The sequence below is a fragment of the Mustelus asterias genome, chromosome 2 (assembly GCF_964213995.1).
Source record: "Mustelus asterias chromosome 2, sMusAst1.hap1.1, whole genome shotgun sequence".
NCBI classification, from domain to species: domain Eukaryota; kingdom Metazoa; phylum Chordata; class Chondrichthyes; order Carcharhiniformes; family Triakidae; genus Mustelus; species Mustelus asterias.
In genome coordinates, this window is record NC_135802.1 from 6,134,147 (window position 1) to 6,195,094 (window position 60,948).

The 60,948-nt window shown below is 45.0% G+C and overlaps 1 protein-coding gene across 2 annotated transcripts; it reads right to left on the reverse strand.

Annotated features, from left to right (window-relative positions):
* Positions 1 to 29,075: 29,075 nt before the first annotated feature.
* Positions 29,076 to 60,671, reverse strand: LOC144504746 (riboflavin transporter 2-like). 2 transcript variants are annotated; one of them, XM_078230500.1, is made up of 4 exons: positions 60,389 to 60,671; positions 43,048 to 44,158; positions 33,432 to 33,555; positions 29,076 to 29,669 (listed from the first exon to the last, which is right to left on the reverse strand). In XM_078230500.1, exons 2-4 carry the CDS (start codon positions 44,076 to 44,078, stop codon positions 29,457 to 29,459), a joined length of 1,368 nt encoding a protein of 455 aa, XP_078086626.1. In that variant the 5' UTR covers positions 44,079 to 44,158; positions 60,389 to 60,671; the 3' UTR covers positions 29,076 to 29,456. The 2 variants fall into 2 exon arrangements, with proteins under 2 accessions (XP_078086626.1, XP_078086618.1); XM_078230492.1 differs by lacking the exon at positions 60,389 to 60,671 and adding an exon at positions 59,342 to 59,420.
* Positions 60,672 to 60,948: the final 277 nt, after the last annotated feature.

Consider the following 60,948-nt stretch of genomic DNA (forward strand, 5'->3'; position numbering starts at 1 on the left):
CCTCACCACCACCCTATACAATTGCAACAAAACCTTTCTATTTCCTAGTTTTTTGCCCCTCCCAACCCTTTTGCAACAAAGACCAAAATGTTGTTGTCTTCTTAACTACTTGTTGGACCTGGTATTATCGCTAGACTATTAATCCAGAAATTCGGCTAATGTTCTGGGGACCCGGGTTCAAATCCCACCACGGCAGATGGTGGAATTTGAATTCAATAGAAAATATCTAGAATTAAGAATCTACTGATGACCATGAAACCATTGTCAATTGCCGGATAAACCCATCTGATTCACCAATGTCTTTTAGGGAAGGAAATCTTACCTGGTTTGGCCTACATGTGACTCTAGAGACGCAGCAATGTGGTTGACTTTCAAGGGCAACTAGGGATGGGCAATAAATGCTGGCCAGCCAGTGATGCCCTTTTCCCACAAATGAATTTTAAAAAGTAATACCTTCATGCCCTTGCTAAAGTGTGACGTCCACTTGAAACCTACTCATTGTTTTATAAAGATTCACCACAACCTCCTTGCTTTTGTGCTCTGTCCCTGATTTATAAAGCTGATATATAAAGCTGAGGATCCTGTTAGCCTCCTTTATCATTTTCCCAAACTGCTGTTCCACATTTTTTTTTATTAATTCAAGAGATGTGTGTTTTGCTGGCTAGGCCAGTATTGATTGGCCATCCCTCATTGCCCTTGCGAAGGTGCTGAAGAGCTGTTTCTTGAACCACTGCAATTCATGCAGATCGCGTCGATCTTGGATGCAGTTTTTATGCCACCAGGCCTAAAAATCAGTTCAGTGCCCGGTGCCAAACAGTTTGCAATTGTCCCCGCCCCTTTCCACTGATGCAAACTGGATCGTGCCTGGGACGTCACATGGATGCGAATCACTGCTGGTCCCCAGAGACCAGATGCGATGACCATGCCGGGGTCATAGCCTATTGAAGCCCCCAGATGGTTGGGGGCATGGCCAGGCATTTCCCCGACCAAAAGCCTGGAGCCCCCTCAAGGCACTGTATGTGTACCTACACCACATGGTGTGATTTCAAGAGGTGGCTCAACATTAGCTTTTCAAGGACAATTAGGGAAGGGCAATAAGAGATCATCTTTTCAGCAACGCACATTCCCCATGAAAGAATAAAACGAAAGTTACTTATGCACAATTTTCCCTTAACAAATCCATGCTGGCTTTTCTTCATTAATCCACATTTATCCAAGCTTAATTTTGTTCCAAATTATCATTTCTAAAATCTATCCAACCAGTGAGGTTAAACTGACTGATTGGTAGTTGTTGGGCTTTTTTTTTAACAAGAATGTATCATTCACAATTCTCCAGTGCTCTGGCGTCACTATTGTGATGGAGAACTGGAAAGATTTGGCCAATGCCCCTGCAATTTTCAAGCTTCCTTCCCTCAGTATCTTTGGATGAATGTGACCCACTCCTGGTTTCTTACCAACTTTAAGTACAGCCAGTCGTTCTACTTCACCTTTATCCATTTTTAGCCCATTCAGTGTCTCAGATACCTCCTCATTCATAAGACCATAAGACCCTAAGACATAGGGGCAGAATTAGGCTACTCGGCCCATCGAGTCTGCTCCGCCATTCAATCATGGCTGATATTTTTCTCATCCTCATTCTCCTACTTTTTCCTCATAACCCCTGATCCCCTTATTAATCAAGAACCTATCTATCTCTGTCTTAAAGATACTCAATGACCTGGCCTCCACAGCTTTTTGTGGCAAAGAGTTCCACAGATTCACCACTCTCTGGCTGAAGAAATTCCTCCTCATTTCTATTGTAAAGGATCATTCCTTTAGCCTGAGGTTGTGCCCTCTGGTTCTAGTTTTTCCTACTGGTGGAAACATCCTCTCCACATCCACTCTATCCAGACCTCGCAGTATCCTGTAAGTTTCAATAAGATCCCCCCTCATCCTTCTAAACTCCCAACGAGCACAGACCCAGAGTACTCAGCCGTTCCTCATACGACAAGCTCTTCATTCCAGGGGATCGTTCTTGTAAACCTCCTCTGGACCCTTTCCAAGACCAGCACATCCTTCCTTAGATATGGGGCCCAAAACTGCCCACAATACTCTAAATGGGGTCTGACCAGAGCCTTATACAGCCTCAGAAGTACATCCCTGCTCTTGTATTCGCGATATGAATGCTAACATTGCATTTGCTTTCCTAACTGCCGACTGAACCTGCACATTAACCTTAAGAGAATCTTGAACAAGGACTCCCAAGTCCCTTTGTGTTTCTGGTTTCCTAAGCATTTTCCCATTCAGAAAATAGTCTATGCCTCCTTTCCTCTTTCCATTCCCTCCTTTCTCTATGACTCTAGTAGCATCCTCCCTTTATTGATTTGATTTGATTTATTATTACCACATGTACTGGGATGCAGTGAAAAGTATAGTTTCTTGCGCACTATACAAAACATATCGTTCATAGAGTACATAGGGGAGAAGGAAAGGAGAGGGTACAGAAATTCTAATTTATTATTTCAGTCTTGTCCTCTGCCTCCAAGCATACATCTTCCTTTAAATCCCTAATCTGCCCCGCTTCTCCTTTTACTTAATCTACCCCATTCCTCTTTTACCACTCTTTTTCTATTCATGTACCTAAAGAAGAGTTTTAGGTTTCCTTTTATGATAGTTGCCAGTCTCTTCCCACACTGGAACTCATGCCTTGTTCACTTTAGTCCAGACCTTTGGATTACTTGTCCAGTAACATGAACCCTATGCCACCCTACCCATATTTGCAGTACCTAGCCTGGGAGAATTTGATGGGCTCTGCAGAATAAGCTTCATACTCTGTATCTGATCTGTGCAGTATCTATCCTGTGAATGTTTGATGGGACATTGTTGAGGACCTTTACTCTGTATCTAACCCTGTGCTGTACATGTCCTGTGAATGTTTGATGGGACATTGTAGAGGATCTTTACTCTGTATCTAACTCATGCTGTACCTATCCTGGGAGCGTTCGATGAGACATTGTCAAAGATTCTGCAGTTCGGTGTAATTTAATTAATTTGGCAGCTGTACTTGCACACTTCTGGGTGGTGCAGGTCCTCAAGGTGCCTGCAGGATTGGGAGGGATGTTCGAATTACAATACTGGCCTCACATCAGCATATTCAGCAGCACTGCTAGTCAGTGCAGCATTGTACAACACAAAGCCCGTGTGTGCAACAGGTAACCTCTGTGCAATATCACAAACAGAAAGGCAATTGTCTGTCATTTAGTGGAGTCACCCTATAAATGAAAGAATTGCTGGCAAAGGATGGACCTTTGTGTATCTTTCAAAAGGTCTATTTCACCAACAATTGCTCTAAAAGTACTTTTCAAGAAAATTCCTCCGGGGCAGTATCAAATGAGTGCACAAATAATCATTGGTTTCTTAAACATTGCAGCCTGCTCATGCAAGTAACAGATACTGAGTTTACATTGGTAACTGATTCCCATTTTGTAGGTACCCTATGTACTACAATGTTTAAAATGAGAATTGTCCATTTGCCCTCCGCTGCCACCCACACAGGATCCTTAACTCAGAACAGGGCCAGGATGATTTTTCTTTGTTCTTAGAGTCATAGAATCGTTACAGCACAGAAGGAAGCCATTTGGCCTATTGAGACAATGCCATCTCTCTAAAACAATCAAGTTGGTCCCATTGCCCCACTCTATTCCCATAGCCCAGAGCTCTATTTCTCTCAAATACCCATCTAATTTCCTTTTGAAATCATTCACCATCTCCATTCTATCCTATTCAGCAACAAGTTCTAGATTATTAGCATGCGCCGCTTAAAAAAGTTCTTTATCATATTGTCCCTGCATTTCTTTCCCAAAACTTTAAATCTGTGTCCCCTAATCCTGTATAATTTAACTAATGAGAACAGCTTTCTTTTGTCTCCTTTATATAAACTTATTGTAATTTTATACACATCAATCAAACCTACCCTCAATCTCATTTGCTCCAAGGGGCGGCACAGTGACACAGTGATTAGCACTGCTGCCTTACAGCACCAGCGACCTAGATTCAATTCCAGACTCGGGATTGTGCTCTGTGTGGAGTTTGCACTTTCTCCCGTATCTGCATGTGTCTCCTCCGGGTGCTCCAGTTTCCTCCCACCGTCCAGAGATGTACGGGTTAGCTTGATTGGCCATTCTAAATGGATCCTTAGTGTCAGGGACGTTAGCAGGGTAAATGTGCAGGGTTGCGAAACAGGGCCTGGGTGGGATTGTGGTCGGTACAGACTCAATGGGCAGAAAGGTCTCCTTCTGCATTGTAGGGATTCTATGAGTACCAACTTCTCCAACCTTGTAGCTAAAATCCAGGGTCAACAAGAGAGTCATGGGCCATGATGCGTCAGCTTTTCCTCGTTCAGGCTCCTTACCTACCCCTCTCCCTCCTCACCCCCCAATTAACCCACTCCTTAATCACGCATGACAACTTTTTGCTTTTCAAGATTCACTCATCAATTCACAAATCACATAGTGGTCCCAGTAAAATGATTAATCCCATTGTTGGCATCTGGTTGCTAATATTGTCCAATATATATGCAGCAAGGGTGATTAATATCAAGAGCAGTAACAATATAATTCGGTGTTAGTTTATATGTGCCTTACAGGTGGTCCCATAATAACTATTAAACAAACCAGAGAGCACAGATTTTACTTTAACAGCTTTCCGCAATATTGTTAATTTGACAGGAAAATCTCATTTGTCGTTTGTAACACTGGAAATGATAACACTGGATTTGGTGACTACCTCAGCCTTCATTAATATGCTCTGCACATTGCACCATATGAACACAGGGGCAGTAAGTTCACATAGAGTCCATAGAATCATAGAATCCCTACAGTGCAGAAGGAGGCCATTTGGCCCATTGAGCCTGCATCGACAACGATCCCACCCAGGCCCTATTCCCATAACCCTATATATTGTCCCTGTTAATCCCCCTGACACTAATGGACAATTTGGCATGGCCAATTCACCAGGCTCGCACACCTTTGGAGTTGGGAGGAAACCGGAGCGCCCGGAGGAAACCCACGCAGACATTGGGAGAATGTGCAAACTCCACACAAATAGTGACCCAAGCCCGGAATTGCACCCGGTCCTTGGCGCTGTTTGGCAGCAGTGCTAACCACTGTGCCACCATGCTGGCCTCATTGGGGGGAAAGATTCAATACTTGCAATCCAGATAAACTGCGCACAATGGGCGCGGTCTTACCGGTTGTTCATGCCACACTCCCGCTGCAGAGAAGTCAGAAAAGTTGGCACCCTCTCAAGGACCCTCATATCCTTCCAGAAAGCTAAAGACTGCAATGTATTCAGTTGTGGCCGAAGCAGAGCTTTATAAAGATTCAACCTAACTTCCTTGCTTTTGTACCCAATGCTTCCATTTATGAAATCCAAGAATGAACCATTCTCTTGATTTGATTTGATTTATTATTGTCACATATACTGGGGTACAGTGTAAAGTACTGTTTCTTGTGCGCTATACAGACAAAACATATTGTTCATAGAGTACATGGGGAGAAGGTAAGGAGAGGGTGCAGAATGTAGTGTTACAGTTATAGCTAATGTGTAGAGAAAGATCAACTTAATATAAGGTAAATCCATTCAAAAGTTTGATTGCAGCAGGGAAGAAACTGTTCTTGAGTTAGTTGATACGTTATCTCAGACTTTTGCATCTTTTTCCCGACGGAAGAAGGTGGAAGATTATGTCTGGGATGCGTAGGGTCCTTGATTATGCTGGCTACTTTGTCGAGGTGTGGAAAGTGTAGACAGAATCAATGGATGGGAACATGGTTTGTGTGATGGACTGGGCTACATTCACAACCCTTTGCAGTTCCTTGCGATCTTGGAGATACAATCTGTTCTACCAGCTTCAAAGATCTATGCACTTTCCCTCTCAGTTTAAAACATTTGGCCTGGTTCTTTCTTGAAGAATTCACCTGTGATATGTGGAAACTCCAGGAGATTTTCCTTTTCCTGGATTTTTTTTATTCATTCATGCACTGTGGATGCCACTGGCAGGGCCAGCATTTATTGCCCTTCAACTGAGTGCCTTGCTCACCCATTTCAAGAGCATTTATGACAATGGACAATGGTTTCATAGTCATAGTTTGACTATGCATCGTCAGGTAAGATAGAAACATATCTGATAGTCCTTTGAGCTTGCTCTGCCATTCAATATTGTGACTGAGCCTCTATCTCAACACCATAGACCCGCCCTCTCCTCATATACCTTGACACCATTAGAGCCTTTATAAACAACTTTCCCTGATGCATCATAGTGCCTGAAGCTTGCAGTAGGTAATAGTAAGCCAGAAGCAGCACCTGACATGCACTAATCTGGTGAAGCTACATGCAGATCTACTTGCATGCCATACAGTGGAAGGAGTATGTGATATACTGCACTCAGCAATCGCACAACAAACAGAGTAGATCTATGTCTGTAGTACTGCCACATGCAATCATGATGGTGGTGGACAACTAAACAATTAACAGGAGGAGGAGGCTCCACAAATATGGCCATCTTCAATGGGGCTGAAACATTTGCAACCATCCTCAGCCAGAGATACTGAGTGAATGATCCATTTTGACCTCCTCTTGAAGTCCCCAGCATCACAGATGCTAGTCTTCAGCCAATCAATTAATCCCACATGATATCAAGAAATGGCTAGAAGAACTGGATACTGCAAAGACAATGGGACCTGCCAAAATTCTGGCAATTGTAATGAAGAACTTGTGCTCCAGAACCAGTCACACCCCTAGCCAAGCTGTTTCAATGCAGCTACAAAAATGACATCTACATAACAAGCTGTAAAATTGCCCAAGTATGTCCTGCCCACAAAATGTGGAGATGGTATGACAGTGGCCCTTCCTTTGTCTGCTGGTTTGATGACAATGTTGCGGTTGGTCTTGAGAGCGCGGATGGCGTTGTGTTGTGCTTGGGTGACGTTCAGGGCTGCTATGACAGTGGCCCCTCCTTTGTCTGCTGGTTTGATTACAAGTCCTCACTCACCTGATGAAGGAGCAGTGCTCTGAAAGCTTGTGCTGCCAAATAAACCTGTTGGACTTTAATCTGGTGTTGTGAGACTTCTTACCGTGCTTACCCCAATCCAATGCCGGCATCTCCACATCGAGGATCGAGAGCCAGAGGGCACAGATTTCAAATCATTAGCAAAGGAAGAAAAATAAGTAAAAGCGATATTAGAGAGTGAGTGGTTAATATGATTTGATTTGATTTGATTTATTATTGTCACATGTATTAACATACAAGTGAAAAGTATTGTTTCTTGCGCACCCACAAAAAGCAGAATAAATCCAACTTGGCCAATTACCTTCCCTTCAGTCTACTCTGTCATCAGCTAAGTGACAGAAGGGGTTGTTGACAGTGCAATCAAGCAACACATAGTCCGTAATAACCTGTTCACTGATGGAAATCTGCCATCCTTACCCAGTCTGGCCTACATGTGACTCCAGATCCCAATAATGTGTTTGACTCTTAAATGGTCTCTGAAATAGTCTAGCAAGCCTCTCAGTTCAAGGGTAATTGAGGATGGTGGCTGGCCTTGCCTGTGACTCCTATGAAGGAATAAAGAAAAAAAGTGGTGAGAGTGACCCCCTTGAACATCAAGACAGCATTTGACCGACTGCGGCATCATGGAGCCCTAGCAAATGGGAATCAGGGGGCAATCTCTCCACTGGTTAGACTCATACCCAGCACAAAGAAAGATGGTTGTGATTTTTGGAGGTCAAACATCTCGCTCTAAGGACATCACTGCAGGAGTTCCAAGCCCCCTACTATACTCCTTATACACCTATGACTGTGCGGCCAAATTCCTCTCCAACTCGATTTTCAAGTTTGCTGACGACACCACCGTAGTAGGTCATATCTCAAAACAATGACAAGACCGAGTACAGGAATGAGATAGAGAATCTGGTGAACTGGTTCAGCAACAAGAATCTCTCCCTCAATGTCAACAAAACGAAGGAGATTGTCATTGACTTCAGGAAGCGTAGAGGAGAACATGCCCCTGTCTACATCAACAGGGACAAAATAGAAAGGGTCAAGAGCTTCATGTTGTTAGGTGTCCAGATCACCAACAACCTGTCCTGGTCCCCCAAGCTGACACTATAGTTAAGAAAGCCCACCAATGCCTCTACTTTCTCAGAAGAGTAAAGAGATTTGGCATGTCAGCTACGACTCTCACCAACTTTTACAGATGCACCACAGAAAGCATTCTTTTTGGTTGTATCACAGCTTGGTATGGCTTATGCTCTGCCCAAGTCAGCAAGAAAGTACAAAAGGTCGTGTAGCCCAATCCACCACGCAAACCAGCCTCCCATCCATTGACTCTGTCTACACTTCCCGCTGCCTTGGCAAAGCAGCCAGTATAATTAAGGACCCCACGCACCCTGGGCATTCTCTCTTCCACCTTATTCCGTCAGGAAAAAGATACAAAAGTCTGAGGTCACATACCAACCGACTCAAGAACAGCTTCTTCCCTGCTGCCGTCAGACTTTTGAATGGACTTACCTTGCATTAAGTTGATCTTTCTCTACACCCTAGCTATGACTGTAACACTACATTCTGCACTCTCTCGTTTCCTTCTCTATGAACGGTATGCTTTGTCTGTAGTGTGCAGGAAACAATACTTTTCACTGCATGCTAATACATGTGACAATAATAATCAAATCAAATCAAGTTTGTTCATGCGCAGAAAGATGCGGATAACATTCAGATTTGGGCTGATAACTGGAAAGTAACATTTACATAAGAACATAAGACCGAGGAGCAGGATTAGGCGATTCAGCCCCTCGAGCCTCCTCTGCCATTCAGTGCAATTCAATACCTTCTTGAAGTCCAGATATATTACACCCACAGGACCCCCATTATTCACTTTGCTTGATACATCTGTGAAGAACTCTGTCAAATTTACCCTTCATAAAACTGTGCTGACATTTGGATTTTGTTTTGACTTTCCAAATATCCCGACACTCCGCCCTTAATAATAGATTCCAACAATTTCCCAACAACAGAGTTTAAACTAACTGGTCTACAAATCTGTTGGAATTCCTTGAAGATGTAACCAGTAGAGTTGACAAGGGGGAGCCAGCCAATGTGGTACATTTGGACTTTCAGAAAGCATTTGACAAACTCCCGCGTGAGAGATTATTGCGCAAATTTAAAGCGCATGGGAAATGGGGAGTGTATTGAGATAGATAGAAAACTGGTTGGCAGAGAGGGAACAAAGAGTAGGAATCAATGGGTGCTTTTCAAATTGGCAGGCAGTCACTGGTGGGGTGCCACAGGGATCGGTGCTGGGACCCCAGCTATTCACAATATATATTAATGATTTGGATGAGGGAACAAAATGTAACATCTCAATTCTCAAAGTTTGCAGATGATACCAAGGTGGGTGGGAGGGTGAACTGTGACAAGGATGCAGAGATCCTTCAGCATGGTCTGGACAGGTTGGGTGAGTGGGTTAATCAATGGCAGATGCAATATAATTTGGACAAATGTGAGGTTATTCACTTGGAAAGCAAAAACAAGAAGGCAGATTACTACCTGAAAGGGCGGCACGATGGGTTAGTAGTTAGCACTGCTGCCTCACAGCACTAAGGACCCAGGTTTGATTCCCGGCTTGGGTCACTGTCTGTGTGGATTTGCACGTTCTCCCTGTGTCTGCATGGGTTTCCTCCGGGTGCTCCGGTTTCCTCCCACAGTCCAAAAGGTGTGCAGGTTAGGTGAATTGGGCATTCTAATTTCTCCCTCAGTGTACCCAAACAGGCGCCAGAATGTGGCGACTAGGGGATTTTCACAGTAACTTCATTGTAGTGTGAATGTCAGCCTACTTGTGACTAATAAATAAACTTGAATGGCTGTAAATTGGGAGAGGGGAGTGTGCAGCGGGACCTGGGTGTCCTTGTGCACCAGTCGCTGAAGGTAAACATGCAGGTGCAGCAGGTGGTAAAGAAGGCAAATGGTATGTTGGCCTTCATTGCGAGAGGTTTTGATTATAGGAGCAGGGATGTGTTGATGCAATTATGTAGGGCCTTGGTGAGGCCTCACCTGGAATATTGTGTGCAGTTTTGGTCTCCTTTTCTCAGGAAGGATATTCTTGCTCTCGAGGGAATGCAGTGAAGGTTTACCAGGCTGATTCCGGGGATGGCGGGACCGATATATGAGGAGAGATTAACTCAGTTAGGATTGTTTTCGCTGGAGTTCAGATGAATGAGGGGGGATCTCATAGAGACTTATAAAATTCTAACAGGACTAGACAGGGTAGATGCAGGGAGGATGTTCCCAATGGTGGGGGAGTCCAGGACCAGCGTCACAGTCTGAGGATTCAGGGTAGACCATTTAGGATGGAGATGAGGAGACATATCTTCACCCAAAGAGTGGTGAGCCTGTGGAATTCATTACCACAGGAAGTAGCTGATGCCAAAACATTGAATGTATTCACGAGGCAGCTGGATATAGCACTTGCGGCTATATGGGATCAAAGGTTATGGGGAGAAAGCAGGATTAGGCAACTGAGTTGGATGATCAGCCATGATCGTAATGAATGGCGGAGAAGGCTCGAAGGGCCAAATGGCCTCCTCCTACTCCTATCTTCTATGTTTCTATGTATAGTATCCTACTTTCTGCCTTTTTCCCTTTTTGAACAGGGGCATTACATTAGCCTTTTTCCAATCCACTGAAACCTTTCCAGAATCCAGGGATCACAGCGCCAGGGACCCGGGTTCAATTCCTGGCTTCGGTCACTGTCTGTATGGAGTTTGCACGTTCTCCCTGTGACTGCGTGGGTTTCCTTCGGGTGCTCTGGTTTCCTCCCACAATCTGAAAGACGTGCTGGTTAGGTGCATCAACCCGAACAGGCGCTGGAGTGTGGCGACTAGGGGATTTTCACAGTAACTTCATTGCAGTGTTAATGTAAGCCTACTTGTGACCAAATAAATAAACTTTAAAATTTTGGAATATTATAACCAGTGCCTCCAATATCTCTGCTGCCACTTCATTTAAGACCTTAGGATGTAGGCCATCAGGCCCTGGGGACTTACCTGCCTTTAATCCCAATTGTTTGCTCAGTACTTGTTCTTTAGTAATGGCAATTGTTTTAAGTTCCTACTTTTCAACAGCATACTCATTACCTGCTACTATTGGGATGGTTCAAGTGTCCTCCATTGTGAAACCAAGGCAAAATATTGATTCAGTGTCTCTATCGTTTCTGTGTTCCCCATTATTAACTCCGCAATCTTGATCTCTAAGGGACAAATATTGATTTTAGCTACTTTTTCCTTTTTATATATTTACAAAATGTTTTGGTATCATGCTGTGTGTCTGCCCATCCTCCAGGGACAGCTACTGACATGTAACCCCTTATGTACCCATGTCAAAAATGGTAAAAAAATTGCAGCATGCTGCTGTGCAGAGGGACCTGGGTGTCCTTGTACAGGAATCTCAAGGAATTGGTTTGCAGGTGCAGCAGGTAATTAAGAAGGCAAATGGAATGTTGTCCTTCATTGCTAGAGGGATGGAGTTTAAAAACAGCAAGATTATGTTGCAGCTGTATAAGGTGCTGGTGAGGCCACACCTGGAGTACTGTGTACAGTTTTGGTCTCCTTACTTGAGAAAGGATATACTGGCACTGGAGGGGTGCAGCGGAGATTCACTAGGTTGATTCCGGAGTTGAGAGGGTTGGCTTATGAGGAGAGACTGAGTAGACTGGGGCTATACTCATTGGAATTCAGAAGAATGAGGGGAGATCTTATAGAAACATATAAGATTATGAAGGGAATAGATAAGATAGAAGCAGAGAAGTTGTTTCCACTGGCGGGTGAAATTAGAACTAGGGGGCATATCCTCAAAATAAGGGGAAGCAGATTTAGGACTGAGTTGAGGAGGAACTTCTTCACACAAAGGGTTGTGAATCTGTGGAATTCCCTGCCCAGTGAAGCAGTTGAGGCTACCTCATTGAATGTTTTTAAGGCAAGGATAGATGCATTTTTGAACAGTGAAGGAATTAAGGGTTATGGTGAGCGAGCGGGTAAGTGGAGCTGAGTCCACAAAAAGATCAGCCATGATCTTATTGAATGGCGGAGCAGGCTCGAAGGGCCAGATGGCCTACTCCTGCTCCTAGTTCTAATGTTCTTTATGTTCTTATGTCATCCCAGTGTCCATGTGACCACCCAGTCTACATCTTCCTCTTTTAAGTTGGGACAGCCAGTAGTAGTGAGGTGCAAAGTGTGTGAGAACATTCACTGGATGCAAACTATTTACAATATACAAATTGAACTGGCTAACAACACAGAACTATTTACATCGTGCAAAACAGGAATTGGGCTGCAGCAGCTGATGCATAGCCCATCACGTCTCCTTCCCCTGCCTCTTTTTTAAAAAAATGAAGGCCAGTTGTATACTTGTCCATGACATGGTCCTGAAGCCTTGCATTTAGTTCAGTCATACGTCCTTAGTGTGTGATTGTATCAGTTGGCTGTGCTGGAGATGCTCTTGTGTTGGTGTCCTCAGTGTGGATGGCATCAGGCACCCTTACAGTGTACCCAATGGCTGCAAGTCTTGTTGTGTTGGCTTCTGGAGGAATCTCCATTTCTATTGGCACTGGAGCTTAGACTATAGGCTGGATACCCGGGATGCGTGGTGGTTGATGGTGCTGGTTCAGATACCTGCAATAGATGACGCCGGTTTCATATGCAATGGGCACTGTCTGAAGCTGCCAAGGAACTGTTTGGCTGTGGGGCACAGTTATGTACCACTGCCAAATTGTTATGGCTGTGTGTGGTCTGGACCCTGACCACACACATAGAACATAGAACATTACAGCGCAGTACAGGCCCTTCGGCCCTCGATGTTGTGCCGACCAGTGGTACCAATCTAAAGCCCCTCTAATCTACACTATTCCAATATCATCCATATGTTTATCCAATAACCACTTGAACGCTCTCAACGTTGACGAGTCCACCACTGCTGCAGGCAGGGCATTCCACGCCCTGACTACTCTCTGAGTAAAGAACCTACCCCTAACATCTGTCCTATATCTCTCACCCCTCAATTTAAAGCTATATCCCCTCGTGCTAGCCAACACCATCTGAGGAAAAAGGCTCTCACTATCCACCCTATCTATTCCTCTGATCATCTTGTATGCCTCTATTAAGTCACCTCTTAACCTTCTTCTCTCTAACGAAAACAACCTCAAGCCCCTCAGCCTTTCCTCATACGATTTTCCCACCACACCAGGCAACATCCTGGTAAATCTCCTCTGCACCCTTTCCAACACTTTCACATCTTTCCTATAATACGGCGACCAGAACTGTACGCAATACTCCAAATGCGGCCACACCAGAGTTTTGTACAGTTGCAGCATGACCTCCTGGCTCCGAAACTCAATCCCTCTACCAATAAAAGCTAACACACCGTACGCCTTCTTAACAACCCTATCAACCTGGGTGCCAACTTTCAGGGATCTATGCACATGGACACCCAGATCCCTCTGTTCATCCACACTACCAAGTATCTTACCATTAGCCCAGTACTCTGTATTCCTGTTACTCCTTCCAAAGTGAATCACCTCACACTTTTCCGCATTAAACTCCATTTGCCGCCTCTCAGCCCAGCTCTGCAGCTTATCTATGTCCCTCTGTAACCTGCCACTTCCCTCCGCACTGTCTACAACTCCACTGACTTTAGTGTCATCCGCAAATTTACTAATCCATCCTTCTACGCCCTCATCCAAGTCATTAATAAAAATGACAAACAGCAGTGGCCCCAAAACAGATCCTTGCGGTACACCACTAGTAACTGAACTCCAGGATGAATATTTCCCATCAACCACCACCCTTTGTTTTCTTACAGCTAGCCAATTCCTGATCCAAACCACTAAATCACCCTCAATCCCATGTGTCTGTATTTTCTGCAAAAGCTTACCATGGGGAACCTTATCAAACGCTTTGCTGAAATCCATATACACCACATCAACCGCTTTACCCTCATCCACCTCTTTGGTCACCTTCTCAAATAACTCAATAAGGTTTGTGAGGCACGACCTACCCTTCACAAAACCGTGCTGACTATCCCTAATCAAATTATTCCTTTCCAGGTGATTATAAATCCTATCTCTTATAATCCTTTCCAATACTTTGCCCACAACAGAAGTAAGGCTCACCAGTCTATTATTACCAGGGTTGTCCCTACTCCCCTTCTTGAACAAGGGGACAACATTTGCTATCCTCCAGTCTTCTGGCACTGTTCTTGTAGACAATGACGACACAAAGATCAAAGCCAAAGGCTCTGCAATCTCCTCTCTAGCCTCCCAGAGAATCCTAGGATAAATCCCATCCGACCCAGGGGACTTATCTATTTTTACCCTTTCCAGAATTGCTAACACCTCCTCCTTATGAACATCAATTCTATCCAGTCCATGACCAGGTGCTAAACGGCAGAGTTTGTAAGCATTTCAATCATAGTATCTTTTATCCCATAGTCGGCACTTTATGAACACATGACTCACATTGTTTTCAACGCTTGGCTGCAAGACAGCCTTGACAATGGAGATTGTGGTCCTGCCGTGCCTCGAGAACATTCGCTCAGCTGATGAGGGCCGGCCCTGACTTGACCCATTGGCAGGCTGAGTGCAGCTTGGTAATCTGTGTGCTCCAGGATCACTTCTCAAGTCAGTGCTTGGCTGAGTGCCACCCATTCCACCAGTCCGTTATATTGTGGGTATAGCATCAGGGGGCTTATTGGGATGTACTCAAAGTTCCTTGCATTTGCTAAGTTTCTAAATTCACTGGAGATGAACTGGTGAGTGTTGTCAGTCATTATCCTCTGAGGGATGCCATGTGTGTCAAAGTGTCTCTTGAACTTGGTGATGACTGTGTTGCTCTTCACGTCTGGCAGGTAGTTGAGTTTGAACCAGCAGGAATCACGACCAAATGCTGTTTCCCATTCTATTTGAAGAAGGGCAACCTGATAGAAGTCTGCAAGATTATGAGGGGCATGGACATAGTGGATAATCAGCAGCTTTTTTCCAGGTGGAAGAGTCAATTACTAGGGGGCATAGGTTTAAGGTGCGAGGGGCAAGGTTTAAAGGAGATGTACAAGGCAAGTTTTTTATACAGAGAGTGATGGGTGCCTGGAACTTACTGCTGGGGGAGGTAGTGGAGACAGATACGATAGTGTCTTTTAAGGGGCGTCTTGACAAATACATGAATAGGATGGTATTAGAGGGATATGGTTCCGGAAGGGTAGGGGGTTTTAGTTAAGTCGGGCAGTATGATCGGTGCAGGTATGAAGGGCTGAAGGGCCTGTTCCTGCAGTAATTTTCTTTGTTCTTTATTCTTTGTTCTACGTCAGCCACCGTGAGTGACCATGGGAGGTCCAGGATCTCATGTCGGTGCAGCAACTCATTGGCTTGATGTGGCTGGAGTGTTTTACATGGTGCACACCTGGATACTTTGCTCTCTATGTCCGTATAAATGGAAGGCCGGTATATGCCTTTTCCCTGTACCTGGTTGCTTCCAAACCTGGTTGCCCTTGGTGGAGTTGCTGGGTATGGTACCTCAGTAAAGAGGTGAGGATGATGAGTTGCTGGCCATGCAGTATCACACCTTCTTGTATGGTTAGTTCATCTCAGATTGAGAAAAATGTGCACAGGGAAGCTCCTCTGAGGATTCGGGCCAGCCTTTCATGATGACCTTATGAAGCCACCTGCATTTGAGATCCACCTGCAGAGCATCCTTAATCGAGTCATAGAGTCATAGATATTTACAGCATGGAAACAGGCCCTTCAGCCCAACTTATCCATGCTGCCTGCATTTGACCCATTTCCCTCTATATCCATCTTACCAATGTAACTGTCTAAATGCTTTTTAAAAGAAAAAATTGTACCCGCCTCTACTACTACCTCTGGCAGCTCGTTCCAGACACTCACCACCCTCTGTGTGAAAAAATTGCCCCTCTGGACCCTTTTGTATCTCTCCCCTCTCACCTTAAACCTATGTCCTCTAGTTTTAGACTCCCCTACCTTTGGGAAAAGATGTTGACTATCTAGCTGATCTGTGCCCCTCATTATTTTATAGACTTCTATAAGATCACTCCTCTCAGCCTCCTACGGTCCAGGAAAAAAAGTCCCAGTCTATCCAGCCTCTCCTTATAACTCAAACAATCAAGTCCCATTAAACCATTAAGTTCCTGGATTTGACAAGAATCATCATGCCTATGTTCTCCTCACTATCTGCTTGGTCAGTGGTGGGCAGGAAGACTCTGGAAAGGGCATCAACTAGATACAGCTCCCTGCCGAATACACTGAGGTTGTAGCATTGCAGCTTGAGCATCATGTGTTGCAGCCATGCAGAAGCAGTAAGAAACTTTTTAAGAATAGCTGTGAGTCGCTGATGATCAGTTTCAACATTTACAGGCCGACCAGATATGAAGTCAGGTGAAGATGAGGTGAGGTGTTCCTTTTTGGTCTGGACATAACAAATCTCAGTGTCAGTGAGGGCCCTTGATGCAAAGGCTAAAATAAAAACAACGGCCCTTGATGCAAAGGCTATTGGTCTTCCAATTTTGATGCCGACTGTGCCAAGTATGTGCTGGAAAGCATCCGCTGATAAGGGTACAGGTATTGCACCACCGAAGGAAGGAGGAAGGAGATTTTCAGTCAGTCTGGATGGGATTTGAACCCACCCTGTGTCCTGTGCTTCCTCCCATTCTCTATCAGGGTCTTGAAGGCAGCTATGTATAGAAAAGCATGTTGGCAGTGACCAAAGGCTGTCATTGTTCTTTCAAACTTGGGAAAGATGATCACGGCTCAGTCACAGGCCTTAGGGCATTGGCTTGTAATCAGAACCATAGATGAGGTTGGGCAATCCTTTGGGTGCAACAAGTAACAGAGGATGCAATTTAACACATAGAATCTCTGAATGTAATCCCAAAGGGAGAAGTAAAAGGAAAGGTGCCTTAATAACCAAAGCAGTTGCAAGGAAACAATAAAAGTACAGTTTCATTCTGGTACAGAGGACAGCACAAGGTGCTAAATTCTCACTATTACAACCTATAAACCCAGTTAACACTGATGAACATGGCATTTTGAAACTAACTGGTCTCCTAAAAATTCAATCCATTCAACATCCTATGTGGTTTGGTTCTTAAAATAGGGAGAACCAGGAAACAGGTCAGTAAGTGGGGAATTCAATCTCTTGCAATCAATATTCCTCTGATCTGCTGTCTGTCACCTGGCTGTAGCCTTTGCAGGTACTAGCTTCCAAAGAGGAGTTCGCTCTAGATATACATTTCATGAGTGTGAGGTGATTTGATAGATCTAAGGGTCATAAGGAATTCTGAAAGGAGGATTATAAAAGATTCTGTGCAGCTTTATTTGTAAAGGGAATATAATTTTATTGAAGGGGAAAGTACTCCAGTAGGAGGGGGGAAAACCATTTCACTGCAACAATAGAACCAGAGGACACAGCCTCTGCTTGAAACGGGGTAAATTCAAAACCAATTGGCCAAAATTATATATTAGCGAGGGAGAGATCAGTCAATGGAACAGGACAATGGTGGAAATGGGTAATTTAGTCATTTCAAATGCAAATTAGGCAGATCTCTTTCAGAAAATAACAATTTGGAATGCAGTGTATGAATAATTTGAGATTGAAATCTGACAATTTGCTTGGGAGGAACAGGCACTTTTGGACCAGTGTCTAACAAAGCTCTCCAGCATTATTCCTTATTTTCAAATCTCTCCCTAACGCAATGACCTCTTTTATCCTTACAATGCTCTGAGTTCTCTGCATTCCTCCAATTTTTGAATCTTGCTCATTTCTGATTTTCATTTCTCCACCATTGGCTGCTGTGCTTTAGGCTGCCAAAGTCCGAAATCATAGAAACCCTACCGTGCAGAAGGAGGCCATTCGGCCCATCGAGTCTGCACCGACCACAATCCCACCCAGGCCCTACCCCCACATATTTACCCGCTAATCCCTCTAACCTATGCATCTCAGGACTCTAAGGGGCAATTTTTAACCTGGCCAATCAACCTAACCCGCACATCTTTGGATTGTGGGAGGAAACCGGAGCACCCGGAGGAAACCCACGCAGACACGAGGAGAATGTGCAAACTCCACACAGACAGTGACCCGAGCCGGGAATCGAACCCGGGACGCTGGAGCTGTGAAACAGCAGTGCTAACCACTGTGCTACCGTGCCGCCCTTCTTGCAATTCTGTTCCCAATCCTCAGCACCTCACTGATTCACTTTCTCTATTCATTTATGGGAAGTGGACACTTTAATGCCCATTACTGATTGCCTGTGAGAAGATGGTGGCAAGCTGCCTTCTTGAACTGTAGCAGTCCATGTGGTGTAGGTACACCCATAGTGTCGTGCAGAAGGGAGTTCCACGATTTTGACTCAGCGACAGTGAAGAAACAGCGATGTATTTCCAAGTTAGGATGGTAAGTGGCTTGGATAGGAACTTCCAGGTGGTGATGTTCCCATGTGTCTGCTGCCTTTGTCTTTCTAGATGGTAGTGGTCATGTGTTTGGAAGTGGCTGTCAAAGGAGTCTTGGTGAGTTCCTGCAGTCCATCTTGTACATGGTACACACTGCTGCTACTATGTATCGGTGGTGGAGGGAATGAATGTTTGTAGAAGGGCTGTGAACCAAGTAGTTTGCTTAGTCCTGGATGGTGTCAAGCTTCTTGAGTTTTGTTGGAGCTGCACTCATCTAGGCAAGTGGAGAGTATTCCATTACAGTCCTGGCTTGTCCTTTGTAGATGGTGGACAGGTTTTGGGGAGTCAGGAGGTGAGTTACTTGCCATAGGGTTCCTAGCCTCTGACCTATTCTTATAACCACAGCATTTATATGGCGAGTCCAGTTGGGTTTCTGGTCAATGATAACCCAGGATATCTATAGAGGAAGATTCAGCATTGGTAATGCCATTGAATCTCAAGGGGTGATGGTTAGATTCTCCCTTGTTGGAGATAGAACAACAACAAAGAACAAAGAACAATACAGCACAGGAACAGGCCCTTCGGCCCTCCAAGCCCGCGCCGCTCCCTGGTCCAAACTAGATCATTCTTTTGTATCCCTCCATTCCCACTCCGTTCATGTGGCTATCTAGATAAGTCTTAAACGTTCCCAGTGTGTCCGCCTCCACCACCTTGCCCGGCAGCGCATTCCAGGCCCCCACCGCCCTCTGCGTAAAATACGTCCTTCTGATATCCGTGTTAAACCTCCCCCCCCTCACCTTGAACCTATGACCCCTTGTGAACGTCACCACCGACCTGGGAAAAAGCTTCCCACCGTTCACCCTATCTATGCCTTTCATAATTTTATACACCTCTATTAAGTCTCCCCTCATCCTCTGTCTTTCCAGTGAGAACAACCCCAGTTTACCCAATCTCTCCTCATAACTAAGCCCTTCCATACCAGGCAATATCCTGGTAAACCTCCTCTGTACTCTCTCTAAAGCCTCCACGTCCTTCCGGTCGTGTGGCGACCAGAACTGGGCGCAGTATTCCAAATGCGGCCGAACCAACGTTCTATACAACCGCAACATCAGACCCCAACTTTTATACTCTATGCCCCGTCCTATAAAGGCAAGCATGCCATATGCCTTATTCACTACCTTCTCCACCTGTGACGTCACCTTCAAGGATCTGTGGACTTGCACACCCAGGTCCCTCTGCGTATCTACACCCTTTATGGTTCTGCCATTTATCGTATAGCTCCCCCGTACGTTAGTTCTACCAAAATGCATCACTTTCCAGCCTATCTATATCCTTCTGTAGCCTCTGACAATGTTCCTCACGATCTGCAAGTCCAGCCATTTTCGTGTCGTCGGCAAACTTACTGATCACCCCAGTTACACCTTCTTCCAGATCGTTTATATAAATCACAAACAGCAGAGGTCCCAATACAGAGCCCTGCGGAACACCACTAGTCACAGGCATCCAGCTGGAAAAAGATGATCATGGCCTGGCACTTGTGTGGCATGAATATTATTTGCCACATGTCAACCCAAGCCTGGATATTGTCCAGGTCTTGCTGCATTTGGACATCAGCTACCTTAGTATCTGAGGAGTCACAAATGGTGCTGTACATTGTGTAGTCATCAGCAGACGTCTCCACTTCTGACCTGATTTTTAAAAAAAGTTTATTTATTAGTGTTAGGCTTACATTAACACTGCAATGAAGTTACTGTGAAAATCCCCTAGTCACACACTCCAGCGTCTGTTTGGGTACATGGTCAATGAACCTAACCAGCACATCTTTCAGACTGTGGGATGAAACAGGAGCACCCGGAGGAAACCCACACAGACATGGGGAGAATGTGCAGACTCCACACAGACGGTGACCCAAGCCGGGAATTGAACCCGGGTCCCTGGCGCTTTGAGGCAGTAGTGCTACCCACTCTGCCACCATGCTACCCACAGCGATGATGAGAGGAAGGTCATTGATAGAGTAGCTGAAGATGTTTGGACCTAGGACACTACCCTAAGGAACTCCTGCAGTAATATCCTGGAGTCCAAAGATTGCGGGTTAGGTTGATTGGCCATGCTAAAAAATTGTCCCTTGGTGTCCTGAGATGCGTAGGTTAGAGGGATTAGTGGGTAAAATATGTAGGGATATGGGGATAGGGCTTGGGTGGGATTGTGGTCGGTGCAGACTTGATGGGCCGAATGGCCTCTTTCTGTACTGTAGGGTTTCTATGATTTCTATGAACTGAGATGATTGACCTCCAACCACTATAACCATCTTCCTTTGTGAAAGGTATGACTCCAGTCAGTGGAAAGTTTTCTCCCTGATTTCCATTGACTCCAGTTTTACTCCTGCTTCTTGGTGTCATACTTGGTTAAATGCTGCCTTGATGTCAATGGCAGTAATTCTCATTTCATCTCTGGCATTCAGTTCTTCTGAAGACACTCCTAAAAATCTTTGAATAAGCTTTTGCCCATCTGTCCTAATATCTCTTTATTTAGCTAAGCGTCAAATTTTAATTGATAATGTTCCTGTGAAGCACTTTGGGATGTGTTGCATCTGCAGGATTGATGCTAGGAGGCACGGAGACTGACAAACGAAAGGAGTTTTATTAACAAGCTGTGTTCAGTACAGGCTGCTTCGTTACTCTGAACAGTTACCCGCACTAGTGATCGGTGAGGTTACATAAAGTGATGTCATGCATATATTGTTAAACAGTGCTCAGTGCAACTTCAATGCTGCTTCTCCAAAATCAATATAAATACCTAACTGGAGGTTTTACATTAAAGGTGCTATGTAAATGCAAGTTATTGTTGTTTGCCTGACCATACAGGTTAGTTAAGAATAAGTCATCAACAACTCCTTTTATCATGAGACTACCAGGCTGCTATAAACGTTTGGACATTTGTTATCTATATGGAATCAAGTTGCTACAGGCCTTAAGATCGAAGAACAAAGAACTCTGATTGACTCCAAAGGATGGAGAATACATTTTTTTAACTGTTGGGATGTAGGCCTCACTGGTCAGGCCAGCATTTTTGCCCATCCCTTATTGTGGCCGACAACATTCTGGATTTAAAGTCACATGTAGGCCAGACTGGGTAAGGATGGCAGATTTCCTTTCTTTAAGAGAATCAAGTAGGTGTTTACAATGTTGGTTGTTATGGTCACCCATTACTGATGACAAGGTACTGCGTGGTAGATTGTTTCATAAGGTTAAATCTCATGGGATCGAGGGTGAGGTAGCCAGATGGATACAAAATTGGCTTGGTGACAGAAGACAGAGGGTGGTTGTAGTAGTTTGTTTTTCAAACTGGGGGCCTGTGACCAGCGGTGTGCCTCAGGGATCGGAGATGGATCCACTGTTATTTCTCATTTATATTAACGATTTGGTTGAAAATTTAGGAGGCATGGTTAGTAAGTTTTCAGATGACACCAAGATTGGTGGCATAGTGGACAGTGAAGAAGGTTATCTAGGATTGCAATGGGATCCTGATCTGATCAATTGGGCCAGTGGGTTGATGAATGGCAGATAGAGTTTAATTTAGATAAGTGCGAGGTGATGCATTTTGGTAGATCGAACTAGGGCAGGACTTACTCAGTTAATGGTAGGGCTTTGGGGAGAGTTATAGAACAAAGGGATCTAGGGGTACAGGTTCATAGCTCCTTGAAAGTGGAATCACAGGTGGACAGAGTGGTGAAGAAGGCATTCAGCACGCTTGGTTTCATTGGTCAGAACATTGAATACAGGAGGTGGGACGTCTTGTTGAAGTTATATAAGACATTGGTAAGGCCACACTTGGAGTACTGTGTGCAGTTCTGGTCACCCTATTATAGAAAGGATATTATTAAACTAGAAAGAGTGGAGAAAGGATTTCCTAAGATGCTACCAGGACTTGATGGCTGAGTTATAAGAAGAGGCTGGATAGACTGGGACTTTTTTCCCTGAAGTGTAGGAGACTTCAGGGTGAACTTATAGAGGTCTATAAAATAATGATCAGTTAGATAGTCAAGATCTTTTCCCAAAGGTAGGGGAGTCTATAACTAGAGGGCATAGGTTTAAGGTGAGAGAGGAGAGATACAAAAGGGTTCAGAGGGGCAATTTTTTCACACAGAGGATGGTGATTTGTACTCGTTGGAATTTAGAAGACTGAGGGGGGATCTTATAGAGACCTATAAGATAATGAAGGGGCTGGATAGGGTAGAGGTGGAGATTCTTTCCACTTAGAAAGGAAGCTAGAACTAGAGGGCATAGCCTCAAAATAAAGGGGGGTCAGTTTAGGACAGAGTTGAGGAGGAACTTCGTCTCTCAGAGGGTGGTGAATCTCTGGAATTCTCTGCCCACTGAAGTGGTGGAGGCTACCTCGTTGAATCTGTTTAAATCACGGATAGATGGATTCCTGATCGGTAAGGGAATTAGGGGTTATGGGGATCAGGCGGGTAAGTGGAACTGATCCACTTCAGATCAGCCATGATCTTATTGAATGGCGGGGCAGGCTCGAGGGTCTAGATGGCCTACTCCTGCTCCTATTTCTTATGTTCTTAATTCTTATTGTCTGGAACAAACTGCCAGAGGCAGTAGTAGAGGCGGGTACAATTTTTTTCTTTTAAAAAGCATTTAGATAGTTACATGGGTAAGATGGGTATAGAGGGATATGGCCCAAACGTGGGCAATTGGGGCTAGCTTAGTGGATAAAAAAAGGTATGGCATGGACAAGATGGGCTGAAGGGCATGTTTCCTTGCTGTAAACCATTATGACTAGCTTTCAACTCCAAGTTAATTGAAGTTAAACTCCACCAGCTGTGGTGAGATTTGAACACAGTAAGAAGTCTCACAACACTAGGTTAAAGTCCAACAGGTTTATTTGGTAGCAAAAACCACAAGTTTTCGGAGCGCTGCCCCTTCGTCAGGTAAGTTACCTGACAAAGGGGCAGCGCACCGAAAGCTCGTGGCTTTTGCTACCAAGTAAACCTGTTGGACTTTAACCTGGTGTTGTGAGACTTCTTACTGTGTTTACCCCAGTCCAACACCGGCATCTCCACATCGTGGGATTTGAACCCATGGGAACATTAGTTTGGGTATCTGGATTCTAGTTTACTGATATTACCACTACACTACCATCTCTCACTGGGGAATAAGCTAACAATCCATCCCCTGAAACCAAAAGAGAATTTAGGAGGCATGGTTAGCAAAGCTTTGACAAAGGGTCATCTGGACTTGAAACGTCAGCTCTCTCCTTACAGGTGCTGCCAGATCTGCTGAGATTTTCCAGTGTTTTCTCTTTTTGTTTCAGATTCCAGCATCTGCAGTAATTTGCTTTTAATCCATCCACTGTTTGGATAGAGGACAGCTGTGGTCAACAATAAGCAAAACAATTGTGGACACTGTCAACAACTGCTTGCTTAGCTGGAGTTCTGGAGATGATAATTTATTGGATTTTCTCTCACTGAGAGATTGTCTCCACCTGCCTTGGGGACCCAAAATACAGGGGCACAGTCTTAGGATAAGGGGTCAATCATTTCGGACTGAGATGCAGAGAATCCTTCACACTTTGAAAGAATGCAGGAGCAGAAATCATACCAAACTGCAATGTTTGGTATCGGAATAAACCTTTTTGAGTCACGATTGTCAGAAGTTTCTGTGACTTCTGGTTTACATTCAGCTGTAAGTAATCCTGGCTTCGCTTGATTTTGTTAAAATGTCGGCCTCCTGCCAATCCCACAAACAGGTCATCGATGTGGGGTAATGGGTACTGTTCCGCACATAATTCAGGATTTAAGGTAACTTTGAAGTCTCCGCAAATCCTTACGGATCCATCCTTCTTGATGACTGGTATCATTGATATGGCCCATTCACTAATGCTGACAAGTTCCAAGACTCCCCTGAATGGAAATTGTTCCAGGTCAACCTCCACTTTCGGCCTGATAGCGCAGGGTATCTATCGACCTGCCTTCAAGCATTCTGCTTGGTTTCCTTCTTTAATCTTCAATTTAACTGTGATGTCTTTCACACTCCCCAGTTCTCTATCAAACACAACCCATTTAGGAGTGTAGAATGCGAGACACCTGCCTGGAGTATTTTGGAATAGTCAAGTCTAGAGGTAGCAAAGGCATGGATGGGGGCTTCAGCATCAGATGAGCCGAGGTAGGAGTGAAGTCAGATGATGTTCTGGAGTTGTAGATAGATCATCTGACTCAGCTACGCGGTCACCTCAGCTTGGGTCAAATATGATATCAGAAGTGTGATCAGTGCAGTTTAGGTTTGGACAACTGCCAAATAGAAGGCTGGCATCAATCGTTAGGGAATGCAGTTTGGAGTGTGGACCAAGACAATGGCTTCAGTCTTCCAATATTTAATTAATGCAATGAAATGTCTCAAGGCAATCAGAGGAGTGCTATAAAGCAAAATTTGACACTTAGCCACATAAGATGATATTAAGGCAAATAGCCAATTGCTTGGTCAAAGAGAAGGTTTAACTTAAAGGAGGATAAAGAGGTAAAGAGGCAGAGAGGTTTAGGGAAGGGCATTCTAGAGTTTCGGACCGAGACAGTTGAAGGCATGGCCAGTAATAGTAGAGCAATTAAAGTTGGGGATGCTCAAGAAGCCAAGAAGAGATGAACAGGTGCCACGGAGGAATTTGAAAACTAGGATGAGAATTTTAACAGTGAGATGTTGTTTAACCAGGAACGAATGTAGGTCAGTAAGTACAAACATGATGAGTGAACAAGACTTAGACAAGAGGCAGTTGAGCTTTGAATGATCTCAAGTTTATGGAGGATGGAATATGGGAAGCTGGCCAGTTAGAAACAAAGAAGCTAGAAGCAGGAGTAGGCCATTTGCCCTTCGAGCCTGCTTTGCCATTCATTTTGATCATGGCTGATCATTGCATTCAATATCCTGATCTCTCCTTCCATCATTGTTGTCATAGAGTCATAGAGGTTTACAGCATGGAAACAGGCCCTTCGGCCCAACTTGTCCATTCCGCCCTTCTTTTTTAAACGCCTAAGCTAATCCCAATTGCCCGCATTTGGCCCATCTTATCCATGTAACTATCTAAATGCTTTTTAAAAGACAAAATTGTACCCGCCTCTACTACTACTTCTGGCAGCTTGTTCCAGACACTCACCGCCCTCTGTGTGAAAAGATTGCCCCTCTGGACACTTTTGTATCTCTCCCCTCTCACCTTAAACCTATGCCCTCTAGTTTTAGACTCCCCTACCTTTGGGAAAAGATATTGACTATCTAGCTGATCTGTGCCCCTCATTATTTTATAGACCTCTATAAGATCATCCCTCAGCCTCCTACGCTCCAGAGAAAAATGTTGTGTTGGAATATTCAGTTTAAAGGTAACAAAGGCATGAATGAGGGGTTTAGCAGTGAATGAATGGAGGCAACACAGGGCCAGGCCAGGAGGTGGAGATAGACAGTTATAATATATGGTCAGAAGCTGCAAACTATCTATTTCAGTCTCAGACAGTTATCATGGAGCGGGATGGCATCAGTAGCTATGGAATACATTTGCTGCAGAAACAAAAATGGGAGCGATCTTATTGGCTCATCATGCCAGTGGATCAGCGTGGTGAGCCAGTAAAATCACCTGGGAAGGGCACGAGGCTGATTTGAATATTTATTAGGTAATTTAAATATGATTAGTGAGCACGGGATGCAATTATCCGGGCTCGCTTGCATAATAATTGCTGCCTCACAGCACCAGGGACCCAGGTTCAATTCCTGGCATGGGTCACTGTCTGTGCAGAGTCTGCACGTTTTCCCCATGTCTGCATGGGTTTCCTCCGGGTGCTCCAGTTTCCTACCACAGTCTGAAAGACATGCTGGTCAGGTGCATTGGCCATGTTAAATTCTCCCTCAGTGTACCCGAACAGGCATCGGTGTGTGGCGACTAGGGGGTTTTCACAGTAACTTCATTGCAATCTTAATGTAAGCCTATCTATGACACTAATAAATAAGCTTTAAGCTTTTAAAAGCCCTGGGATTTAAGCGAGTGCAGGTGAAGGCCATACCAGGGGGAAAAAACCTGGTAAAACAGAGTAATCCAGACAGCCTGCATTCATTTCCCAGTATCAGAATTAAACATGTAAGCGTCAGCTGTGGATAGCTCTGCTCTGAGCCATAAGGTTGTGGGTTCAAGTACAACTCCAGACACTTGTACGCACAGCACAGGGAGAGAGCTGCAATGTCCAAGATGTCTTAGAATCATAGAATCCCTACAGTGCAGAAAGAGGCCATTTGGCCCATCGAGTCTGCACCGACCACAATCCCACCCAGGCCCTACCCCGATATCCCTACATATTTACCCGCTAATCCCTCTAACCTACGCATCTCAGGACTCTAAGGGGCAATTTTTAGCATGGCCAATCAACCTAACCTGCATGTCTTTGGACTGTGGGAGGAAACCGGAGCACCCGGAGGAAACCCACGCAGACACGAGGAGAATGTGCAAACTCCACACAGACAGTGACCCAAGCCGGGAATTGAACCCAGGTCCCTGGAGCTCTGAAGCAGCAGTGCTAACCACTGTGCTAACCGTGTGTACTGTGTATACCGTGGTCTTATTTCAGGTGAGATATTAAACCAAGGCAATCTCTGATGGACATAAAATAATTAATAGCACTATATCAAAGAAAAGCAGACGATGTCTTGGCCAATATTCATTCTTCAACCAGCCTCACTAAAATATAACCTGGTCATTATGTTATTGTTGGTTCAGGAAGCTTGCTGCCTTGTCTTCTACATTTCATAGTGGCAAGACTTCAAATGTATTTAATTGGCTGGATAGTGTGCTTTGATACATCCCCAGATATGAAAGATGCTTTCAAAATGCAGATCTTTCTTCCTTTGCTTGCTTGCATGCATACATACATATAAAATAGGAGCAGAAGTAGACAATTTGGCCCCTGGAGCTTGCTCCGCCATTCAATAAGATCATTGCTTAGTTTGAGTTTGAGTTGAGTTCCACATTCCTATCGATCCCCAATAAGCTTTGAACCCCTTACCCAATGAGAATCTATCTACCTCTGTCTTAAAAATATTCTGTGTTGCCGCTTCCACTGCCTTGTAAGGCAGAGTTCCAAAGTCTCACAACCCTCAGAGAAAAAAAATCTCCTCATCTCTGTCCTATAAAGGCAAACCCCAATTTAATAATAGTGCTGCCATGTTCTGGGCTCTCCCACCTAAAGGAATATTATTTCTGTGTCTCCCTTGTCAATACCTTTCAGGATCTTGTATAGCAACAGATGCTCAGAGAGAAATCTTCATAGTTTAGCATCAACTTGGTGGCAAGTTCTCGTGTTGTTTTCATTTCCTGTGGCAGACTTGATTTGATTTATTATTGTCACATGTATTGGTATTCAGTGAAAAGTATTGTTTCTTACGCACCAAACAGACAAAGCATACCATTCATAGAGAAGGAAACGAGAGAGTGCAGAATGTTACAATCATAGCTAGGTGGAAAGATCAACTTAATGCGAGGTAGGTCCATTCAAAAGTCTGATGGCAGCAGGGAAGAAGCAGTTCTTGAGTCGGTTGGTACGTGCCCTCAGACTTTTGCATCTTTCTCCCAACGGAAGAAGGTGGAAGAGAGAATGTCCGGGGTAGGTGGGGCCCTTGATTATGCTGGCTGCTTTTCCGAGGCAGCGGGAAGTGTAGACAGAGTCAATGGATGGGAGACTAGTTTGCATGATGGACTGGGCTACATTCATGACCCTTTGAAGTTTCTTGCTTGAGGGATAGAGTGATAGATTATTGATGTGTATGCTTGCACCTTTTTGGAATAGGGGTGGTCTTGGTAGTTTTTCCCTGCCACCTTCATATATTGGTATAGTTCAGTGTGTGGTTGTTCAATATGCTGCAATCGATAGGATTCAGTGGAGAGGAGTTAAACATTTTATACCACTATCGAAGGGGGAAGTGTTTTATAAATCAAACACAAGACATCAATTCAAACTGTACCACAGCAAACATTCCAAATACATATAGTGTTATTTACTTTTCACAGATACTTTATTGTGTTGTATTTTATATGCCAGCCAGTTTGAAATAAAATCTGTTAAGTATTTAATTAAAATGTTCAGACATCACCCAGCAAAAAAGTGGAACTGAGAGAATGAGTCATGAACTAGTTTTTAGCATATAATTGGTAGGGTTAGGATGAAGGCACCAGGAAAGAAGGGAATAAATCAGAGACCAAGACAGAGAAAGGTAAAGAATACCGCAAAACTAGTTTCAGATTTTAAAATTATGGAGCATCATAAAATGAGCTGAACATCTCCCACGTTTAGTTTTGTTTGAAGGAGATGGCCCCACCAAGATCCTTCTACTCGTTCCCTCTCTCCTTTGTGGTGTAATTGGCCATTTAACTTCCTTTCCGTAGAAACATTGGGCGGGATTTTATGGCCTCATTTGTTCCGAAACCATAAAAACCAGCCCGAGGCCAACGGACCTTTCCAGAGCAGCTGCAATCCTGTGGTGGGCGGGACAGTAAAATTCCAGCCATCATGTGTTGGGAGTATTTTATGAATTGAACACAAAGTAACCAACACAAATTGGGTTTTTCCAGCATTTTCTGTTTTTATTTCAGATTTCCAGCACTCGAGATATTTTGCTCTCATTAACACAAATTGGAACCTTTTCTGGTAACTAAGAACCCACCTATAGATGTCACTTTGGTTACCACTCGTTGCAGACTCTCCAGACATGAAGGGCAGAAATAGCTTTCCGCACCCCTGGAATTATGGCACAATACTGAGAGAAATCCCTCCATCCCAGGGAAATTCTACTGCTACCTAAGGACTGCAAGTACAGTCTGAAAAACAAGGCGAGACAGTTACTTGAGACAGAAGCTTCAGCAGACGTCTACACTGTTGCCTCCCATGATACTAGCAATGTTTTTTAAAATCTACAGTCTATAGCTATCCCACCCACTTTGTCACAGGAGACACTTGGTGTTGCATGGGTCACCAGAACGGAACAGGCTGTAGATGCTGACCAGAGGAAACATGGTGAGAGCGCCCAACATGGAGCCCAACTGCACCATTGCTCCACACCAGACGAGGGCACTGTGACCTTCATCCCGCAGAATGATACCAATCATCACCTTCACATATGACAGTGTCCCAACAAAGAGGATCCACGACATGACCTAACAGAGAGAGAGACATGAATTATACTTCCAGCATTGTATGGTATTAGGTGTGGCTCAGTGCAGCACTATTACCACCGAATTATACATTCAAGCCTTACTCCAGAGCCTTGAACACAATCCAGCCTAACACTCCCAGTGTATTGCTGGGATGCTGCATTATTGAGCTGCCATTTCCAAATTAAGCATTACACTGAGGTCACCACTTCCCTCTCAGGTGGATAGGCATGCTCTCAGGATGACAACTGCTTGTATTTCTGTGGCATCTTTAATGCATCCCGGAATGCTGGATAGAAGCACATTGACAGAATCGCAGAGTGGTTACAGGAGGAGGCCATTCGGTCTGGCCTGTTTCTGCTGGCTCTGTGAAGGAGCAATTCGCCTAGTGCTACTTCCCCTTTTTCTCACGGTACCTTAGCACATTTTCATTTTCAGATAGTAATCCAATTACCTCTTAAATACCTCGATTGGTCCAGCCCCCATCACATTCTCAGACAGCACATTCCAGATCCTATTCAGTTGCCGTATAAAGAGGCTTTTCCACAATTTGTCATTGCTTCTTTTGCCAATTAGCTTAAATCTGTGCACTCTGGTTCTAGATTCTTCCAGCAATGGGAACAGTTTGGCTTGAACTGCTTTGTCCAGACACCACATGATTTTGAATACTTCTTGACAAACCTCCTTCAACCTTCTCTTCTGCCAAGAAAACAGTCCCAACTTCTCCAATCTATCTATTTAACTGAAGTTCCTCATACCTGGAACCATTCTTGTGAATCTTTTCTGCACTCTCTCTCTGGAATTTCTTTATATCCTTCTTAAAAGTGTGGTGTCCAGGACTGGGCAGAATACTCCAGTTCAGGCCAAACCAGTGTTTTATACAGGTTTCACTTAACTTCCTTTGTTTCGTAATCTATGCCCCCACTAGTAAATCCCAGAACACAATAGGATTTATTAACCAGATCCCAGCATCTGCAGTATTTTGCGTGTAGGATTTATTAACCGTGCTCTCAATCTGTTCAGCCACCTTTAACAATTTATGACATATACAGCCAGGTCTCTGTTCTTGTTTTATATCGTCTTCCCCCCTTCTTTCTATCAAAATAAATCACTTCACATGTCTTAAAAAGAAAACATTTGACATTGGATCTCATGAGCAAATACTAGGGTAGATGGTCAAAGAGATAGATTTTAAAGAGCGCCTTAAAGAAGGAAAACAGTGGGACAAAGAGGTTTAGGAAGGCAATTCCGAGGTTTTGTTAGTGGTTGGTGGCTGAAGGTACGCCACCAATGGTGGAATGATCCAAAGAGCAGGGGGTTTTAGTTCAGTCGGGCAGCATGCTTGGTGTAGGCTTGGCGGGCCAAAGGGTCTGTTCCTGTGCTGTAATTTTCTTTGCTCATTGTGTCATCTTCTTATGTGCAAACTGGCTGTGTTTCTTGTGTTATAAAATTAGCTACACTTCTTAACCATTTCATAAATTCCAAAGCACTTTAGAACATCACCATGTTCATGGGCAAGACAAAAAGTTAGGGGCAGAGAGTAATTATCCAGGGTTCCTGCTCTGTCAAAAAGCCAATTCCTTTCCAGTGACCTTATGCTGGAAGTATCTGGATGTGAACTAATTCAATCAGGACACAATCCGACCCAGCTGCAAAGATCTCCCCTCCACTATCAAATAGCACGCTAACATTCACAGAATGATAAAAAATTTACAGCACTGGAAGAGGCTATTCGGCCCATCATATCTGAGCCAGGCAAAAGAAGAGCTATCCAGCCTAATTCCACTTTCCAGTTCTTAGCCATAAGTTGCAGCAGTTCAAGTTCACGTCTAAGTATTTTTAAAATGCAATCAGACTTTCTGCCTCAACTGTTCTTTTAGTCTATGAGTTCCAACCCTCACCACCCTTTGGGAGAAAACAATTCTCTGTAACTCCCTTCTAATTCTTCTAAATCTATACCCACTGGTTATTCACCTCTCTGCAAAGGCTAATAAGTTCTTTCTACATACACCATCTGGATCCCTCAAAATTTAAAATTTCTAAATTGTAATTTTATGTTTGTACTGGGCTCACCCATCCCATGGGAGATACAATGCTAATGAATGTTGGCTGATAGGATGCTGGCTGAATAACTAGGCTCCAAATGCAATCAGAAGATCAAAGTCAGTTCAAGTATTTGCGCAACTCCTGTTAAATATAAGCTGGTCCAAGTCAAGCTGTAGGCAGGGGATTTCCCCAAGGAGAAACGCAAAGTTAGGAAACTCGGATTTTTTTTTCCAATTGCCCAGTGTAGCCAGTTTTTTGATATTTCTTTTATTTTGATTTTTTTCCTATCTTTTATTTTTGCTTCTTTTTTCTGTACATCTCCTAGGTCCCTTTCTATTGTCAATACCTCCTTTGGATTTTGTTCCATTCGGAACCTTTGCCCTCCAGAATTCTTACCCCAAACATATGGTACTCCACGACCTTTCTACTCTTCTGCTGACACCCCAGATTTGCTCATCTCTGTCCTGTCCAACTCACCCATCCTACTGCTAACCCAGTAGACTGTACCACTGCCCAGTCAGCATTTCCACTTGCCGCTCCTCCAGCAGCACCTGCTCATCAATCCCCCTCCAGCACTCCAGCTCCCCACACCCCTCAACATCTCTAAAACTGCACCCTGTGGCCCTCAGGACCTCCCCTGCCCCTGAGAAGCATGTCTTCAGCTCATGTTTTAATGTGCTGTGACTTTGATGATAATCTACCGTGCCTAAAGACCTCTCCTGTCAGTTTGTCCTTGGGCCCACATTGCAGCAAACAAGTTTCCATTCCAGATAATGGAAAGCTTCAGGTTATAGATTTTCACATGTTCAGCAGCGAATTACTCAACTTCAATGCTGACCACAAGCTCCAGGCCCCGATGTCAGGAGCTCAAGAGTTCAATTTGTGTATCACAGCCCTGAACACATTAGAACACCATTTAGAAGGAGCTGCACTGTCCAAGGGACCTCACTGAGGGAATGTTGCACTGTCAGAGGATCAGTGCTGAGGAAACGCTGCACAGTCAGAGGGTCAGTACTGAGGGAGCACCACACATTCCGAGGGTCTGTACTGAGGGAGCAGCACACCGTCCGAGGGTCAGTACTGAGGGAGCACCACACCGTCCGAGGGCCAGTACTGAGGGAGCACCGCACTGTCCGAAGGTCAGTACTGAGGGAGCACCGCACTGTCCGAGGGTCAGTACTGAGGGAGTGCCGCACTGTCCGAGGGTCTGTACTGAGGGAGCAGCACACCGTCCGAGGGTCAGTACTGAGGGAGTGCCGCACTGTCCGAAGGTCAGTACTGAGGGAGCACCGCACTGTCCGAGGGTCAGTACTGAGGGAGCACCGCACTGTCCGAAGGTCAGTACTGAGGGAGCGCCGCACTGTCCGAGGGTCAGTACTGAGGGAGCACCGCACTGTCAAAGGGTCAGTGCTGAGGGAGTGCCGCACTGTCAGAGGGTCAGTACTGAGGGAGCGCCGCACTGTCCGAGGGTCAGTACTGAGGGAGCACCGCACCGTCCGAGGGTCAGTACTGAGGGAGCACCACACTGTCCAAGGGTCAGTACTGAGGGAGCACCGCACTGTCAGAGGGTCAGTGCTGAGAGAGTGCCGCACTGTCCGAGGGCCAGTACTGAGGGAGTGCCGCACTGTCCGAGGGTCAGTACTGAGAGAGCACCGCACTGTCCGAGGGTCACTACTGAGAGATTTCGTTCCACTCAAAGTTTTGTGAAAAAAAACTCACAATCAGGATGCTGCCAAGCTGGGTGTGAACCAGCCAGGGGCATGGACTCAAGGCAGCCATGGTCATGATATAGGATCCTATCCCAGTGCCAGTTAACACCAGGAATCCCATCAGCCTCAGTGACCTGGAATGGAAAGAAAGATCGTCATAACCAGCCAGCAAGACAGTCATAGCATTCTGAACAAAGAACAACAATTAGGAGGGCTGGGTGCCATCACTCAGCCCCAATCTCCACCAAGATCTCTTTGTCCTTTCTGTCAGGAGGTGTCTTGAATGCCCCAGTGGGACAGGAAGCACATTTCATCACGTTTTAGTTGCCAAGAGATTATGTTTTGAGAAACAATCTACTTTCACCGAGTGAGTTTGAGGACTCAGGAGTCAGCTGCAGTTTAATCTCTTCTCCAGTCCCGCTGATCATTAGGTGACAGGGGCGGCACGGTGGCACAGTGGTTTGCACTCCTGCCTCAAAGTGCCAGGGACCCAGGTTCAATTCCCGGCTTGGGTCACTGTCTGTGTAGAGTTTGCATGTTCTCCCCGTGTCTGCGTGGCTTTCCTCCAGGTGCTCCAGTTTCCTCCCACAAAGTGGGAGTTAGGTGCATTGACCTGAACAGGCGCCAGGGTGTGGCAACTAGGGGAATTTCACAGGAACTTCATTGCAGTGTTAATGTAAGCCTTACTTGTGATTAATAAATGAACTTTACTTTACTAAATAATAGGAGTGATGTTCAGTTGTACAGAGCCTTGGTCTGACCCCAACTGGAGTAACTGCATTCAGTTCAGGCACTGCAACTCAGGAAGGATATACTGGCACAAAAATAGAAAATGCTGGAAGATCTCAGCAGGTCTGACAGCATCTGTGGAGAGAGAATAGAGCCAACGTTTTGACCCTTCGTCAGAGCTGAAGACAAGGAAAATAGGACAAGATTTAGACTGTGAGCGGGGTGGGGGAAGCCGTAATTGATAGGGATGGCATAGACAAAAAGACAAAGGGAATATAAATGATGATGATAATGGCTAGGGATGATGCTAAGAGCGTCCATTAAGAGATTGGAGTGTGTAAATGGCAGAACAATGGTGCAGAATGTAGGAATGTGGCAGATGGCCCCCAGTAGGGTGGGGGGACAGGAGAGGGTGAAACAAGATGGAAAGTGAGATTTTAGCAGCGGAAAAAAAAGAATATAAAGTAATAAAAATAGATTGAGATGCAAAGAATAAATGAAATAAAATGAATGGAAATGAGGCGAAGGTGGAGGAGAGAATTGGTGCTCCTCTGAAATTGCTGAACTCAATGTTCAGTCTCAGGCTGCCGAGATATACTGGCCTTGGACTGGCTGCAGGGCAGATTTGCCTGAATACTACCAGGGATTAGTGGATTAAATCAAGTTGCATAGACTAGCCTTATATTCCCTCAAGAATAGGTGATTGAGAGGTGATCAAATTTTTGAAATATTAAGGATTCAATAGGGTACATATGGAGAAACTATTTTCCTTTGATCAGGAACTCCAGAACAAGGGGACATAATAGAGACACTCTGAATGAAACCTGTCAGTTTGATTTGGTTGTAGGGTATTTGTTTTTACATATCTGGGCACAGATATTGATGTGAATGATTACCATCATATTAATATCCACACAATTCAAAGCAGCTCCATGTTAAGTGAATGAAGACAAAAGTGGAATTGGAACTCCTTGCAGTACTGCATTCTTGCCACAGGGTGGGGAACATGAGCTTCAATTATTTATAGCGTGTGTCTCTGCCCCCTAATGGAGGAAGAGTGATACTGTCACAGTGGACATGTCAAAAACAAACCTGGATTATCATAGCAGCTTCTGAACAAAGAACAAAGAAGAATACAGCACAGGAACAGGCCCTTCGGCCCTCCAAGCCTGCGCCGCTCATGTACCCAACTCGACCATTCTTTTGTATCTCTCTATTCCCTGTCTGTTCATGTGGTTATCTAGATAAGTCTTAAATGATCCCAGCATGTCCGCCTCAATCACTTTGCTTGGCAGTGCATTCCAGGCCCCCACCACCCTCTGTGTAAAATACGCCCCCCTGACATCTGTGTTGAACCTTGCCCCCCTCACTTTGAACCCGTGATCCCTTGTGTTCGTCACCTCCGACCTGGGAAAAAGCTTCCCACTGTTCACTCTATCTATCCCTTCATAATTTTATACACCTCTATTAGGTCGCCCCTCATCCTCCGTCTTTCCAGGGAGAACAACCCCAGTTTACCTAATCTCTCCTCATAGCTAAGACCCTCCATACCAGGCAACATTCTGGTAAACCTTCTCTGTACTCTCTCCAAAGCTCCACGTCCTTTTGGTAGTGTGGCGACCAGAACTGGATGCAGTATTCCAAATGTGGCCTAACCATCGTTCTATACACCTGCAACATCATATGCCAACTTTTATATTCTATGCCCTGTCCAATAAAGGCAAGCATGCCATATGCCTTCTTCACCACCCTCTCCACCTGTGCTGCCACCTTTAAGGATCTGTGGACTTGTACACCCAGGTCCCTCTGTGTGTCTATACTCCTGATGGTCCTGCCATTTATTGTATAGCTCCCCCTTACATTAGATCTACCGAAATGCATCACTTCGCATTTATCTGGATTAAATTCATTCTGCCATTTCTCCGCCCAATGTTCCAGCCTATCTATATCCTGCTGTATTCTCTGACAATGTTCATCACTATCCGCAACTCCAGCAATCTTCGTGTCGTCCGCAAACTTACTGATCACACCAGTTACAACTTCCTCTAAATCATTTATATATATCACAAACAGCAGAGGTCCCAGTACAGAGCCCTGCGGAACACCACTAGTCACAGACCTCCAACCGGAAAAAGACTCCTCCACTGCTCCCCTCTGTCTTCTATGGCTATGCCAGTTCTCCACCCATCTAGCTAGCTCACCTTTTAGCCCGTGAGATTTAACCTTTTGCACCAGCCTGCCACGAGGGACCTTGTCAAACGCTTTACTAAAATCCATATAGACGACATCCACGGCCCTTCCCTCGTCAATCGTTTTTGTCACCTCCTCAAAAAACTCAACCAAATTTGTGAGGCATGACCTCCCTCATACAAAACCATGCTGACTATCGCTAATGAGATTATTCAGTTCTAAATGCGCATATATCCTATCTCTAAGAATCTTCTCCAACAACGTCCCTACCACGAACGTCAAGCTCACCGGCCTATAATTACCCGGGTTATCCTTGCTACCCTTCTTAAATAACGGGACCACATTTGCTATCCTCCAATCCTCTGTGACCTCACCCGTGTCCAGTGAAGAGACAAAGATTTCTGCTAGAGGCCCAGCAATTGCATCTCTCGCCTCCCTGAGGAGTCTAGGATAGATGCCATCTGGCCCTGGGGATTTGTCTGTCTTAATGTTTCCTAAAAAACCTAACACTTCCTCCCTTGTAATTGAGATTTTTTCTAACGGGTCAACACATCTCTCTGAGACACTGTCAAAGAGCGCTTCAATATTAACACCCCCACCACCGTTCCAGTTAAAAAATTTAAATCAGCAAAAATATTCAATTTTTGCAGCAGTTTTGTGGCCTGTGAATATCCCACAGGACATTTCATCAACATTTAACTTGGGCACCTGTCATGGTTTAACTATAGTAAGACGTCTCACAACGCCAGGTTAAAGTCCAACACAAGCTTTCGGAGTGTTGCTCCTTCCTCAGGTGAGTGAAGAGTTGTGTTCACAAACAGGGCATATATAAACACAGACTCAATTTATAAGATAATGGTTGGAATGCGAGTCATAGAAGTTTACAGCATGGAAACAGGCCCTTCGGCCCAACTTTTACATGCCGCCCTTTTTTTTAAACCCTTAAGCTAGTCCCAATTGCCTGCATTTGGCCCATATCCCTCTATGCACATCATACCCATGTAACTTTTAAATGCTTTTTAAAAGACAAAATTGTACCCGCCTCTACTACCACCACTGGCAGCTTGTTCCAGACACTCACCACCCTCTGTGTGAAGAAATGCCCCTCTGGACACTTTTGTATCTCTCCCCTCTCACCTTAACCTATGCCCTCTAGTTTTAGACTCCCCTACTTTTGGGAAAAGATATTGACTATCTAGCTGATCTGTGCCCCTCATTATTTTATAGACCTCTATAAGATCTTTGTGACGAGTCTTTACAGGTAATCAAGTCTTTACAGGTACAGACAATGTGAGTGGAGAGAGATGTGTATTGTCTCCAGACAGGACAGTTGGTGAGATTTTGCAAGCCCAGGCAAGTCGTGGGAGTTACAGATAGTGTGACATGAACCCAAGATCCCGGTTGAGGCCATCCTCATGTGTGCGGAACTTGGCTATCAGTTTTTGCTCGGCAATTCTGCATTGTCGGGAAGGTCGCCTTGGAGAACGCTTACCAGAAGATCAGAGGCTGAATGTCTGTGACTGCTGAAGTGTTTCCCGACAGGAAGAGAACAGTCCTGCCTGGTGATTGTCGAGCGGTGTCCATTCATCCGTTGTCGTAGCGTCTGCATGGTTTCCCCAATGTACCATGCCTCGGGACATCCTTTACTGCAGCGTATCAGGTAGACAACGTTGGCCGAGTCGCAAGAGTATGTACCGTGTACCTGGTAGATGGTGTTCTCACGTGAGATGATGGCATCTGTGTCGATGATCCGGCACGTCTTGCAGAGGTTGCTGTGGCAGGGTTGTGTGGTGTCGTGGTCAATGTTCTCCTGAAGGCTGGGTAGTTTGCTGCAGACAATGGTCTGTTTGAGGTTGTGCGGTTGTTTGAAGGCAAGAAGTGGGGGTGTGGGGATGGCCTTGGCGAGATGTCCGTCTTCATCGATGACATGTTGTAGGCTCCAGAGAAGATGTCGTAGCTTCTCCGCTCTGGGGAAGTACTGGATGATGAAGGGTACTCTGTCCACCGTGTCCCATGTTTGTCTTCTGAGGAAGTCGGTGCGGTTTTTTGCTGTGGGCGTCGGAACTGTTGATCGATGAGTCGAGCGCCATATCCTGTTCTTATGAGGGCGTCTTTCAGCGTCTGTAGGTGTCTGTTGCGATCCCCCTCATCTGAGCAAATCCTGTGTATACGGAGGGCTTGTCCGTAGGGGATGGCTTCTTTAACGTCTTTAGGGTGGAGACTGGAGAAGTGGAGCATTGTGAGGTTGTCCATGGGCTTGCGGTACAGTGAAGTGCTGAGGTGACCGTCCTTGATGGAGATACATGTGCCCAAGAATGCAACCGATTCCGGAGAGTAGTCCATGGCGAGTCTGATGGTGGGATGGAACTTGTTGATGTCATCATATAGCTGCTTCAGTGATTGTTCGCCATGAGTCCAAAAGGAAGAAAATGTCATCGATGTATCTAGTGTATAGCATCAATTGAAGGTCCTGTGCAGTAAAGAGGTCTTGTTCGAACCTATGTGTGAAGATGTTGGCATATTGAGGTGCGAATTTGGTCGCCATAGCTGTTCTGTGTATCTGGATGAAGAACTGGTTGTTGATGGTGAAGACATTGTGGTCCAGGATGAAGCGGATGAGTTGTAGAATTGCATCTGGAGATTGGCAGTTGTCGGCGTTGTGTACTGAGGCAGTTGCAGCAATGCCATCATCGTGGGGGATGCTGGTGTAGAGTGCCGAGACATCCATTGTGACAAGGAGTGTTCCTGGTTCAACTGCTCCATGTGTGCTGAGTTTCTGTAGGAAGTCCTTAGTGTTGTGACAGAAGCTGGGGGTTCTTTGTACAATGAGTTTCAGGATGCCCTCAACATAGCTGGGGAGGTTCTCACACAGGGTCCCATTGCCTGATACAATGGGACGGCCGGGTGTGTTGGCCTTGTGTATCTTTGGGAGGCAGTAGAGATCTCCAACGTGGGAAGTACATGGTATGAGAGCACAGAGGGTGCTCTGAAGGTGCGGATCAAAGGTCTTTATCAGTCTGTGTGAGAACCTCTCCGGCTATGTCAAGGGCATCCTGAAACTCATTGTACAAAGAACCCCCAGCTTCTGTTGCGACATTATGGACTTCCTACAGAAATTCAGCACACATGGAGCAGTTGAACCAGGAGCACTCCTTGTCACAATGGATGTCTCGGCACTCTACACCAGCATCCCCCACGACGATGGCATTGCTGCAACTGCCTCAGTGCTCAACGCCGACAACTGCCAATCTCCAAATGCAATTCTACAACTCATCAGCTTCATCCTGGACCACAACATCTTCACCTTCAACAACCAGTTCTTCATCCAGATACGCGGAACAGCCATGGGGACCAAATTCACACCTCAATATGCCAACATCTTCATGCACAGGTTCGAATAAGACCTCTTCACCACACAGGACGTTCAATTGATGCTATGCACTAGATACATCGATGGCATTTTCTTCCTTTGGACTCATGGTGAACAATCACTGAAACAACTATATGATGACATCAACAAGTTCCACCCTACCATCAGACTCACCATGAACTACTCTCCGGAATCAGTTGCATTCTTGGATACACGCATCTCCATCAAGGATGGTCACCTCAGCACTTCACTGTACCGCAAGCCCACGGAGTTAACCTCATAATGCTCCATTTCTCCAGCTTCCACCCTAAACACGTTAAAGAAGCCATCCCCTATGGACAAGCCCTCCGTATACACAAGATCTGCTCAGATGAGGAGGATCGCAACAGACACCTACAGACACTGAAAGATGCCCTCATAAGAACAGGATATGGCGCTTGACTCATCGATCGACAGTTCCGACGCGCCACAGCGAAAAACTCCACCGACCTCCTCAGAAGACGAACACGAGACACGGCGGATGGAGTACCCTTGGTCGTCCAGTACTTCCCCGGAGCGGAGAAGCTACAACATCTTCTCCAGAGCCTTCAGCATGTCATTGATGAAGACGGACATCTCGCCAAGGCCATCCCCACACCCCCACTTCTTGCCTTCAAACTACCCAGCCTTCAGGAGAACAGCAACCATGACACCACACAACCCTGCCACAGCAACCACTGCAAGAAGTGCCGGATCATCGACATGGATGCCATCATCTCACGTGAGAACACCATCCACCAGGTACACGGTACATACTCTTGCGACTCGGCCAACGTTGTCTACCTGATATGCTGCAGGAAAGGATGTCCCGAGGCATGGTACATTGGAGAGGCCATGCAGACCCTACGACAACAGATGAATGAACACTGCTTGACAATCACCAGGCAAAAGTGTTCTCTTCCTGTCGGGGAACACTTCAGCAATCACGGGCATTCAGCCTCTGATCTTCGGGTTAGCGTTCTCCAAGGCGGCCTTCAAGTCACACAACAACGCAGAATTGCCGAGCAAAAACTGATAACCAAGTTCTGCACACATGAGGACGGCCTCAGCCAGGATCTTGGGTTCATGTCACACTATCTGTAACCCCCACGACTTGCCTGGGCTTGCAAAATCTCATTAACTGTCCTGCCTGGAGACAATACACACCTCTTTAACCTGTGCTTAACCCTCTCTCCACTCACATTGTCTGTACCTGTAAAGACTTGATTACCTGTAAAGACTCGCATTCCAACCATTATCTTGTAAATTGAGCCTGTGTCTATGCCCTGTTTGTTTACACAACTCTTCACTCACCTGAGGAAGGGGCAGTGCTCTGAAAGCTTGTGCTACCAAATAAACCTGTTGGACTTTAACCTGGTGTTGTGAGACTTCTTACTGTGTTTACCCCAGTCCAATGCCGGCATCTCCACGTCATAGTTTAACTATAACAGCAGCAGCGTATTTCTCCCAGGCTCAGGAAACCTGGTATAGAAAGGCTCGTGGGACAGGTGACAGCACAAGGTCTCTTATCACACTCCTTGTGGGCTAGCAGGCACAGGAGTGATCCCCTGAATTATAAAAACTCACGGGTTCAAAACAAAATCCTCATCTCCCCTTCTGAATCCTTCATCTTTTTAGATCTAATCAAATGTCTTTGGTTTAATAGTTATCGTACATAAAGTCAACATGAACTCTTCAACTGAGTTTGATTATCTGGGCAAGGTCAGAGATGGAGTTTCAGATGGCCCTGGATTTGTTTGTGCCTTTGCAAGGGAGTGGTATTGTGGTGGTTAGAAAGGCTTTAGTCAGAAATACTCCAGGCATCATGATGTAAAGCTCACTTAATGGAGCAGCTGGTGTTTCCCTGGCCCCCATTTTTAAGTGCTTGCAATCTGGAGTTCAGTAATTGAAATACTCGGGAAACTGAATTCAATAAATCTGGACATTTGTGGGCTGCACCATAGAGTCATACAGCACAGAAAAAGGCCCTTTGGCCCATCGTGTCTGCATTGGCCATTAAGCACCTATCTAGTCTAATCCCATTTTCCAGCTCTTGCTCTGTAGCCGTGTATGCAATGGCGTTTGAAGTGCTCATTTAAATGCTTCTTAAATGTTGTGAGGGTTCCCATCTCTACCACACTTTCAGGCGCTGAGTTCCAGATTCCCTCCACCCTCTGGGTGAAAAGGTTTTCCTCAAATCTCCTGCACCTAACTGTGCACATCAATCAGGTCCCCTCTCAGCCTTCTCTGCTCTAAGGAGAACAACTCCAGCCCTACCTGCCTCTCTTCATAGCTGAAATGCTCCAGCCCAGGCACCATCCTGGTGAATCTCCTCTGCACACCCTTTCTAGTGCAATCACATCCTTCCTATAGTGTGGCGACCAGAACTGCACACAATACTCTAGCTGTGGCCAAATGGGCGGTTTTTACAGCTTCATCATAACCTCCCTGCTCTTTTATTCTATGCCTCAACTAATAAAGGCAAGTATCCCATTTGCTTTCTTATCTACCTGTTCTGCTATCTTCAGGGATCTTTGGACAAGGATCTTTTCCCAAGGTCCCTTTGGTCCTCTGTACTTCCTAGTGTCCTACTCTTGTTTTGTTAGTCCTCCCAAAGTGCATCATTTCATACTTTTCATGGTTTAATTCCATTCGCCACTGTTCTTCCCATCTGACCAGCCCACATGTATCATTGTGTAATGTAAGGCTTTCCTCCTCGCTATTTACCCCACCACTAATTTTTGTATCATCTATGAATTTATTGAGTTCACATAGCCCCACAGTCCTGTCTAGGTTATTAAGGTGCAGTACAAACAGCAAGGGATCCAGCACTGATCCCCGCGGTACACTACTGGACACAGGCTTCCAGTCACAAAAACAATCTTTGGCTATGACCTCTGTCTCCTGCCACTAAGCCAATTTTGGATCCCATGGGCTCTTACCTTCTTGACCAGTCTCCCATCCAGGACCTTGTCAAAGCCTTACTGCAGTGCACGTAGATTACATCAACTGCACTGCCCCCCCCCCCCCCCCCCCATCCTACACACCCAGTTACCTCCTCAAAAAATTCAATTAGATTTGTTAGACAGGATCACCACCTGACAAAGCCATGCTGACTATCCACACCAGGAACAACCGTGAAAATATTGTTGTAAAAACTGGTCCTTCAGGGGTGGGAATCTTCCGATCTGTCTAATCTACATGTGACTCCAGTCCCACAGATAGATGTTTGACTCTTAATATGTCCTTTGGGCATCTCAGGATGGCTATTAGTGTTGTTTGCATTTTAAAATAGATATTAGCAAGAACAGCAGCTTACCTGTTTGGGTAGAACATGGCAATGAAGCATGCCAGTGGATTGGCCATGGCTCCAAGGGCAGCAGACAAGTGATAGGCCAAATTTCCATAAGGCAGACATGAGTAGGACTGGACAGAAGGTAGGACAGCGTTGGTCAGTGCATTTACCCACGCAAGGACCAGAAAGATCAGTACCATCTCCAAACAGGAATACTTCCCAGTTCCAAAAATGGCTTTCGCCCTGGCTTCCCGTTGACTGTCTGAAGGGCTGATCATGGGCCTCTGTTCCGCTACCTCCATCTTGGTCAAATCCACCCCTCCATTGGCAGCTTCTGTCTGTTGAACATATTTACTGGTTTCTCGATGGTGATGGGACTCCGGGAGATAGTTGAGGAGAATAAATGCCACCAAGCACAGAGCCATCATACCACTGAGGAAAAAAAAGAAGACCTTTGGGGGAAAATTGGCCGGCTGGTATTGGGCTACAATATCGTAGCTGCTGCCCCCTGTTGAGTTCGGTGGCACACTGACAGTTGTGTTTGTGGTCATGTTGACACACTTAACGACCCCGACACCTTGGCCTAATGCGACGAGGCCTGGGATCAGCCCACTGAGGCCCTCTCCGATGAAATAACTGGTCAGGTACTTGGGCTGCAGGTGGGTCATGAAGGGCAGGAAGGTCACTGAAGATGTGCAGTCCACCAGCGAGAGGAAAAATGTCAAGATCAGGAGTGCTGTGCTGTGCAGTGCACCGGCAAACATGCTCGTCACTTTCCAGAAGAAAGGTAGGAGAAAGCAGGCCACAATGCCCAAACACACAATGACATAGATCACGCCTGACTCGCTCAGTTTCCTGGGGAAGAACTTGTGCATCATCGTGACAAACAGGGGCCCCACATTGGCGAACTGGATGATGATGGTGAGGTATGAAGGGAGATACCAACCCTCTGGGATTTCTGGCACAATGAGAGGTAGTTCTACCCAGAGGCCGTTGATAGCTATCCATGACCCTGTTCCAAAAGCAGCAGCCAGTACGTGGATTAGCAGTGCCATGGTAATTGCCTGTATTCAGTCACCACACAATGGTCTTCAATCGTGTTCACCCAGTTACTGAATGCAAAGCTTACGTTCTCCTTTAAAAACAAAAGGCAGATATACAAATTCAGTAAAGCAGTGTAATTTTTAAGCAGTTCTATAGTAAAAGGAAGAAAGAAAGTTGGGTTTTCACGATTCTCAACTCTAAGATTGTCAACTCTAAGGAACCATTGTCAATTGCCATTAGAACCCATCTGATTCTCTAAATGTCCTTCAGGGAAAGAAATCTGTTGTCCTTACCTGGTCTGGCCTATATGTGACTCCAGACCCACAGCAATGTGGCTGATTCTTAAAAATGCTCTCTAAAATGACCATCAATTCAAGGGCAATTAGGGATGGGGCAATAAATGCTTGCCCAGCCAGTGACACCCACATCCCATGAATGAATAAAAAGCAAAAAGATCTCTTTTCTATTTGGGTGCCCAGAGCAGTAAGCATTTCCCAGGACAGAAGGAACATGGTCAAATTAGGGTAAGGCACCTTTTATTCTCTCCCAACAGTTTAGCTTAACTCCCTGACCCCTCTCCACTACAACACCATTGCCAAAGATCACTTTATGAGACAATGGCTAGAAATTGCAGGATAAGTAACAACAGGTTCACTGCATCACCATTAATAATGCTTCTAAAGAAAGTACTTTGTGATATGGAAGAGATATGCCACGAGTTCTTATTCTCCACAAATTGATGGACAATTTCCACTGTAGCTTCAACAAAAAAAAGATGATACCATTTGGGGCTGATAAGTCATGGCATAAGGACCGTATTAATGATGTGGTTTACAATCGGACATAAAACTCAACCTTCGAGGCCCAGAAAAGGAAACACATTGGACTCTCACTCCAGCAGATAGTGAATTGCCCCTGCACATAAGCTCACAAGAATTGATCAATCACTCGCAGGAGATTACTTAATAGCAATCAGGATTGGAAGCTGATTTATTTTTCTTTCCAAGGTTCTGAGGTCAACGACAGTATCAGTGTGAACTCATGCCAACTTTGCAGGGACCAGACTCTGAACTCATCTTTTCCAGTCAATTGGAGTGACATATTTACAACTGAGGCCAAATATAGAAGAAATGCAAAATATGAGCGGTTGTACAATGGAGCTCTGAGACTGAGTAGTGGATGAGGTGGAGGGCTGTTGTAGGCTGCAAAGAGACATAGATAGGATGCAAAGCTGGGCTGAAAAATGGCAAATGGAGTTTAACCCTGATAAATGTGAGGTGATTCATTTTGGTAGGACAAATTTAAATGTGGATTACAGGGTCAAAGGTAGGGTTCTGAAGACTGTGGAGGAACAGAGAGATCTTGGGGTCCATATCCACAGATCTCTAAAGGTTGCCACTCAAGTGGATAGAGCTGTGAAGAAGGCCTGTAGTGTGTTAGCTTTTATTAACAGGGGGTTGGAGTTTAAGAGCCGTGGGGTTATGCTGCAACTGTACAGGACCTTGGTGAGACCACATTTGGAATATTGTGTGCAGTTCTGGTCACCTCACTATAGGAAGGATGTGGAAGCGCTGGAAGGAGTGCAGAGGAGATTTACCAGGATGCTGCCTGGTTTGGAGGGTAGGTCATATGAGGAAAGGTTGAGGGAGCTAGGGCTATTCTCTCTGGAGCGGAGGAGGCTGAGGGGAGACTTAATAGAGGTGTATAAAATGATGAAGGGGATAGATAGAGTGAACGTTCAAAGACTATTTCCTCGGGTGGATGGAGCTATTACAAGGGGGCATAACTATAGGGTTCGTGGTGGGAGATACAGGACGGATATCAGAGGTAGGTTCTTTACGCAGAGTGGTTGGGGTGTGGAATGGACTGCCTGCAGTGATAGTGGAGTCAGACACTTTAGAAACATTTAAGCGGTTATTGGATAGGCACATGGAGCACACCAGGATGATAGGGAGTGGGATAGCTTGATCTTGGTTTCAGATAAAGCTCGGCACAACATCGTGGGCCGAAGGGCCTGTTCTGTGCTGTACTGTTCTATGTTCTATGTTCTATGTTCTACTCTGTCACTCCTCAAAGCTAATCCACCTCAACTCTATACTTTCCTGACAGATCCCCATATCCCTTGTTTCTCTTAACGTCCAAAGATCTATTGATCTTAGCCTTGAATTTATCAACACTGTGCGTCCACAACCGTCTGGGGAAGAGAATTTCAAAGATTCACAACCCTCTGCATGAAGAGATTTCTCCTCATCTCAGCCCTAAATGGCTGACTCTTAACTGAAGACCGCAGCCCCTAATTCTTGACTCCCAACCAGAGGAAAACAACCTCCCGATATCCTTCTTATCAAGCATTCTCTGAATTTCACAGATTTCAATGAGTTCGACTCGCAGTCTTCAAAACTCCAGAGAATGTAGACCCATTCAACTCAACCTCCCATTCCAAGAATCGATCTGGTGAACCTTCACTGCAACCCTTCCTTAAGTAGCAGTCATTCCCTCCACCAAATACATTCTCTGAAGCAAAGTCCCTCAAATGAACAAACAGCTAGATTCCAAGTAAATGCAAAAATTCCATTGAAATGGCAAACTGCAACGGGTTGCACTGTGGAGGCTACATTAGTTTAAAGCACATGTACACAAACTCTGATTTACACACACTGACGCACAAGCACAGACACTCACTGGAACTGACGCAACTAAAGTTGCAAATTATTAATAGCATATACAAGGATTCCACTAACCTTTCATTCCCTTCCCACCCCACACCCCTCAATCCCCACATTGTTCTAACCTATCAACTGTTCTAAACTGTTGTCTGTATTCAGCTCTCTCGCTTTGACACGAAGAAATATTATTACAATTTCACCAACAAAATCTATTTCTGCAGCTTGAATAAATGTAAAACAATCTTATAAGGAAATAAAACAGATCACTTTACTTGGGTTTTGTACCATTTTCTTCCTCTTATTTCCTCTCTATTTAAACTTGAAATAATTCAGATAGTTTGTAAATATTCCAACATTCTCCCTTCAATTTTTGAAGCTAAATAGCTTTCACCTGCCACTAAGCTGCCTCTCCTGAAAGAATCAGAATTTTACACAACAACAGGAGGCCATTCAGTCCATTGTGCCTGTGCTGGCTCTTTAAAAGAGCAATTGATTAAATGCATTGCCTCCGTTCTTTACCCATAGCCCTGCAAGTCCGTACTTTTTAATTTCCTTTTAAATATTACGATTGAATCTGCTTCTACTGCTCATTCAGACAACGTAAAACAGACTATGCCAACTCTATGCAAAATTAATGATCTCCTCACCTTGCCCCAGGTTGTTTTGCAAATTATCTTAAATTATTAAAGGAGCAAGTTATTTCATTTTACAAAGGTTAGCTGCAAACCATCTTTCTGCCTCTTTATTGCCCAAATTCTGAAGCTTAAAAACTTTGTATCATCAGCATTTGCAAGTCATTCTACAATTCTGTAATTCTTCCCCCTGAATGACAGATCCACCACCAAGATCTATCCTCTTCAGCTGATCGCAGCTTCATAGCTCCCGGATTAATAAACAAATATGTGCAGAAGAGAGTCTCACCCTAAATAAAACCCACTGTTAATTACAGTTTCTCCAAACCTTAGCTACTGGAGTCAAACATCAAATGGTCAAATATCAGAGACATCCCCACAGCACAGCAGCATGCCCCTGAATCCATGGGAGATCCAGTCTCTCTCAGCCTTCCCGACAGTCGAGGCCAAACCAGACGCACTTACTGTACTAGCAACAAAGATAAGCAGTCGTTCCAAGGATATGCATCATTAGTAACACTTTTACACACCACAATGTGCTGATACAAATGTAACACAATTCATGATACATTGATTTTGAAAAACCCTTGAAAACTGCATTGTGTGCAGTTCAGGAGACTAGGTGAAAGGAACAACACCTTCACTGCCTCTATCTGTAAAAGCCAACATGTTTCTTGTACAATTGTACAGCTCTTGTACAACTGGACATCTACGTCAGGCCAAGAGTGCACGGCAACTGAAGCTGCTGGACTTGTACTAGTCACAGCATGGGTGAATTCAAAGTGAAATCAATGGGAATCAGGGGGAAAATTCTCCACTTTTTGGAATTGTCGACCATCTTCAGCGGTCTTTTTTTCTATTCATTCTTGGGATGTCAGTGTCACTGGCTGGGCCACCATTTTAACTCAAGCCTAATTGCCCACAACCGAGTGGCTTGCTAACCTTTACCTCCACAAAAGATTTGATTAAATTTGTCAAACACGACCTTCCCTTAACCGTAAAACCATAAGACATAGGAGCTGAATTAGGCCATTCAGCCCATCAAGTCTGCTCCACCATTCAATCATGGCTGATAAATTTCTCAACCCGATTCTCCCACCTTTTCCCCATAATGTTTCAACAAAGGTTATGGGAAAAAGGTGACTATCCCTGATTCATCCGTGTCTATCCAAGTGCAAACATATTCTGTCAGTCTGAATCCTTTCATTTTTTTAAAAGAATATTTTTATTAGAAGTCTTCCATTTGCCACAAAACGTAAAAAATCCTCAATGTCTCGTACAGTAGCAAGACCATTATTCCACACAAACATACAGAAAAGCCCAGTGAATATTCATACAAATGATTCCAATCATCAATCATTGCAATCATTGTGGTCAGCATCTTGTCTCATATGGATAAAGAAAGGATACAAAGGATCCACCATAGACGGCAGAGAGACATGACTGAGGCGCATTCTGAAAGAAGTCGGTGCAGTCACATCTACTGAAAACTGGGAAGCAGAAGAATCCCCGTGTGTGGAGCCAGATGAGATGGGTGAGGTCCTTAACGAGTACTTTGCATCGGTATTTATAAACGAGAAGGATGTGGTGAATGGTGAGTGTAGAAAAGAGGATGTTGACATTCTAGAACATGTTGAGATAAAATGTGAGGTGGTATTGGAGGTTTTGAAAAACATCAAGGTGGACAAGTCCCCAGGGACAGATAGGGTCTATCCCAGAATACTGAGAGAGACAAGGGAAGAAATTGCTGAGGCCGTGGCCAAAGTCCTTGTATCCTCTTTAGCCACAGACGAGGTACCAGAGGATTGGAGAGTAGCTAACATTGTTCCTCCTGTTTAAGAAGGGCAGAAGTGACAATCCGGGAAATTACAGGCCTGAGAGCCTTACATCAGTAGTGGGGAAATTATTGGAGAATATTCTTAGGGTCAGGGAATAGGCTTATTAGCGACAGGGAGCATGATTTTATGAAGGGGAGGTCGTGTCTCACAAACTTGATTGACTTCTTTGAGGAAATGACAGGAAAAATTGACCAAGGCAAGGCATGTTGTATACATGGACTTTAGTAAAGCCTTCAATAAGGTTCCTCATGGCAGGCTGATACAAGAGGCGAAATCCTAAGGGATCCGAGGTGAGCTGGTAAGATGGATATCAAACTGACTTGGGCATAGAAAGCAGAGAGTAGCAGTACTTTTCTAACTGGAGGTCTGTCACAAGCGGTGTTCCACAAGGATCAGCTCTAGGGCCTCTGTTGTTTGTAATATATATAAATGATTTGGAGGAAAATGTAGGCAGTCTGATTAGTAAATTTGCTGATGATACAAAAATTGGGGGAATAGTGGATAGTGAGAAGGATTGTCAGAGGATACAGCAGGATATAAATCAGCTGGAGACCTGGGCAAATAGATGGCAGATGGAATTTAACCCAGACAAACGTGAGGTGATGTGATTTGGAAGGTCTACTGCAGAAGAAAAGTATACAGTAAATGGTAGTGCCCTTAGAAATATTAGCATACCGAGGGATCTGGGCTGCAGATCCATCCAGCCTAGAGGAAGTGTTAGGTTTTTTAGGGAACATTAAAACTGACAAAGCCCCAGGGCCTGATGGCATCTATCCTCGACTGCTCAGGGAGACGAGAGGTGAAATTGCTGGGCCTCTGACGGAAATCTTTGTCGCTTCTTTGGACACGGGTGAGGTCCCTGAGGATTGGAGGATAGCGAATGTGGTCCCGTTGTTTAAGAAGGGTAGCAGGGATAACCCAGGAAATTATAGGCCGGTGAGCTTGACGTCCGTGGTAGGGAAGTTGTTGGAGAGGATTCTTAGAGGCAGGATGTATGTGCATTTAGAACGAAACAATCTCATTAGTGACAGACAGCATGGTTTTGTAAGAGGGAGGTCGTGCCTTACAAATTTGGTGGAGTGTTTTGAGGAAGTGACAAAAACGGTTGATGAAGGAAGGGCCGTGGATGTCGTCTATATGGATTTCAGTAAGGCATTTGACAAAGTCCCACATGGCAGGTTGGTTAAGAAGGTTAAGGCTCATGGGATACAAGGAGAAGTGGCTAGATGCGATTAGGCAAGAATTAGGGGGCATAAGATGGGAACAGAAACTGTCAGGGAAAAGCACTGATGAAAAGTGGAACTTTTTCAAGGAACAAATACTGGGTGTCCTTGATAGGTATGTCCCTGATAGGGAAGGAAGGAAATGGCCGAGTGAGGGAACCGTGGTTCACGAAAGAGGTGGAATGTCTTGTGAAAAGGAAGAGGGAAGCTTACGTAGGGATGAGGAAACAAGGTTCAGATGGCTCGATTGAGGGTTACAAGTTAGCAAGGAATGAGCTGAAAAAGGGGCTGAGGAGAGCTAGGAGGGGACATGAGAAGTCCTTGGCGGGTCGGATCAAGGAAAACCCCAAGGCTTTTTACTCTTATGTGAGGAATAAAAGAATGACCAGGGTGAGGTTAGGGCCGGTCAAGGACAGTGGTGGGAACTTGTGTATGGAATCAGTAGAGATAGGCGAGGTGATGAATGAATACTTTTCTTCAGTGTTCACCAAGGAGAGGGGCCATGTTTTTCAGGAAGAGAAGGTGTTACAGGCTAATAGGCTGGAGGAAATAGATGTTCGGAGGGAGGATGTATTGGCAGTTTTGAATAAACTGAAGGTCGATAAGTCCCCTGGGCCTGATGAAATGTATCCTAGGATTCTTTGGGAGGCGAGGGATGAGATTGCAGAGCCTTTGGCTTTGATCTTTGGGTCCTCACTGTCCACGGGGATGGTGCCAGAGGACTGGAGAGTGGCAAATGTTGTTCCTCTGTTTAAGAAAGGGAATAGAAATGACCCTGGTAATTATAGACCGGTTAGTCTTACTTCGGTGGTTGGTAAGTTGATGGAAAAGGTCCTTAGGGATGGGATTTACGACCATTTAGAAAGATGCGGATTAATCCGGGATAGTCAGCACGGATTTGTGAAGGGCAAATCGTGCCTCACAAATTTGATTGAATTTTTTGAGGAGGTAACTAGGTGTGTTGATGAAGGTAGGGCGGTTGATGTCATATACATGGATTTTAGTAAGGCGTTTGATAAGGTCCCCCATGGTCGGCTTATGATGAAAGTAAGGAGGTGTGGGATAGAGGGAAAGTTGGCCGATTGGATAGGTAACTGGCCGTCTGATCGAAGACAGAGGGTGGTGGTGGATGGAAAATTTTCGGACTGGAGGCAGGTTGCTAGTGGAGTGCCGCAGGGATCGGTGCTTGGTCCTCTGCTCTTTGTGATTTTTATTAATGACTTAGAGGAGGGGGCTGAAGGGTGGATCAGTAAATTTGCTGATGACACCAAGATTGGTGGAGTAGTGGATGAGGTGGAGGGGTGTTGTAGGCTGCAAAGAGACATAGATAGGATGCAAAGCTGGGCTGAAAAATGGCAAATGGAGTTTAACCCTGATAAATGTGAGGTGATTCATTTTGGTAGGACTAATTTAAATGTGGATTACAGGGTCAAAGGTAGGGTTCTGAAGACTGTGGAGGAACAGAGAGATCTTGGGGTCCATATCCACAGATCTCTAAAGGTTGCCACTCAAGTGGATAGAGCTGTGAAGAAGGCATATAGTGTGTTAGCTTTTATTAACAGGGGGTTGGAGTTTAAGAGCCGTGGGGTTATGCTGCAACTGTACAGGACCTTGGTGAGACCGCATTTGGAATATTGCGTGCAGTTCTGGTCACCTCACTATAAGAAGGATGTGGAAGCGCTGGAAAGAGTGCAGAGGAGATTTACCAGGATGCTGCCTGGTTTGGAGTGTCGGTCTTATGAGGAAAGGTTGAGGGAGCTGGGGCTGTTCTCTCTGGAGCGGAGGAGATTGAGGGGAGACTTAATAGAGGTTTATAAAATGATGAAGGGGATAGATCGAGTGAACGTTCAAAGACTATTTCCTCGGGTGGATGGAGCTATTACGAGGGGGCATAACTATAGGGTTCATGGTGGGAGATATAGGAAGGATATCGGAGGTAGGTTCTTCACGCAGAGAGTGGTTGGGGTGTGGAATGGACTGCCTGCAGTGATAGTGGAGTCAGACACTTTAGGAACATTTAAGCGGTTATTGGATAGGCACATGGAGCACACCAGGATGGTAGGGAGTGGGATAGCTTGATCTTGGTTTCAGATGAAGGTCGGCACAACATCGTGGGCCGAAGGGCCTGTTCTGTGCTGTACTGTTCTATGTTCTATGTTCTATGGGTGGAGAACTGGCTTGGCCATAGGAGACAGAGGGTAGTGGTCGAAGGGTCTTTTTCCGGCTGGAGGTCTGTGACCAGTGGTGTTCCGCAGGGCTCTGTACTGGGGCCTCTGCTATTTGTGATATATATAAATGATTTGGAAGAAGGTGTAACTGGTGTAATCAGCAAGTTTGCGGATGACACGAAGATGGCTGGACTTGCGGATAGCGAAGAGCATTGTCGGGCAATACATCAGGATATAGATAGGCTGGAAAATTGGGCGGAGAGGTGGCAGATAGAGTTTAATCCGGATAAATGCGAAGTGATGCATTTTGGAAGAAATAATGTAGGGAGGAGTTATACAATAAATGGCAGAGTCATCAGGAGTATAGAAACACAGAGGGACCTAGGTGTGCAAGTCCACAAATCCTTGAAGGTGGCAACACAGGTGGAGAAGGTGGTGAAGAAGGCATATGGTATGCTTGCCTTTATAGGACGGGGTATAGAGTATAAAAGCTGGAGTCTGATGATGCAGCTGTATAGAACGCTGGTTAGGCCACATTTGGAGTACTGCGTCCAGTTCTGGTCGCCGCACTACCAGAAGGACGTGGAGGCGTTAGAGAGAGTGCAGAGAAGGTTTACCAGGATGTTGCCTGGTATGGAGGGTCTTAGCTATGAGGAGAGATTGGGTAGACTGGGGTTGTTCTCCTTGGAAAGACGGAGAATGAGGGGAGATCTAATAGAGGTGTACAAGATTATGAAGGGTATAGATAGGGTGAACAGTGGGAAGCTTTTTCCCAGGTCGGAGGTGACGATCACGAGGGGTCACGGGCTCAAGCTGAGAGGGGCGAAGTATAACTCAGACATCAGAGGGGCGTTTTTTACACAGAGGGTGGTGGGGGCTTGGAATGCGCTGCCAAGTAGGGTGGTGGAGGCAGGCACGCTGACATCGTTTAAGACTTACCTGGATAGTCACATGAGCAGCCTGGGAATGGAGGGATACAAACGATTGGTCTCGTTGGACCAAGGAGCGGCACAGGCTTGGAGGGCCGAAGGGCCTGTTTCCTGTGCAGTACTGTTCTTTGTTCTCTTTGTTCTTTCAAGACTATTATGTTATTCAATTATGTCATGGCTGATCTGTATATAAACTCCATTTAACTGCCTTGCTTTCTTAACTCTTAAAATCCAAGTAAAATTCCTTGTGAAAGTTTTAAGTTTATTTATTGTCAGAAGTAGGCACACTGCAATGAAGTTACTGTGAAAATCCCCGAGTCGCCACGTTCCGGCACCTGTTCGGGTACACTGAGGGAGAATTTAGCATGGCCAATGTTCCTAACCAGCACATCTTTCAGACTGTGGGCGGAAACCGGAGCACCCGGAGGAAACTCACTCAGACACAGGGAGAACGTACAGACTCTGCATGGACAGTGACCCAAGCTGGGAATAGAACCCGGGTCTCTGGCACTGTGAGGCAGCAGTGCTAACCACTGTGCCACCGTGCTGCCCATAATTGTTACCAAGAATGAAGCACTTCTATTATGAGGAGAGGCTGGAAGTTAAGACTGTTCCCCTTGGAACAGAGGAGGTGACTTAACAGATTTTCAAGATGATGAGGTTATTATTTGTGGCCAGCAATCTGTTTTAATTCCCATCCTATTCCTTGCACCATGTGAGTTCAGTGATTGCTCACAATGGTGCATTGCAAGAAACTAACTATGTCCGGAATTCTCTGATCTTGCCCGCAGCTGGAATTCTCCGGTTCCGTTGCAGTGAGTGGAGTTTTGGCTGAGTGCCAAATCCTCTGTTCTCGCTGGCAGTGGTAGAGGGACGAACAAGATTGGAGAATTCAGGCCTATATCTATATTCAATTCAAACCATTTCCATCATAATGCCTCTCAGCGATTAACAATCATATATTTACTGAGGCTAATCCATCTCTCAGACTCTGTAATGCTTTGCAACCATTACTGGGCTCAAATGATGATCACTTGGAAACCTGTCTTCCTAACCTGTGGCTCCAGATCCACATTGACTCAGCTGAAGGGTAATTGGAGAAGGACAGTAAATTTTTAAAATGTCATTACCAAGATTTGGAATAAAGAAATAAAAAAAGCCATTTTGTTTCTCAAAGAGATCAGACAATATTTCTGAATAATTCAGCAGAAATTTAACTCTTTTAGCTGATAAGAAACTTGAACAGCGTGTTCCCTCTAGGGTGGTAGGTAGGAATAACAAGTCCAGATAAACATGGATGACCAGGGATATTCAGGATACAATGAGAAGGAAAAGAAAGGCTTTTAAAAAGTACAAGGGGAGCAAATAGTGGAGGCATTAGTGAGGTATAGGAAGTGCAAGATGGAGTTTAAGAAAGCAATTAGGAATGCAAAGAGAGGATATGAGAAAGTTCTGGCTGGTAAAAGTAGGGAAAATCCCAAGATATTCCATAAGTATATCAATAGGAAGAGGATAACCAGGCAAAGAGTTGAGCTTATTAGGGATCAAGGGGGCAATCCGTGGGTGGAACCAGAAGACATTGGTTGAGTATTGAATGAATATTTCACATCCGTCTTCAGCCAAGAGAATGAGGATGATAGTATGGAATTCAGGAAGAGAGATCGTGAAGTTCTTGAGCAAATTGACATTGGGAAGGACAAGGTATTGGAGGTGTTGGTAGCCTTAAAAGTAGATAAATCTCCAGGTCCAGATTAATTGTGCCCTAGGCTGCTGTGGGAGTTAAGGGAGGAGATTGCAGGGGCTCTGACCCAAATTTACAATTGCTCTCTGGCCACAAGGGAGGTGCCAGATGACTGGAGAACAGCTAATATGGTTCCGCTATTTATGAAGGGTTGTAAAGATAAACCAGGGAACTATAGACCAGTGAGTCTCATGTCAGTGGTAGGGGAACAATTAGAGAAACTTCTGAAGCAGAGCATCTATCTCCACTTGGAGAGGCAAAGCTTGATCAGGGATAATCAGCATGGCTTTGTCAGATGGAGGTCATGTCTAACAAATTTGATAGAATTTTTTGAGGAGGTGACCAGGTGTGTAGATGAGGGTAGTGCAGTCGATGTAGTTTATATGGATTTCAGCAAAGCCTTTGACAAGGTCCCACATGGGAGACTTATAAAGAAGGTAAATTCACATGGGATACAGGGTAATTTGATAAAATGGATTCAAAATTGGCTCAGTTGTAGGAGACAGAGGGTGATGACAGAAGGCTGCTTTAGTGTCCAGTGGAGTACCACAGGATCTGTTTTGGACACCCTATTATTCGTCTTTTATATAATGACATTGATGACTATGTGGGGGGTAGAATTAGTAAGTTTGCAGATGACACAAAGATTGGACGGGTGGTTAACAGTGAGGCGGAGTGTCTTGGGCTACAAGAAGATATAAACAGAATGGTCAAATGGGCGGATAAGTGGCAGATGGAATTTAACCCTGAAAAGTGTGAGGTAATGCACTTTGGAGGAAGTAATTTGACAAGATAGTATTCAATGAATGGTAGGACACCAGGGAGTTCTGTGGAAAAAAGGGATCTTGGTGCGTTTGTCCACAGATCTCTCAAAAATGCATGTTAGTAGGTTGGTGAAGAAGGCACGTGGGACACTTGCCTTTATCAATCGGGGTATAGATTACAAAAGCAGAGAAGTCATGTTGGAGAACTTTGGTGAGGCCACAGCTAGAGTACCGTGTGCAGTTCTGGTCACCACATTATCGGAAGGATGTGATTGCACTGGAGGGGGTGCGGAGGAGATTCACCAGGATGCTGCCTGGGATGGAACACTTAAATTATGAAGAGAGGTTGGATAGGCTTGGGTTGTTTTCATTGGAGCAGAGAAGACTGAGGGGTGACCTGACTGAGGTGTACAAGACTATGAGAGACATGGACAGAGTGGATAAGGAGTAGCTGTTCCCCTTAGTTGAAGGGTCAGTCATGAGGGGACAGAGGTTCAAGGTGAGGAGCAGAAGGTTTAGGGGGGGCGTGAGGAAAACGTTTTTACCCAGAGGGTGGTGACGGTCTGGAATGCACTGCCTGGGAGGGTGGTGGAGGTGGGTTGCCTCACATACTTTGAAAAGTATCTGGATGAGAACTTGGCACATCATAACATTCAGGGCCAAGTGCTGGTAGATGGGATTAGGTGGGAGTTCAGGTGTTTCTAATGCATTGGTGTGGACTCGATGGGCCTTTCTGCACTATCTGATTCTAAGCAGTGGGGGTGGGTGGGGGTGGGTGGGTGGGGGGGGGGGGGTGGAGTTGGGGGAACCTCTGCTCTAGACCCATCCTATGTTTCTTTACCAGTCCCATTACCTTTAGCCTTGTACCACTATCCATTTTGTTGTTTAATCTCTCCTGTTTAGCACCCTATCAAAGACCTTCCCTTTTGTTTCATCAGCCGCTCTTCCCTTCGCCCTCTAAACCTCCACTAGAGGTGTGGATAATTTTCATTGGTGGTACATTCATCTAGTTTGCAAGGCTCTTTAGGAAAATTGTTGTCTACCTCGATCTCTTTTATCATTGATCTTTCCCTTCAGCAGGCTCTCTACATCATGATTTCTTATTATGTGCCCAGAAATTCCGACTGTTTCTTCCTGATTTTAGTCAGCAGGCTTCTTTCTGTCTCTGATTTTACCAGCACCTCTTCATTGATAGTGTGACTTGTCCATCCAAGATATCTTCAAAAACCACAACTCTGCAGCCTCAATTCTTCTCTGCATTGCTTCACCAATCATCCAGCAAGCGCTTCTATCTATCAAAACTGCTCTCCCCTAACTTCCTTAAAATCTCAGAGAATTATAGAATTGAGGCCATTTGGCCCATTGTGTCTGCACCAATTCTCCAAACTTAGTGTCATTTTCCTGCCCTTTCCCCATACCCCTGCACGTTGTTTATATTGAAATAATCATCTAATGACCTATGTAATGCCCTAAATCTTTTACATCTCCAGCTTTTTCCAGTGTTGACGTAAGGTCATCAACTCAGAGTCAGAAGTTACAGGATGGAAAGAGGCCCTTCAGCCCAACTTGTCTATGCCACCCAGTTTTTACCACTAACTTAGTCCCAATTGCCCACCTTTTGCCCATATCTCTCTATACCCATCTTACCCATGTAACTGTCTAAATGCTTTTTAAAAGACAAAATTCTACTTGCCTATACTACTACCTCTGGCAGCTCATTCCAAACACCACCCTCTGTGTGAAATAATTTCCCCGGTGGACCCTTTTGTATCTCTCGCCTCTCACCTTAAACCTATGTCCTCTAGTTTTGGATTCCCCATCTTTGGGAAAAGCTGTTGACTATCTACCTTATCTATGCCCTTCATTATTTTATAGCCCTCTATAAGATCACCCCTAAGCCTCCTATGCTCCAGGGAAAATAGTCCCAGTCTATCCCGCCTCTCCTTATAACTCAAGCCATCAAGTCCCTGTAGCATCCAAGTAAATCTTTTCTGCACTCTTTCTAGTTTAATAATATCCTTTCTATAATAGGGTGACCAGAACTGTACACAGTATTCCAAGCGTGGCCTTACCAATGTCTTGTAAACTTCGACAAGACGTTCCAACTCCTGTATTCAATGTTCTGACCAACGAAACCAAGCATGCCAAATGCCTTCTTCACCACTTTGTCCACCTGTGACTTATTTATTAGTCACAAGTAAGGCTTACATTAACACTGCAATGAAGTTACTGTGAAAATCCTCTGTTGTCGCCACATTCCGGCACCTGTTCGGGTCAATGCACCTAACCAACACATCTTTCAGACTGCAGGAGGAAATCGGAGCACCCAGAGGAAACCCACGCAGACACGGGGAGAACGTGCAAACTCCACACAGACAGTGACCCAAGCCGGGAACAGAATCCAGGTCCCTGGCACTGTGAGGCAGCAGTGTTAACCACTATGCCACCGTGCCGCCCCAAATAAAAATTAGAATGGCCCTGAGAGGTTGTTAGTTTGTCATGATTGGGAATGAGTTAATCACCAGCTCATAGGGCCCATTCATCATGTCCCGGAGGTGTAACAGGTAAGGATATACCTCAAGGAACTATGAACCTGTACTCCTACATCTCTTTGTTCTACAACTCTCCTCAACGCCCTTCCATCAACTAAGTCCTGCCCTTGTTCGATCTACAAGAATGCATCACCTCGCATTTATCTAAATTAAACTCCATCTGCCATCCACTGGCCCAATTGATCAAGTTCCTGTTGCAATCCTAGATAACCTTCTTCACTGTCCAGTATGCCACCAATCTTGGTGTCATCTGCAAAATTACTAACCATGCCTACTAAATTCTCATCCAAATCATTAATAAATAACAAATAACAGTGGACCCAGCTTCTGCTGCCTGGCCTGATGGCCATTTACAGCATTTCTCTTTTGCTTCATGAATGTCCTTTCGGAAATGTAACCTGATATCGTTACTTTTCTGATTCCAATCGCACATCGACATGGTTAACTCTTAACTGACCTAACCACTCAATTGTATCAAATCATCGGGGAACTAAAAGTAGGCAGTAAATGCTTGTCCTGTCAATGCTGCTCAGAATCCTGAGAATGAATTCTAAAATTTTGCACTTCCCATTTTATGCATCTGTCAGTCAGTACAGGCATCCCTGAACCCACCTCCTTCCCATACACAGTCTATAATACACTGCACTAACTTTTAACAACGGATCCATCTAAGTTTTTGCTACACTGCATTTTGACTGCAAATGGGACATTGCTTTCATTTTACAGAAAACATGTCAGAAAGACGATGAAGAAACTTTTACCTCGTGTGGTATTTATTTAGAAAGTGGCTGCATTCCAGACATTGTCACAAATGCTCCCTCCGGCGTGTTATAAAGTTGCGGCCACCCCGTGCAACAAGAAGCAGAGTTTGCCGAAATCAACTGCTGATACCCGCCTTCCGGTTGGCTGCTCCCGAGCAGGTGCTGCAGCGACCCGATCTCCAATTGGATAATAGAGACGCCAGTCAACACCCGGCCACACCCCCTTCCTCATGATTGACAGGAGTGCGGCTGCCTTTGAAATGACATGAAGGATACACAAACAGACACAAAGTCGCCCTTTAATCGAGTGGTCCATAGCGCCTTCCCAGCCAGGGGCGACAGTCCCCATTCAAAGCCTCAAGCTTCCTGGAGCTCTGTTTGACCTGGTGTTGTTAAAACTCTTGCTCTGTTTTATACTCAGAGCTCCGCCCGCCCCGGCCATTCGTTTGAGATTAAGGTTAAATCTTCTTTGCTTCGTATTTATTCTGAAAGAGGAGTCTCCTATCATGTACTTTTATTTTAAAATATAAAATAAACACTGATCCGATTTATTTATAATGCAGCACTGACCCTGTAAACAGGAAGCTGGGGCATTCATAAAGACTGCAGGCCCATCCAGGTCTTTAGCTGGTATAGCTAGGACCTGAATACCCTTTCCACCTATTGTTCAGTTTAAACAACAATCGGAAAGGAATTTAGTATTATGATGTCTTAATTTTTGAACGTCCGGTTTAACGATTACATTTCTGACACTATTCGTGATCGTTTTCTAAAGGTAACGATGCTTCGTTTCATTACGGTAATTACATAAACGGCTTCACACCCGGAGGTCGGGGGGGAATGAATAACTGGTATTGTAACTATGGGAACAGGGCTTTAAACACCCCCTCCCCCAGCACACACACACACATACATAAAGAGACCAGTCACAAAGGATCAGCAGCAGCCTATCAAAGACACATGGAGAGAATCCATAATGATGCCAGACCCCCTTGATGGTTCAGTGGGACACAACATGATGGAGGCTGAAAGGTGAAAGTTACTCACCGAGCGTCAATCGCATGGACATGGTGCAGCAGTAACAGCAGTTAAATGAATGAATGATTCATTTCCCGCCTCCCAAAAGAAACCGAGTGATGATGAGTCAGCATTTACCGGCTGTGACTCACTGACTGCTCTCAGTGATGGTTTAAAGTGACAGCGATCGTTTTGGCAAGGATACAGCGATGTTTGTTTGGTCGCGGCCAGAGAGTTAGTGGGAGAGGGGGCAGCTTTTCATTAGGATAAATCAGACAAGGAACTTGAATGGCCGATATTTCGTCAATTCATCAAAAAAAACTCCACAGTTCCATTGCAACATTCAAGTATTTCGTAAATGATGCAATCACTTTGCCTCCAACCCCCATCTCAGTCTTTGGCTGTGGAAATTAAAACTTTGGGGAAAACATCATTAACTGGAACAGGGTTTCAGATGAGCTGGAAGCGTGATTCTATAATAGAATCATAGAGGTTTACAGCATGGAAACAGACCCTTCGGCCTAACTTGTCCATGCCGCCCTTTTTTAAACCCCTAAGCTAATCCCATTTGCCCGCATTTGGCCCATATC

Bases quoted from the DNA above. Each gene is read 5' to 3' on its own strand.
- LOC144504746 (XM_078230500.1), bottom strand. From the start codon at position 44,078: ATGGCACTGCTAATCCACGTACTGGCTGCTGCTTTTGGAACAGGGTCA. The intron at 33,556-43,047 runs GTAAGCTGCTGT...TTTCCATTCCAG, and splicing joins GCCATGTTCTACCCAAACAG to GTCACTGAGGCTGATGGGAT. The intron at 29,670-33,431 runs GTGAGTTTTTTT...TCTCTCTGTTAG, and splicing joins AGCTTGGCAGCATCCTGATT to GTCATGTCGTGGATCCTCTT.